Below are 72089 nucleotides of genomic sequence, written 5' to 3'. Positions count from 1 at the left end.
AGAATACCAGAATCAAAGACAGGTGAAATATGATACAGGAGAAAGTCAGGGAACAAATACCACAGGAAGTAGATCAGACTGTTATACCTATAGTCTGGGATACAGACGTACCTGGTAACTCAAAAACAGCACAACCTGTAAGAATAGAGTTAAAAGAACAGGCAAAACCAGTAAGAATTAAGCAATATCCAATTAAGCCAGAGGTTAGACAAGGAATCAAGAAATTGATTGATAAATTTTTAAAGTTTGGAATTCTTGAAGAATGCGAATCAGAATATAACACTCCAATTTTACCAGTAAGAAAACCTTCAGGTGAATACAGATTAGTACAGGATTTAAGGGCTATAAATCAAATAGTTAAAGACATTCACCCTGTAGTCACAAATCCATATACATTTTTAACAGCATTAAGAGAGGTTCATCAGTGGTTTACAGTGCTTGATTTAAAGGATGCTTTCTTTTGTATACCCCTGGAGAAGGAAAGCCGAAAGTTATTTGCCTTTGAATGGGAAAATCCACAAACAGGATGAAAGACACAATTAACATGGACAAGACTGCCGCAAGGATTCAAGAATAGTCCAATGATCTTTGGTAATCAGTTGGCGAAAGATCTGGAACGGTGGAAACAAAGTGATACAGAACCTAAACCTGCACATTTGCTTCTACAATACGTGGATGACATCTTGATTGCTACAGAAGAAAGATTGACCTGCATAAAGGTAACAATAGACCTTTTAAACTTTCTTGGACTGAATGGGTACAAAGTGTCTAGGAACAAGGCTCAGATAGCGAGCCAAACTGTAATATATCTGGGCTTTGAGATTTCGAAAGGGCAATGACGATTGGGAACAGACCGTAAGGAAGCAATCTGTAGTATTCCTGAACCAAAAAAAAAAAATGTTCATGAATTAAGAGCATTTCTGGGAATGGCTGGATGGTGTCGCCTTTGGATAATGAATTACGGTCTGACAGCAAAACCACTTTATGAAGCCCAAAAGAATGTACCATTTGTGTGGGGTCCACAACAGCAAAAAGCCTTTCTGAACTTAAAACAGGCTTTAATGACTGCACCAGCATTGGGACTCCCAGATCTAACCAAAGATTTTCAGTTATTTGTTCATGAAAGGCAACATCTTGCCCTCGGGGTGCTGACTCAGAAAATGGGAAGCTGGAAAAGACCGGTCGGGTATTTCTCCAAACAACTGGGCACTGTAAGTAAAGGATGGCCTACATGTCTCCGAGCAGTCACTGCTACAGTGATACAAGAAGCCCGGAAATTAACTCTGGGAAGGACAATAACAGTATATGTACCACACATGGTAATCACTGTTCTAGAACAAAAAGGGGGTCACTGGTTATCCCCTAGCAGAATGATGAAATATCAAGTGATTTTGACAGAGCAGGATGATGTCATTCTGAAAACGACTAACTTAATTAACCCCGCAGTCTTTTTGAACTCCGTACAGGAAGAAGGACAAATAGAACATGATTGTTTGGTGACCATTGAACATGTCTATTCCAGTCGAGAGGACTTAAAAGATAATCCACTGGAAGATCCTGATTGGGAGTTATACACGGACGGTAGCAGTTTTGTGGAGGACGGGATCCGATATGCAGGATATGCGGTGACTACTGAGAATTCTGTTGTAGAAGCAAATTCTTTACCCTGCACAATTAGAGCTAAGTGAAGGGAAGAAAGTGAACATTTGGACTGATTCAAAGTATGTTTTCGGCGTAGTACATGTTCACGGAGTCCTGTGGAAAGAAAGAGGATTATTATCCTCACAGGGGACGAGTATTAAATACAAAGAAGAAATCTTAAAATTGATATAAGCAGTCCAAAAACCGATTAAGGTGGCAATCATGCACTGTAAAGCACATCAATTAAGAAATACAAAAGAAATTATAGGAAACAAATTGGCAGACAGGACAGCTAGGAGAATTGCAAAAAGAGATGCCTTACAAATGGCATTGATCCCTATTAAGACCATTGCTCTACCAAGGGAGAAACCTAAGTATTCAGAGGAAGATGAGAAATTAGGTAAGTTGCTAAATGCAGAAAAGAATCTGGCAGGATGGTGGATAACATCACAAGGCCAAGTAGTAGTCCCACCACTAGTAATGAGGGAAATAATACAGACAAAACATAAGGAATGTCATTGGGGAGCAGAAGCATTGGTGGCACTTTTAAAGAAACAAATAGTATCAGTAAAGATGCTAGAAATGGCTAAAATGATAACTGCAAAATGTGAAATATGTTTGAAAAACAACCCAGTTGTAAAGAGAAAGGTTCAAATGGGAACATTAAAATCGGGAATGGAACCAGGAGATTATTGGCAAATCGATTTTTTAGAATTACCTCGCCAAAAGGGGTATCGGTACATTTTGGTAGAGGTTGATACTTTTACAGGATGGCCAGAAGCCTTTCCCTGTCAGACCAACCAAGCAAAAGAAGTCATTAAGTGGCTATTGCAGGAAATTATCCCGAGATTTGGAGTACCGATCGGGATATCTTCAGATAGAGGTCCACATTTTATTGCAGAAGTGGTACAGGGTGTTAGTAAAATGTTAGGAATTACTTGGAATTTGCATACACCTTGGAGACCACAATCTAGTGGTAAAGTAAAAAGAATGAATCAAACATTAAAAAGATAAATTAGTAAAATATGTCAGGAAACTAATTTGAAGTGGCCTCAGGCACTCCCATTGGCTCTTTTATGAATTCAGGTACAACCTAAGAGTGGAACTTTAATTAGTCCATATGAGTTGTTATACGGAAAACCATATGAATCTCCAGAACCAAATTTGAATGTACATATAAAAGAAAACAAGATATATATAACTATCTACTTCCCCTAGGAAAAACTTTAACTGTGTTTCAGAGTGTAGTTGTTTGGAACAGGCCTCTGTCTTTGGAGAATCCAGTACATGATTTCCAACCAGGAGATTATGTTTATGTGAAAACATGGACTTCTGAACCCCTTCAGGAACATTGGAAAGGACCTTTCCAAGTACAGTTGACTACCTTCACCGCCATCAAGAAAGCTGAATCAGAAGCGTGGATACACTACACCAGGGTGAAGAAAGCCCCACCATCGTGGAAAATTGTCAATAAGGAAGATAAGACCTCAAAATTGACTCTAAAATATGTCTAATTTTGTGTATTCTTTTCAGAAATGGGAATGGATATTGGTTTGGATGTTAGTGGGAACCAATTTTCTAGCGAAATTTAAACCAGCTGGAGAATTAATAAAACATAGAAATTTATTAAAATTGGGATGTAATTCTACTCAAATTCCAAACCTTAATCCTGAGGAGATGAAAATCTTCAAGGGACTAGGATGGAATTGGAGTTCATGGATAAAATCACAGATTAGCACTGCCATAGTAACAATTATTTTGATTTACTATTGTTTAAAAAGGCAAACAGTAAGACGGCATTTAATCGAATGATCATCCAAGCAGTGGCCAGACAACAGGATGAACCAAATACAATTTCAAAGATTCCCACTAAGATCACTGAAATGTCGTGATTAGCACATCACTAAAATAAATATTAAAATGAAAGTATTGAAATGATTTTCAAAACTTTCAAAGGGGGGAAATGTTGAAGATGATCTTAAGTTTTACTGAATCTTTAGGTTATGAAATAATCAACTATAAGAACATTTTGATTCTAATAAGTTAGCCCCTATGGTAGCGTTATGTATAGGATGCTGTGTTACTTATTATTTGAGGCTGTGTTGCTTGAAGTCCCTATTCTCTGGACTCTCTAGACCATAAACAGAGCCCCCAGGTTCTATTGTATATGGGATGAGTTATTTGACAACCTGGCAAGGTAGATACCTAGCTGGCCAACTTGGCAACAAAACCTACTTTTAAGGTGTCCTGAAGTGAACTGCCTTCATTATAATACTAAAAAACACACCCACAGGTCAAGAAGACCCTTGCCCAGGTGAAGACCCTTCCCCCGCGCAAGCGTAGTAACAGAAGAGAATGACATAACCGATATTATCAGTTTATGTAAATCACTAACCAATCATTGTAACTGGGAGTGTACTACCTTGTAATTTTTGTGTATAAATGTAACGGTGATCTAGCCATAGGTGTGCTTGATTTGTGGAAATTCCACCTTGCACTCAGCGCTGCAATAAAGAATGCCTGCTTTCTAAAACTCCAAATTGAGTCTCAGAGAGTTCTTTATCTGCCGATTTACGGTAACAAGTGGAGGGGAAAAATTGGGCCAGAATTATCTCAGAAATTACGTGGGGTGGGCTGTGAATAAGCCATCCCAGCAGCAGTGGCTGCGGGGAGGGAGCCAGGGGAGGGAAAGATATTCAGGACCACAGGGCATTGCGTGTCAAGTGTGCGTGTTTCCATACGGATGCAAGTGTTTATATCAGCCAGCCCAGGACACAGAGTAAGTGCTCTGCGTGAAAAACACACCTCCAAGCATTGAAAGACAGGTCCTCTCTCCTCTACTCACATCCTATAAGCCTGTCCTCATCCAAGCTCATTTTGCAGAGATGCCTCTGAACTGGTCACCTCTGGTTTCCTCTAACAACAATGAAAAGACACAGAGCTGCTGCTCAGCTCTTAGGTGGGCTGAATTGCCCTCTGCAGAGACTGTACCCTCCGTGAACTACTGAAAAAGCCTGTGGCAAATTAGCTTTTCACTAGGGCACCTAAGCTGCCTTGCTGAAAGTTCGGGGGGGGGGGGCTAACCCACAGCACCTCTCTCTCAACCTATTTCAGTGGGCTTTTCCCAAAATAAGGCAAGGTCAAAGGGGCAGAAGATGGTCCAAGAGCATCAGTGTCAAGGGTCTGTGTTTGTCTACTTCCATTCCCCTGCTCCCTCCCCCCATCAAGAAAACCACAGAAAACCTCATTAAAAACTGTAGCCACCTTGGTACATAGCAGGGAATGTGATAAGGACTGCTGGAATTTCCATAAAGAGAACAGAGATGAAATGACATGTTCAGAGGATTCAGTACCAAACAGTTTTGTTAGTTTGGGGCTTGGTTTTGTTTGTTTTGGGGGTTTGGGGGGAGGGGGGGGGGGTTGTGTGTGTGGGGGGGGTGTTGTTTGTTTTTTAAATGATTGCTTCCTCTTATATTGCTGGCAGAGAGGTAAGTGCTGGAGCCATGAGCAGAGAGGACCAGTACCTACCACCTGTGCTCCCATGGGCCAAGCTGCGGGTGCCCCTGACTGCACATCCGCTGGCTGCCATGGCTGGGGGGCAGGCAGTACCCGGGCACAACCCCTTTGCAGCCCTAATGAGAGCTTTAAAGATGCATCATCAAAAACTAAAGACAGGGTGACAGAGGATGAAATAGCAGGTTTTAGGCACAGAGGAGAATCTATAAAGGGAGGGGTGAAAACCAATGCAAGGATCACTAAGAGCAGGTGGAAGGTGCTGCTTGCAGCACCTGGAGAGAGTGAAGTAGGGAGGGTTGCAGTATGGATAGGCGAGAGCTGCTGTGACCATCCTGGGGCTACATGAACAGTCAGACAAGTATGAAGGAGTATCGAAGGAGCCAAACATCACTGAAATTTTGACTGAGACCTGGACCAGAACTGGACCTGTGTCCTGGGTTGTCGGAAAGCAAGAACTCCTTGATTTCAGGAACAGGTATTTTGATATCTTGGGAATGTATCTGAATTAAGGAATCTGTTGATGTTTTGGGGTAACTGACTTCACGTTAAAAATTACCTTGACTAAAGTCTCCCTGGATTTTTCCCCATGCGTTATACTGTTCTGACAACTGACCCCTGTTCCTATAGCAAAGGACAGTTGGATTTTTCTGAACAGATGTTGTGGTTTAACCCCAGCCAGCAACTAAGCACCAGACAGCCGCTCGCTCACTTCCCACCCAGTGGGATGGGGGAGAGAATCAGAAGGGTAAAAGTGAGAAAACTCGTGGGTTGAGATAAAGACAGTTTAATAGGTAAAGCAAAAGCTGCACACGCAAGCAAAGCAAACCAAGGAATTCATTCACTACTTCCCATCAGCAGGCAGGTGTTCAGCCATCTCCAGGAAAGCAGGGCTCCATCACACGTAATGGTTACTTGGGAAGACAAAACGCCATCACTCCGAATGTCCCCCGCTTCCTTCTTCTTCCCCCAGCTTTATATGCTGAGCATGACATCATATGGTGTGAAATATCCCTTTGGTCAGTTGGGGTCAGCTGTCCCAGCTGTGTCCCCTCCCACCTTCTTGTGCACCCCCAGCCTACTCCCTGGTGGGGTGGTGTGAGGAGCAGAAAAGGCCTTGACTCTGTGTAAGCCCTGCTCAGCAGTAACTAAAACATCCCTGTATTATCAGCACTGTTTCCAGCAGAAATCCAAAACATAGCCCCATACAAGCTACTATGAAGAAAACTAACTATTCCAGTCAAAACCAGCACAACAGACAAAGGAAGAGTCTTGCAATATAGGTTCACCCCCCCTCTAAAAATGCAAGTTTGGCTTCAAACATGCCAAGGAAGAAATAATTGATTCCTTGAACCAACAGCCTTTAAACAGCTCCCACCATGATATCACATACTCTTCCTGAGGAGACCTGCCAGTTCTTCCCTAGCTCCTTTCTAAGTGTCCCAGAAGAGAAATGCAAAGGGAAACATAATGAAGGAAGGCTGTGGGGAAACTCCCCTTTTCCCCATTTCCAGAAAAGTTAATTCCTTAAGATTATATCATTATTAGCTAAGATCATAACACCTGCACAAGAGTGAATTTCTTCTTTCAAAAATAAAGAACATCATCTTGTTTCTATTTCTTGTTTCTATTTCTCATTTCCATCCCCCCAACAAAACCAGAAGTTCTCAAAAAGCTGATACAGTGGTTCAGAGAGTACAGGTGAGATATTTTATGGAAAGAGTGATGTTGGGAAAGGATCTGAAGAGAGAGGGAAGAGGAATGAGGAAGGTGATTTGACCCAAGGCAACAATAATTCTCCACAGGAAATAGCTTTTGCACAAGCCTGCTGAAACTATCCCTCATCTGACAGCACCACGCTGACTCTGGAAGCAACCAGTCTCTCAGGAAATCATCACACTGAAGCCAATGGAAATATCAGAGTAAGAACAACAGAGAGTGTTCCCAGTATTGATTTTGTATTGGCTTTCATGGACCTAAGACAGTAGATACCTGTAAACCTTTGTAGCAAGTTTACCAACAGTTATCCGTGAAGCTTTGTAACATCATACCATCCCAAGATATACAATATGATTTTTTTTTTTTAAAGAAGCTGCATTGCAAATTACAACATTTTTGGTGTTTCTTTCCAGCCTAAAAACAACTGACCATATCTCTCCTGTGAATTTGGGATTCTTTCACACCTTTCCTCATTCACCTCATGTAGAGGTGAATAACACCTCTACATTCCTAAATGGCTGCACTCTATTTCAGTTTGCTGATTAATACTGTCTATTTTTTTCACTTCGCCTGCAGAAAAGCAGTGTAAATGTAACTCCATGCTGAGACATTTAAAGTTCCAGGAACCCATTGAGCAAGAAGCTTGCATGTGTCTAAGTATGCTAATCAACCCTGGTTCAAAGTCAATGTTTCACTGCTTTGCTGAATTGAGATGCTAAACATAATCTTCAGAGGAACTTCCTTTAAGATCATATACATCATTGCATTTCAGTCTTACTAACTATGGAGAGCTCAGAGATGTAGGCAAGAGCATGGTACAGTACCCATGCTTTTCCTTGCTAAAGGAGATAGAGGTCTATGCACGATCCACACAAAGACTTCACAAAAATCAAAGCAAAAGTGACTGGCTCCTACTAAGTGACTTTAAAAGGAGCCTGATATAAATAAAATATGTCAGTTTGCATTTTTGTCCCAGATTACAGCCTCAAGTTTTCAGAACTTTTTTCCTCACTGCTGAAGATGATTTTCAGATGGGTAAATTCACAGCTTTATTAGTCATTGTTATATCTATTTTTCATGTGAGCTATTTCCTCTAAATTTGTAACAAGTCATAAGCCTTCTGCTCTGTGAAAGTATATTAATGAATGTTTCTTTCTGAACACAGAAACCAAATAAATGTTTCTGGTTCCAGTAATAGCAAAGTTTTCCTAATGTAAGACAGCATGTTTAAGCATTACAAGCTGATGATCAGCATACATTATCACACACATCAGCGCACATTATATTTATGTAAAAATATTTTAAACAAACATTGCCATAATTCCACATTCACAAGAAGGAGAAAAAGAGTATAACTTGTCTTTACATGACAAAGCACACATAAGCAAGGAGCAAATTTATAGCCTAGTTGTTCTCATAACCAATCCCAATTACTATGTGTCTCTGCTCACTCTACCAGAAACATCTGCCTAACCACCCAGGCTAGGGATAACCACTGCTATCTGACATTCCAGTGGTTTACAAGGACAATGCAATTACAGCTGCATGTCTGCCATAAGCAAACAGCTGAATACTCTGCTGAATGTATCACAGTCATTCAGACTGCTGAGATGCTTCTTCCTATTCTTAGTAACAGGTTAAGAGGGACATTTGGCCAAAAGAACCAAACTTCTGCTACGTATCTTGGAAAATTTGATTTTTTTTTTTTTTTTTTACCAACTTGGCCTGGTAGAAGTTAAGTTTAACAAGCTAATGAATATTTCTGAATGACCTTCCTTATGTCTTACACTGACAGCAGAATACAAATTCAGAAACATGGAAAAAACTCTTAGGACAGAGAATCCAAAAGGAAAAGCTCACTGGTTTTGCAAAATATCACTGCTTGCTCTAGTTGTCCCTCTGCATGGCTCACCCCTCTTAGCTGCTTTCAGCACATATTAATGACCTTCAGCCCTGACAAATATGTTGCCCTCATGCTTTTATAATCTCCTAATCTCTCAGAAGGTGACACATTCTGAGATTAGAGTAAATACACCAGGATCCCAGTGGCAGCATAATACAGATGCAGCTGTGATGAATGCCAATTAAAACAGTCGTAGCATGACAGCTGTTTACAATTACTTTTAATTAGCAAGTTTTAAACACACTGTTATCAGGCTCCTCTTTGAAGTATGCAGTTAAAATAGGTTTTGAGTTCATGATTCCTTAGTCCTTTGAGTAGCCTTCTGCTAGAGAACTACTGCATGAAAGGCTTTAGCAGAAAAGCTTTGCATGATTTGCTAGTATTTCCCTGAAAAATGCCTCCTAAAGGAACTTCAGCTATGGAGGGAATTTGGGCACAGGACACTGCCTAGATGAACTGTTCAACGCAATTTGCCTACAGTGTTCCCCATCCCCAATAATAAATGTTAAACTTTACCTATAAATATACAACTTAAACTCTACAAGCAGGTATCTACAATAAAGTTCTGCAAATATCTACCCAAAGAGAAGAAAAGTTAAGGTTGCTTTTAAGCCCCATTTGCTACATCTCAGACCAATTTTAGAAACAGGGTGTCTTCTCTCCTTCTTGCACCTCAGCAAGAGAAGAGCCCCTGCTTAGGACTTGTTTCCATTGCACTGGGAGGTCTGCCTGAAGCATGTGGAGACATGCTGGCTGTACCTATCCCAGGAAAATAAATACTGCCAGGGATGCTGCCAGGCCCAACCATTGATACTGTCGCGCTGGGAGAACGGTCACTGGTGTGCTGGGGCCCATGCTGGCCCAGGCAATCCCATCCCCACACGGGTGCAGGAGTCTGCAGGGACCAGGAGCCACCCCCAAGGCTACATGTGTGCAGCCACCCTCTCTGGGAGGGAGCAGGAAGGATGTAGTCAAACGGCTGCAGTTGGCCCCCAGGCTAAAGAACAGACATTGGCACTGGCTCACAATAATTCTAATAAGCACAGCAATTAGGGCCAGCTTTAACTAGATTGCTTGAGCAATGCAGGTAGTCTGGGCTCCAGCACAGGCTGGGCACCTGAGCAAATCCTCATGGGCCCCAACAGACCTGCACTGCCCAGGGGGATATCTATGCTGCCACATTTTCACTCTGGTTCTTATCTAAATTAAGGTCTCACCCCTTGCCCACCAGTTGAGTCACCATAATACACATACCACGGGATGCAGGAATGGCAGGTCCAGCGTTGGATGCCAGTGCAGAGCAGAATGGCTATCCATGTCCCCAAAACACATGAATTCATACAAACCTTAATCATCTTAAATCAAAGAAATGCTCAAAACTGAGTTTCATGCAATGGCCCAATCCTGCAGGAACCTCCTGCAGGTCCAGGGATGACCAAGGACATTCAACATCACACAGGATCGAGCAGCTGTAGCCCAAAACACAACTGCTTCCCCAGGTGTGCAGCCACTTGGCGTGTTTCCCTGGTACTCAGATGACTTGCAAGGGAACTCACTTCAACAACAGCGCAATCTCCTCTGTTACTAATACCAAAGAAACAACCGCTTATTGCCTGAGCAGTCATACTGCGACTAAGAAATCATGTTTCATATTTCAAAGGTAACTTAGAAATTACAGTTTGGAGTGCTTGACATCTTAAGCGTTCTATACATCATGTTGACACATATAAACAAAATTGAGACCATACTGCATAATGTCAAGCCGCTTTTTAGCTTGTTTTAAATGAGGCAACCTTTACAATGTAAAGACACACTTTATTTAGGTCTGAATGGGTCATTTTTCTCTTTCTGTTTTTTTTCCTGACAGCAGAAGTTCTTATTTTTCTTCACCAAAAAAAGTTTTACCTCAAGCAGCTCCTAAACGCTTGTGCTTAAAACTTTATGACCTCTATAGAAAAATATAATCAGTTCTTAAGTTTTTGTAGCTTTTGTTAGCTTTTAATAGAACTATGGAAATTTTACAGTGGCTACTTTCGTTTCCACAAAGTAAGACTGTGCAGGGCTCTCAGTAACCCTCCTTACCAAGAGACTCGCAATGGCGGTGCAAGGAGAGGCAGGTACATTATTTTTGTGATTAAGAACTAGCAGGTTTACTCTCCATTTATTTCAACCATCCTATTAGTGCAGCTAAGACATATGCATAACATTTCCTTTCACTATGGTTCACATGAGCTAAATAACGCATATGTTAAAAACCGGGCTTTCAGTGGCTTTTAATAGCAAGGAAAAATAAACTCCTGCAGCATTACAGATACACGATCTCTGTCTTGGCTTCATCACCTGATGTTATTTTAAGAAAATTAGTGGCTTTGCACTGACAAAACCCATGCAAAGGAATAACGCATTGAGCTCATTTTATCCAATATGTGCAGTAAAGGTTTAGTTAATGGTCTTTTAGTTAAAATACTAGGACTCCATCTCACTGCATGTTAATGAGGTAACCATGACATTCATTTCAACGTGTCTCAGTCCCTGACCCCTAATAGAGGCACCACATTGCATCCATTCCTCTAACCTTTCTGCCTGCTCTGTTCAGTCTGGGAGCTGGGAATGGCTTTTTGTGCATATGACACTTGGTGTATACAGCACTTGTGCATATGTATTGGGTTTGCATGGCAAGGTTTTGGTAGTGGGGGGAGCTACAGAGGTGGCTTCTGTGAGAAGATGCCAGAAGCTTCCCCCATGTCCGATAGAGCCAATGCCAGCCGGCTCCAAGACGGACCCGCTGCTGGCCAAGGCTGAGCCAGTCAGTGATGGTGGAAGCACCTCTGTGATAACATATTTAAGAAGGGGAAAAAACTGCTGCGCAACAGCAGCTGGGAGAGAGGAGTGAGAATATGTGAGAGACAACTCTGCAGACACCAAGGTCAGTGAAGAAGGAGGGGGAGGAGGTGCTCCAGGCACTGGAGCAGAGATTCCCCTGCAGCCTGTGGTGAAGACCATGGTGAGGCAGGCTGTCCCCCTGCAGCCCCTGGAGGTTAGTGGTGGAGTAGATATGCACCTGCAGCCCGTGGAGGACCCCATGCCGGAGCAGGTGGATGCGCCCAAAGGAGGCTGTGACCCCACGGAGAGCCTGTGCTGGAGCAGGCTCCTGGCAGGACCTGTGACCCCGTGGAGAGAGGAGCCCATGCTGGAGCAGCTTTGCTGGCAGGACTTGTGACCCCACAGAGAGAGGAGCCCATGCTGGAGCAGCTTTGCTGGCAGGACTTGTGACCCCGCGGGGAGAGGAGCCCACGCTGGAGCAGGTTTGCTGGCAGGACTTGTGACCCCGTGGGGGACCCACGCTGGAGCAGTCTGTTCCTGAAGGACTGCACCCCCTGGAAAGGACACGTGGAAAGGACCCACGCTGGAGCAGTTCGTGAAGAACGGCAGCCCATGGGAAGGACCCTTGTTGGAGAAGTTCGTGGAGGACTGTCTCCTGTGGGAGGGACCCCACGCTGGAGCGGGGAAGAGTGTGAAGAGGAAGGAGCGGCAGAGACAATGTGTGATGAACTGACCGCAACCCCCATTCCCCGTCACCCTGCACCGCTCAGGGGGAAGAGGTAGAGAAAATCTGGAGTAAAGTTGAGCCCGGGAAGAAGGGAGGGGTAGGGGGAAGGTGTTTTAAGATTTGGTTTTATTTCTCATTACCCTACTCTGATTTGATTGGTAATAAGTTAAATTAATTTCCCCGAGTCGAGTCTGTTTTGCCCGTGACAGTAATTGATGAGTGATCTCCTTGTCCTTATGTCGAGCCACGAGCCTTGAGGAAGGGGAGTGATAGAGCAGCTTGGTGGGCACCTGGCGGCCAGCCAAGGTCAACCCACCACAGTCCTTTTTGGCACCCAACGTGCAGAAAGCCCCGGACAGGCAGCAGGAGCTGGTCCCACCTGCCTCCTGCATCCTCTCCCTGTGGGGCCTGGGCTGGCCGGGACATACACATGGGAATGGGGCAGAGGGGAGGGGAAGGGGTATGCGGCAGACGAGGTGGCCCAGGAGAGACGGAGTCGGGGAAAGGCAGCCCCCGGTGCAGCTGGCGGTGCCCGGGCGGGACGAGCCGGCAGAGACGGCCCCGGCGCGGCCCCCACTCCCCGAGCTGCCGAACCCCCCAGCAGCAGCCGTGGCCGCCCCCGCGGGGGGGTCGGGGCCGGGCAGCGGTCACCGGCGGGGCTGCCCGGGGGCTGCTCGCTTTTCTTGGGGGAGAGGGACGAGCCGGTGTGCACACGTGTGAATGCACAGCCATAACCACACACATACACGCACCCGAGGGGGAGTATTGCAAGAAATCCGCAGCCAGGTTACAACTTTCGGGGGCAGCTCTGCCGCCGGCCCGGCCCAGACATGCCCAGCGCGGGTCCCCCCCGCCCCCCGCGGCGGTGGGCTCCGGTGCTCGGCGCTGTACCGGCGCGGCGCACTCCGGGAGCAAGCTGGTCTCCTGAGGGTTTCGCTGCTCCATCCCAGACCCCAGCGCCCCCCCCCCCAATATCCAAAAGAAAAAAAAAAAAAAAAAAGCAGCAGCCCAGAGCGGACGGAGCGCTTTATTGGCCGCCGCACAAGCGCTGCGCGCTCCCCAGCCACCCGCCCGGGCTGCGACGCGTTAATTTCATAGCACCGGCGACATGAGGACCTCATACCTCCGGACAACTGGGTGAGTCATAAATACACGGCGCAGGGCTGAAAGCCGAGACTGTTTACAGCGACTTTGCAGCGGCCTCCAGCGAGTCAAACCGCCGCCCGGCGCAGGGGCCGGGCTGTGCAGCGCGGGTGCCGGCGGGGGACCCCCGCTGCCGCGCCGGCGGCACCTGCGGCCGGCGAGGGGAGAAGAGGGGGCGGCCTTCCTGCTTCCGTGCGTCCGTCCGTCCGCGGTGGCAGGCGGCACGCCGCGGCCGGGGCCGGCGGTGGCCGCGGCGGGAGCGCGGAGGAGCGGTGCTGGGGAGGGATGCGCTGCCGCTGCCGCGGCGCGGTGTTGGATTACCCCTGCCTGGCCCCGCTGCCGCGGGGCCAGCGGGTGCCGCGGCGCTGCGCCGGCGTCCGCGCAGCGCACGGTATGTCGGGCCGGTGACTTCAGCCGGCAGATATTTGGAGGCTCCGCGGGGTCCGGTGCAGGGGGCCAGCGTGTGTTTGGGTCTGAAAGCGAATCAGCGGAGGGCGCGTCACTGCCAAAGGGCCCTATAAATCCATCTGCGGCGCCGAGTCGCCCTGGCAAAGCCCCCGCGTCCGTGCGTCCGGCTCCGCGCTCCCCTCCGCCCGCGGGTGCGGCGCCCCCCGCACCTCGCCCAGACCCGCGCCCCCGCCCACCGAGCCCCGGCGGCGCCCGGGGAGCCGGGCGCGCCCAGGCCCAGCCGGGGCAGCCAAAGCGGGCGCTCCCCGGCACTGGCCCGGCCTCCCGCCGCTCCCGTCACGCTCCCCTCTTGGATCTAAGCTTTCGCCGCGACGGGACGCCCGATCTGGAGGAGGAAGCCTCGCTGCTGCTGCTACCGGCTCTACAAATCCCAGCGCTGGCCTCTGATTCTCCCAGCAGGCTGAGGGGGTGGTTTGATTATTTTTTTTTTCCCTCCTCGGCTGGGGTGGTGTTTTTTCGTGGGGTTTTCTTTTTTTCCTTCCCGCCGTTGCACGCGTGTCCGAGCGGTGCGCGGCTCCCCGCGGTGCTGGACCAGCTGGCGTTACAGGAGCCCTGATGTCTTCATCTGATTCCCCGCAGTTGTTGATGGAGTGTCTTTCTCAGATTTCCAGGCAGGGTCCCAAGAGCAGCACCCGGAGCCAGCTCCCGCTGCCAGGCGGCGCTACCCGCGTCTCGGGCTGCTCCCGCCGCTGCTGAGCGCGGCTCCGGGGCCGGAGCGGGCAGAGACCCCGCGGCGCCGCTCCTGCCGCGTCCATAGCACCTGCGGCGGCGGCGAAGGCCGCCGGGGCTTGTGCTGGCGGCTCCCCTCTGCCTCCATCCAGACTTGCGACCTTGCCCCCCCCATCCCCACGCCTCCCCCCCCGCGCAAAGAGAGTCCCGGCGGTCGGACCTCGACCAGGCCCACATGCATCGCCCGTCCGGCCGCTCGGCTCCCCGGCGTTAATGTCCATCTCGGGTCCGACGAGACCAGTTCAGAGGTGAGGGCGAGGCGAGGGCCGCGGCGGAGTGGGCGAGCTGGGGCGGGCACCCTCCCCGGGGGCACAGGGCCGCCCCGCAGTCCCCCGGCCCCGGCGAGGTGCGAAGGCAGCGGCCGGCGGGGAAAGCGCGCACCGGGCAGCCGCGTCGAACCGAGCTGGGGGCAGCTGTCATCCCCGGGCGGCGGCCATAGGGGTGCGTGCCGTGGCTGACTGCGGGCGGGGCGACCGGAAAGCGAGAAGAGAGGGAATGCGAGAAGAGAAGGAAAAGGAGAGAAAAGAGAAGGAAAGGGAAAGGAGAAGGGAAAAGAAAGAGGAAAAGGAAAAGGAAGAAAAAGAAAAGGAGGAGAGAAGGAGAAGGAAATGAGAAGGAGAGAGAAACAAGAGGGAAACGAGAAGGAAAGGGAAAAGGAGAGGAAAATGTTTCCATTTCCCTTTCCTTTCAAAGAGGAAATGGGAAAGGGAAAGGAAAGGGGAAAGGGAAAAAGGAAATATGGAAACAGAAGGGGAAAGGGAAAAGGAAAGAAGAAAGGGAAAGAGGAAAGGAAGAGGAAAAGGAAAGGAAAAAGGAAGAGGATAGGGAAAGGAAAGGGAAAAGGGAAGTGAAAGGAAAGAGGAAAGAAAAGGAGAGAAAAATGAGAGGAAAGGAAAAAGAGGAAAAGGAAAGAGAAAAAGGAAAGAAGAGAAGACTGGGAAGGGGAAAGGAAAGGGAAAAGGAAGGAGAAAAGGGAAAAGGAAAATGAAAAGGGAAAAGGAAAGGAGAGGGAAAGGGAAAGGAAGGTTTGCCTATAGCATGGCAAAGCCGTGCAGCCCCACACCCCAGTTCAGCCTGGTCCACCCTGGCCCAGCCCAGGGACAGGTGCCCTGGCGCTGCCCGGGTGCTGGGGGAGGATGAGCACAAGGTGACCTGGCTGCCAGCACAGGGACACGGTCACACCCCCACATCCCTGGGTGCAGGCTCCTGGGACCTGCCTGCCCACATCCCCCAAAGCAGCTCACTTGGGCATAGAGGGGCTGGAGGCCATCTTGCACTGCCCTCTCCCACACCGCTTGCTGGGGAGAGCCCACCTCCCTCGCTCTGGGAGGGGATGGGGATGGGAAGGTGAGCTGGGCACAGGTTGTTTCCTCCTGCTCTGTCCCCAGGCCTGGCCAGGGTAGACCTGGCTGATCTGGGGTGTGAGGTTGCGCAGCTTTATCTCAGGACTGGCAGGGAAGGGGGCAGGACTGGGGGAGCACAGCAGCTGGGAGCTAACACTGCCTCTCCTCTCTGCCAGAGGCCCGTGTTGGAAGGAGATCTAAGATGAAGTTATGGGATGTTGTGGCTGTCTGCGTGGTGCTGCTCAACACGGTCTCCACCTCGCCCCTGCCCACCGGTAAGATGCCTCCCAAGGGGCCCCCTTCAGTGGTAGAGGGGCCTGAAGACGATCTCTCCCCCATCAGCCTGCTGCCTCCCTATGCTGTGCACAGTGACTGTAAGAAACATTCCCCTTTGTAGCCACCACTGTCTGTCTTGCTAAACCCGCTCCCCTTTGCCCAGGCATCAGGATGAGGAAAGGACCCCCCCCACTTTCCCCCCCCTACTTCCCCCCCTCAGCTTCTGCCCCCACTTCTCCCCCAAGCAGGATCAGTGGTTCTGGTCTGACTCCAGCAGCTCCAAACCAAGTCATCCTCCAAAGCTTGGGGTTGGCAATTGCAGTGGAAATGCCCCCCTTCCCCCCCACCTCCAGCCCTACCTTCCTGGTGGTCATAAGATCCCTTTGGTTGAAAAACCCAGAGAGATGGGAAAGTTAGTTGTATGCAAAGGAGCCGGGAGGAGGATCAGGTACATACACCTCCCAGTGCAGGCACTGAAACTCCTTCCACACTGCTTTAAGCTCCTCTCCGTGCTCAGACCTGACAATGCAATTATTCACTGTCTGTAGTGGGTGCAAGTCCTGATGGAGATTGGGCTCCATGGTGGGAGGCACTGTACACATCCTGGAGTGCTGCTGAGTTTCATTAAATCCTCCTTGGATCCTAATCCCAAAATTAGTGTGTCCGCATGGAAATTTACAGAAGAGTAGCTGTGGCAGGGTTAGGAGCTTGATGCAGAGCAATCCACATGAACCAGCTCACAGTAAGACGGCTTACAATCCAAATGACAGATAATAATAATGCCTTGCTAATAATAGGTCTCCTACAATAGCAGATACAGGATTTTCACAGCAGTATGTGAGTGTTATGCTAACACCAGTGGCTTTTTAAAGTGAGAGTTAATATGACTCAGTAAGAAGTGGCAAAATACATGAATTGTGGAGATATTCACTTAGCAAAGGCACAGACGCAGCTCGGAGGTTGCTCCCTTTGCCCTTGCTCAGTCCTCTCTGTTCAGCTCGTTGCAGGATGCAGGCGGTATCCAGTAATTGGGATTCATTTTTATCTCCTTATCTGGAGGCATGTCCTTTCCCTACGCCTGCTGCAACTCCAGCCACGGGCAGCCCCGCTCTGGTTTCTCCGGGAACAGCCGGACTAATGCAGTGTGGAGGTGCCGAGCAGGGAATCGTGTGCCGTGACTCCGCTTTGCATCCCCTCTCCAACATCCATCTCCTCTTCTGTCTGTCCCCACGCACACATATCTATGTCCTTCCCCATTTAGTCTTCTCTATTTCCTTTTCTTGCTTGTGTTTTCCCCCTGCTGGAATCTTTCCCAGGCTGCTGCCTCCTCCCATCCCAGCCCGGTCTCCTGCCGCTCACAGACCAGCAGCCTCTGACATCCTTTCAGCCCCTCCATGCAGGGAGGTCAGCCAAAAGCGCTTCCTCCCAGGGCTCCAGCCTGCCAGGGCTGCAGGGCTGTCACACCTGGTGATCTTCTCCATGGAGAGCTGCGTGGCGGGGAAGGTACCAGGGCACTGAGCCATCCTATGAGAGGCAGTGATCAGCTTTTCAGGCCGCTGTGCCGGTCCCCTCTGCATGGGCTTGCTGCAGTGCTGGTGGCAAGAAGAGCGTTAGGGGGAAAGCAGCATGGGTGGGAGAGCATTAATGCTCTGTCTTTCCAGGGTGGGAGTATTTGTACAATACTGCTTTTATCTTGAAACTTACTTCTGGGAATGTGGTTCCTGGTGAGCTGATTTCTCCGCAGCAGCTCGAGGGCACAGGTAGCAGTAGTAGTCTTGTCTGTTCCAAGTGTCCAAAACTTCTCATTATTTCCTCCTTTTTTTCTGTGGATTGGGTAAACAAGAAGTGGGAAGAAAGACGACCTGTGTTTTACCTGAGCTATGGTAGTATCAATAGACAGCCTCTTCCAGAAATTTCTGTTTCCAGGGTACAGACGTAGGCTTTGCCAAGCAGAGCTGGGTCACAGGTTATCGCCCAGGATAGTAATTTCAGAAAGGGCTGATAGTTTGGTCTCGATCTCTTAACCATGCAGATCACAAATAGATGGGCCTGGCTGCAAGGGGAAAGTAAACAGTGCTGTTCTTCACAACAGAAATCGGGGAAAATCCAGGGAGTTCCTGTGGTCTTTACACAGCAGTGGTTTACACAGCACCCGTGCCCGAAAGTCAGAAACTCTTCTCTCTGCTACATTGCCAAGTTAGATGAGTCAGAGGAGACCTGCAGAATGGCGGCTGTAAGAAAGCAATGAAATACTTTGATCCACTTTTACACCATTTTTAGTTGATTTAAAAGCGTGTGGCGTCTGGAGAGCAATCTGCAAACACAGAGCCCACCAGGCTGATCCTATTTGGGCTCATCGCTGCCTTCCCGCCGCAGCAGCACTTTGTTCGAGTCACCACTGTCTGTGTCTTTGACATATTTGTTTCTCTCTGCTTACCATTTGGTGGCACACACCCTTCAGCACACGAAAGATGTAGAATGATGTACACGAGGAGTCACATCTACACCATGTAGACTTCCCTCTGGTCTTTGAGGTTTCTCTTACAAGCAGAGGGCAGTATGCCACGAGCATGCAGGCATGCTTGCAGCTCCCCAGCTCGTCTGCTGGTGGACCTGCTGTGTATTAATATCTCTGTGGATACTGTTGGTCAGCTGCTTCGCCAAGTGCCTTTGCAGGAGGCAGCTCACAAAGCGGTGGGAGCACCATCATCACCCACGTTGGCTCATCTGCATAGGGCAATGTGTGGGCGCTGAGCAGGACTGGGTGCTGCGTGCATTCAAAGAGGGGTGCACTGCTCTCCCCTAAAGTGATCCCCATGCAGGCTGGGTGGGGAGTAGCAGTTGCGCTCTGAGGTGTGCATTGCTCTTACTCCAGGGAGGTCAGGTCTCCCATACACCACTGACAGCGGGGGTTAGTAGGGTTGTGAGATCATGTCCCACTCCTAGGAACAGGCCAAACACCTTGCTGGAGCACAGATCTGTTTTCCCAGGCCCTCGACACCTTTTTGTGTTCTCATTTGATGGGACTGCTTTCTCTGCAAAGTGCTCTGAGGTCACCTGATGCTACCCCATCTCTTTCAGATTGGCTCGAAACCTTCCTTCGTTCCAGCCTACAGGCAAGGTCCTAAACTCCCAGGCTTATCAGGTGTAATGTGCTGACCTTTGCTGTTCAGGGCAGTAATTAGAGATGGCAGAGAGTGTTGGCAATTGCAGTCTTCTGCATTTTTTACTTGACTGGATGCTGGAGTGAGAGTAGCCTCCATAAATGCAGTGCATTTGAGATTAATCCAGTGTTTGTAGGCGTTTTAGGCATCAGTGTTCATGGGATAGCTTATTTCACATGAAGAAGAGTAGCTGTAGCATTTGTAAAGTTAGAAAACCCTTTCTTTCCATCATGCTACAGTCTGCTGGGGGAAGGACACAATTAGCTTAAATAGCAACTGTGAACAGAACAAATATAAACCAAATTACTATAAGCTAAAAACTAAGTCAGCAGCTTCAGAAGCATGACAGTGCAGAGGGAGCCAAACACTTGGTTTGACTTAAATGCAGTTCCCAGTGAATACATTTTGTAACTGCTTGCCGCTGTATGGCCGTAATCAACATGTATGTGAGGACTGGAGTATCCTAAGATCCAGGATATGATATATAGTCTCTTGATCAAGTGGGCATCTTTAGTAAGAACTAGCGGTACGCACGTAGTATTAAATGAAAAAACTCACCATAGGCTTTTCCCTCTTAATAGAAGGAAAAGATGTTTCTTTGCATTATAATGACTGAGTTACTCCATGGCCACTGGATAGTCATTTGTTGTTGGAGCTCCACACTGTGTTATGTGTGCATTATACCTCTGTTAAACATTCTTCATACCCCTGCTAAGGGGTATTTAATGTTAAGTTACTGCATTTAGCTGCAACATTATCAACTAGTATGGAAGGTATCTAGAATAAACAGTGATATTGTAGGGCTCTTTAAGGCAAAAATGGTATTAAATTATACTTCCAAATGAATGCATTTCCTTCCCTACAGTATTTATTAGGCACATTCAGTGTTACGAACCAGAACTCTCATGTTTCTGTCCAGACTTTCCTGCTCAACACACTTATGGTGTGGCATATGCGCTTTAGTCTAAGATGCCCAGAAGCTACAGTAACCTGGGTTACCATGGGTAACCTGCCCATGCACAGTAAATCCAATGCATCGGAGAGGTATCATCTGCCACACCAAGCAGGTGCCACACTGCGTCATTTGATCTGTGTGTATCCAGTACAACCGGTGCATCCAGCCAATGTCAGACCGAGTGTGTGTATGTCCCTGGGCCAGCATATATATATAGTAAAGTTTGTTTGCATGGGCATGCCCAGGTTATCTAGGCTTTTAGAAATCATAAGCATTCAAAGTCACCTTTTTTTCATGGGCAAAATTCTAAAGAAAGAAAGAACAGGATGCATCTGGGTAAATCCAGATGCATTTAGCCCTAGAAGCCGATTTCTCCGCAGTCTCAGGTATAACTACCTGTGAAGGGGTTCTGAGACTTAAGGAGGAAAGGACTGAAATGCAAGAGAATATGGTTTTATTCTCATTTTAACAGTTATCCTTTGTTTAAAGTTTTATGTCTTTGCTCCTTTTCAATTTAGGGACCTCAAAAATTTCCCAGTGGAAGTGTGGATCCTTTTAGATGTTTTGCAGGTGTGGGTTGCTAGATAACATACCTGAACATGCTTTTCTTGGTCACCTTTCATAGGCCTCTTCAATATATTTTAGAAATCCCCATGTTCAGGGTCTGCAGATGACAAGCTGCGAAACCTTTCTTGGAAGGCTGAAGAATTCAGCTGTGTAGTGACTATTGATGAATTGATGGGGGAGGCATTACTTGTCCACTAGAATAGGATCCTCAGATTGATAGGTTGTAATGTCTTTGTAAATTATACTGTTCCTGATTAGGACTGCATAAAGTAAGTTTAAAATATTTAAAGTTACAGAGGTTGAGAGAAGCCATTGGGGTCATCAAGTCCCATCCCCCATAACTGCAGATGATCAGGGATAGATATCTAGTGCAAATATCCAGTCCTCATCCCCCACGCACACTACCAAGCAACTGCAACTTAAAACTTGTAGTACATAGGCAAAACCCCATATAACTACACTTGTTGAGGAGTCTCATACTTCTGAGGTAATAAGTTAATGACAAGTAATAAATGAGGAATACTAAATATTGCAACATAACCATGTTCAGGATCATCAGACATCTAAATAGGCCACTGCCACATTAGTGCTGGTAGAATGGTTGACACTGCACAATTGTCATTTTTGACAAAAACAGCTGTAGTTTCTGATCAAGTAATATTTGGTAAGGGGAACCAAAGGAAAGATTTCAATGATTCTTGGAAATCCAGTCCTAAGAAGAAAGAAGAGAAGAAAGAAAACAGAATCAAAAAGATTTATTTGAGAAAGGTACAAACAAAGCATTAAGACACAAAATATACATTAGAGTATGTTTGGTTTTAAGATCAAGGACAGAAAATTAATTATGTAAGACATTTCAAATATCAGCATTCTTTTTAAGGAATAAAGACACATTGTATGACACTAGCAGATATTTAGGTTTTTGCCTTAGTCTGTATGTATTGGTACAGCACTTAAACTGAAACCTGCAGGTACATTTCTTTGAAGTCAGTGGGACTTGTACAAATGCTTTAATGATTATTGAACAGGAATAGGCTTCAAAAGAAGCAAACACTGAAATCAAAATACTTGTTTTCCTGCGTCTGGGCCAGGCAGTGTTACAGCAGGTATGCCAAAACTTCTCAGGTGGCCATGTTTTTAGAGGCAAGCTGGTCATATCCACTTCAACTAACAAGCTACATACAAATATCTGGACTACCTCTGCTCCCATCCCAAGCGTGTAAGATTTCTTTGGCAAAACCAGCAATTACTCAGGAAATTTCTGACAGGGAGGTGTGGATCCAGCGTATCGACTGGGAAGGGGGCAGAGCTTTTTGGAGCCTGGCTGCCTCTGAGCAGCTGCCGATGCCATCTGACAGGTCATGCTCCACAGATCCCAGCGTGAGACCTCCTGCAACGGAGCACGTAACACCTGTCCTAGAGCGAGGGACTGATTATTATAAGAACATTTTCCGAACTGCAATATTAAAACTTTTCATATTGTTCCTATTGTAAACAGGTTGAAATGCAGGTAGTGAAAGGCGACAGTAGAAGAACATGTATTATTTATAGGTCAGATCAAAATCTGATAGCAGCAGAGATTGTCACAGCAGGGGCATCAGCCATGATTTTGCCCAGATGGCTCTGCTTTACTGCCCCAGGGAAGAGACTGGGATCGGGTCCCTTTCTGCTGCTTTGCTGCCTGTGTTTGTTTCTTGGGGACACTCCTAAAACCCAATGGGAGATGCAGTGTAAGAGCACAGGCAGCCCGGGAACAGTTGCTTGATTGGAGTAGGGTTGAGCTGTTGTTGCAGTGACACTTCTGCTGTTATTTCTGTTACGCTGTTCCCGTTCAGTGAGCTAGCACTAAAGTGGGGCTGGGTGACCAATGTGGGGGTTTACTGATGTCGTGTGAGGGCTAGGCTTGATCACTTCTGCGCCAGGAACGCTAAAGAGAATTTCTTTTTATTACCAACAGTATTTCCTCCGTTAAAGACTCAGTGCTGTGCCTGTTAACTGGCTGCATGCCTTCTTGCTAATAGAGGTCACAGGTTTCGGGTCCCAGTCATACATACTTATTTGAGGCTCTTGCAGGGATGGGACAGAACCAAATATTAAGCATAAACCCAGGTTTTACTGAGAAGCTGGAGATTTATTCAGCATGGTATGGATTTGGAGCGGTACGAGGCCTTAGTGAGGAGACATGGTGGGCAACAAGGCAGGTATGTGCTTCACACAGGTTTGGCTCCTGCTCGGTCAGTGGCTTCAGGCAGGGCACTGCCACTTTTTCTTTTTCCCTCTTTTACACTGTTTATGCCATAACTTCTTCAGATGCAGAGACTGCCTCGTGGATGCTCGAGTACCCACACAGCCCTGTACAATGAGGCCCTAGTGCAGATGGGCTCCTGGAAGCTACTGCAGGAGCTGTCATAAAACCTCGAGTGACTGCTGAAAAGCTGTCTGGTCCTCAGTGCTTCAGAGCTGGTTTTTCAAAGCTCTGAATCAGAGGCGAGACCACATCCTCTTGCTGCTCCTTTGCTGCTTGACTGCCAGATGAGACACCCCTTTGCCCAGGGGCCAGAGGAGGGATCCAGCCCTGGGTGCCAGCCTGAAGTCGGGCAGGATCTTGTGAACAACTCCTGCCTGGACCAGACAAAGAACAAGAAACTCTTGTGGACAGGTCAGCTTGCAAGGCAGCTTCCTTTACTTCACCCAATTCACCTGACCTTGCTTTTTCCCTCTGTTACCAGGTCATTCCCCCAACTGGCAGCAATTATGATGGTCCTGTTGTTTCTCCCCTTTCTTCTCCTGGTAGGAACCAGTATTTCATACCTGTGAGAAAGCAGGCAAAGGATGCAAGGGGAGGCACTGCCAAGCATGGCAGTGTGAAAATACGAAGTACTCTGCAGATTTGCCATTATGACCAACACATGGGAAGCAGCAGGGTTAGCTAGTGAGCTACAAACACAAAACTTGGTCACTTCGTTAGGAACAAGCACACCAGGTAGGTTAACCCTGTGCCTTTTTCCAGTGCTGCCTTATCGTACCTGACTGGTGTGAGTGGCCCTGGAGTCATCCTCCAGGTTACTTAGCACTTTACCTTGATGAGAGACAAGTGACACCAGTGAGAGGCTCCATTTCTAAGGGCTCTCTGAGTCGGAGGGGAGGACGCAGTGTTTCCTGGGAGCTGGTGAGGCAGGGAGTGAGGTAGTGAACCAGAACTGTATTAAACGTTTAAAGATGAGCTGACCCTGGTGTGTTTGATGCTCTATTTACTAATGGACACAACCGACTGGTTTCCATTTCACTCTTAGCCTCACAGATTTTCATGCAAGGTATGAAAGCAAAGTCATGCCTCAGAGAGGTGATATTTTAATTGTTTAAATCCTGAAAATTTTTCAGTATGACTAGTTTTAACACCTGCCTTTGCTTTGATGCCTGCATGATAGGCTTTGTTTTTCATTAAAAGTATTTCATTTTTAATAAAATAAATGTTTTATCCCCACCACAGTTCACACCTTTTTACTTTACAAAGCAGACTGATCATCACATTGGTAATTTTAACCTCACTAAGGTCCCACTTCCACAAACAGGTTACTCCAAGGGTCTCCTGAAGTACGCCTTTGTAGTGTGAGATGGGGAGATTCTGTGTTTGGATAGGGCTTGTCCACTATAATAAGTACCTGAAAACATTACTGCAAAGCAAGCTAAATACAAAAATAATTAATGAATAAATGGTATACCACAGTCATCTGCATAAGCAGCAAAAAATGAGGATGATTCATTGCAGTCACAGTTAGAGGCACATTAATTATATATTTCCCACTAGCAAATGATCTAAGAAGAAACATCTTTGTGAGTATAACTTCGGAGGAAACTTAAAAAACAACCAGGAAAGAAAGGAAATTAAAATATTTTAGTTAAGAAGGTCCCAGATTAAAGTACCAGAACTGTTTTTGAAAAAGGGCCATTTGAGCCTAACACAGATCTGGATCTGAATTTTCTAAATAGTGCTTATCATTATAATGAGCTAGATTAACCTCCTTGAACTTTGAAAGCATACTTTAAACAAGAGTCTGAATGCTGCTGTTTGAACTTCTCTAATTGAAAGACAGCTGTGCTTAAGTGAAATATCCTGGTAATTTTATTAAATGTTTGGCCTGCACTTTTGATGTAGTAGCTGTGCAATCCCACAAATGCATGCATAAAAGCTACAATGTAAAATAAAAATTTAATTTTATCATTTTTAGTATACCTTATGTGACTTTTATTATATCACTTTAACTCAGGATATGCAAAGTGCCAAATGACACTGCAGTGATGTAATTACATTTTCCCAAGATCAGTATAGAAAACTATTCCTTAAAGTACAGTTTCCAATAACTTAAAACGTCAAGTTTTATGAGATTTAAAAAAAAGGAAAACCCACTTATATAAATTATTATTTTGCAATTAATAGAATTTAAGTTTTTCTTGTAAACCATAATAGACAGCATGGTCAGAAGAGACTGTAGTTAGCCTTTTAAATCCATAACCAGGCACCAAAATGAGTAACTGGATTTTTTTCTCAAAAGCTGGAGATCCCTCTTTTCCCACTGAAATCAGTTTGTGGTCAGGTACAAACTGATAGTTTCTTGCTCTACCATGCTGGGTTACTGCCACTGCGGGGGAATATTTGGCTTTAAAATAAAACTGTTGCTAGTGAAATCAAAGGAATAGTTTTACAAAATGTAATTGTGGTCACATTTGAACAGACAGAAATAAATCGTCCATTTTTCCTTAATGGAAACTGTTTTCTTGAGAATGTGACGAGTTTGGTTTGGATATTTGTTTAGACCTATTTTATGTAGAAGTCTGTCTGAACACTGTATAATTTATTCTTCTAAAAAGCACAGGCATCAGATCCCGGTCCTGCTGGCACGCAGTGTCTCTAATTAATTGGAAATGCAAAGGCAGGCTCTGGGGGGTTTGCAGTGGGGAAGATGCCCAGAGGAAGGCATGTTTCCCTGTGTGCCCAAAGCAGAGCTCCAGGGTGGCTTTCTGCAGAGGTTGGTGGGTAGCACCATGGGTGTTTGGCTGCAGGAGCCTGAGCCCATACACGCTGCCAGCTCTTGCAGTGCCCAGGGGACAGGGACTGTGCTTGGGGACAGGCAGGTCAAAGCCTCAGGTTTCAGAGAGCAGCAGTGAGGCGAGAATTTCAGTTTGTGTTCAAGAGGGGTGTTCCTAACCCGAAAGGTTGGGTCAAAACTATGATCTGAGTGTGCCCTAAAGGTTCAGAAAGCAAGCAAACAGCAAGCAGACGATGCAAATGTTCTTGTTTTTTTAAACGTCTTTTAAATGAGTCTCATTTCTTTATTTTTGTTTGACTCCTGGAGTTTTGGATGTTTGGTGTTGACCAACTCTGTGCCCAGCCTGGTCACTCTTCTGGATTCCTATGTTCACCAGTCCTGTGATGTTTCGTTCTTTCCTTCTTTGCTTTTTTATTCATTTTCTGATCCTGTGAGAAACTCCTGGCAGATCAAGAGCCCTGGTTCAGCTGGACATGGAAGACTGATGGGGTCTGTGAGCCTTTTTGCCACGCTGTGAACAAGATACACAGAGGCCCTGTGCCCCCTGAGGGAGGATTTTACATTTCCAGGACGTATGGTCCTTTCCCTCGGGGAATGCCTGCTTTGAGGTGCATCACACTCATGTATGTGTGAGCCAACCTTCACTAACCTATAATGAGCACGTGCTGTTGTGGGCTATCCCATCCTGTCCTGTCCTGTCCTGTCCTATCCTATCCTATCCTATCCTAGGTGGCTTCAGATTTTTAAATTCTAATTCCTTCACACCCTGGAGCCAGGGACTACTGCTCAGAGAAGATCTTTACTGCCTTTATTGCCATAGTATCTTAGCATTTTCTGCTGGCACTTTGTACGTGTGTACATGTAAATACAACACACATATACACACATCCAAACCATATATTTTATAAGAAGGGATAATAATATGTGCTTTTCCCAGGGATGTGAAATCCCCACGGAAAGCTCTGTCTGCTGCACAGTCAAGTCAGCGCAGTCCATGCAGTATTAGAGAAGCAAAGCTGCCAGGCTGTTGACCTTCATTCTGAGACTATAAACGTTTTTTAAACAGTGTTTGAGACAGAGGAGTAACTACGTAAAACAGATCATGGCTCAATCAAGTGGCTTTATTCAGGTTACAAACCAGCACTCGATGCCAAGGCAGCCCCTATGAGTGCAGTGGTGTTCCCTAGCCATGCAGCTCGGCTCAGCACCCTCTTCACCCCCAGCAGCACTTACCACAGCGCAGAGACCAAACAAGTGCTCGGCAGGCGGTGGCTGTGGTGTGGGGAGGTCTCTCGGCATCCCTGGAGCACATCTACCAAGTGCCTGTCAGGCTGGGGTGGTCCTGCTGTCAGTCTTCTCCACCTTCCCTGCTGTCCATTAGCCTTTTATGGTCTTTAGTCCTTGGTCAGTGGTTATTGCTTATTCATGTATGATGTCTGGTGGTAGCTTCCTTAGCATTTATCTCTAGTGCCTTGTTTCAACCCATCATGCCTTGTGTTAATGCTGGCATTTCTACTTGGTTGCCCAGGGTCCTACTTCAAGAGTTTTTTACGGCATTTTGTTTCGGGCTCTCAGGCTTTGCACCCATACTTATTGAACAACCAAATATCCCTACTGAGTCATGACTGGCACATTGGCATAGGCCACTAAGTCAACTCTCATTTCACTCCTGGCCGTCAAGGTTTCCTTCAAACCCCTGCGAGCCACTCAGTGAATGTTTGTAGTCACACCGATGACTACGCTTTGTTAAGCAGCAGAAAATTAGCACCAAGCCACATCCGATCAGTATGAGCCCCATTGCTTGGGTCCATGATTCAGTGGTTGCTGGGTCCAGCTGCGCTTGACGCAGTACCAAGAGCACAGGCCCACACCACTGAGTGTGTGTTGAAACTCAGCTTTTTGGGATTGTGTTGAGGCTGGTTGATCGCGGGGGATTGGAGGTGTTCCTCGGACAGTGCTAAATTTTAGAAGCAAACTTGGAGCACATTGGCAGTCCAGTTGGAATGTGCCAAAAAGTGCATCGTTGCATTGATCATGACTAGTTTGGGGCTCCACAGGTAGAGGGTGTTGTTGCTTACAACAACTTGCAAGGACTCACTGGGTAGCCCAGTAATGCAGCTGCCATTGTGGTTAACGTCATGTACACACGTAGTCCCGTAACAGCATGCGTGGTTGTAGGTGGGCAGACACTGACCAGGGTCGATAGGTCCAGCACATTTCCTTGAGGGGGGCTCTGTGCCCACCCACCGGTTCCCTAATATCACCCATGTGCCTTGTGTCTCGACTGATGTAATCTCCAAATACTGGGGGTCACTGCAGGAGTCCTCTGGACAGATTTGGATATCTGTTTGGGATATTTTCCAGTTCCCTGGGCTGAAGGGGAAATCCACCCTGGAGACAGAAAATTGGCATTCATCTTATAGTGCTGGCATCCCTCCCAGCGAATCTCCCAAGTGGCCTGATGTTGCAATAGGGGATGAGCTGAGTAGGGATCCTTGGCTCTGTTAGACGTATCAGCCACGCACGTTTCATCCCAGGTTACAGCTTGGAGCTCTTCTTGCATGGTTTGTGTTAGAGCCCCAGTGAGATTAGCAGGATCAGCCATGCTGCCAATTACCCCATCTTCTGGTTGCAGCAAGTCCATGTGTGTAGGTAGGGCTCTAGTTGGATACCCTGTTGGCTTGATTACTTGATCTACTTTTTCCCCTATTGCTTCCACCTTCTGCCATGTTGACACCCCATGCCTGCATTAGCAGTGTTGCATAGGGCTTGTCTACGGTGTGTTTCCTCCACCTTAAGTATCGTAGGCCACTTGCAGCACAGAAGGCTCTCAGCAACATTAGCTCCCTTGGTGCAGTTGGGGCAGTCATCACGCATGAACCAGGATAGATGTCAGTGTGGGCTCCGAGCAGGGACACGGTCCACAACATGGGCCTTTCCCCCTCTTTATCTGCCCTCCAGGGCATACTTGGATTGACTTGGGCAGGACAGTGCTTGGACCCTATAACTGTCTGATTAATATTTAACCAGACTCCTGCATATAGCACTGTTGCAGGGGTAGGTGACATTTTTGCACCTGAATTGCAAGCAGTTTAAAAATGATGTGCCTAGTTGGTTTGTTATCTCTTCAGGTAATCCACAGTTTTGTTTCTCCCTTCTTAGGTGGGGGGAGACTTCCCTCACTGCAAAGGCAGCATACCAGATTTGGGATAAATATGAGGCTGAAAGTTGCAGACAAGAGTCTCCACGTATAGCTTGGGTTTCTCTGTAACAATCTATCTCCCAGCTCCTTCCTGATGGTTGACCCTTGCATGGATTTCATTAAACCCTAGTATACTTCCCTGATGGTTGTATTTCACTCTCCACAGCCAACGTCTCATTGTGTCATACTGTTACTACAAGGGTTGGGCCAGAAATATGTGACAGAGGTGTGGGCTGGGGTAGTCACAGTAGTATGAGGGGGTAATTTGAAGGTGAGAGTGGGGAATGGCACAGCTAGAGCCGTCTCCTCAGGGCCACATCCTTCCCCTATTGGGTTATAAGCTAAGAAACCTAGCTTCTGCATAAGAAACCTAGAAACCATTAGGTCCCACAGCAACAAAAACAAGTGCCTCCTGCCAAACTCCTCTCCATCTGTATCTGTGCCAGGGCCAAGGTTGTACTTCAGCGATGGGGGCTGTGCCAGCTCCACATGGATCGTCTTGCTTGATTGAGTCTAGCAAGGTATCTACCCCTTCTTGCTTTTAAGGAACATAGCCCACCCATCGCCTTGTCCTGGACCTTGCTTAGTAGGGCAGTATTCATATGGTGTAGGCAGACCAGCCTGTCCTGCAACAGAGCCAGGTGGTGCATCCAATGGACACATCTATCCAAGCTACCCCCTTCCAGTAGGTATGGCTCATAGTGGGTATTTTGGTACCTGCTACAGAGGTAATGACAGAGGAGTGCAAGAAGGGTGCACTTACCATTGGTTTCACAGGCTTATGGGGCTTGGCACAAGGTCCTGCTTTGTTCAGGTCCCGTATAGCTGTATAGGTAGCAGCCATCCCTCCTTCATGTCTTTTCACAGTCACTGGGAGATTGTTGCCATTAGCATTGGATACCTGTAAAACACAGTGGAATTCACTTTTCCCAGTCCCAAACTCTACAGTTTATAGGATCCCGCTTCCTATGTGTCACCCTGTCATTATGTGAAGGTACAAGATTGCCTGCAGACTCTTTTACCAGTCTGCACTATTTTGTTGGAGCTGTCCATGAAAAACCATATACTTCTGATCCATCCCTATTTTATCATGGAAGGGGGCTTCTAGGATGTGGCTGCTTTGGAATGGGGTCCATATTCCTCCTTAAGTGCAGATGCACTGTGTTTCAGCAGGTTTTTGCACTAAGAGTTAACATCCTGCTGCCCCCATCTCCTGCATATTTGGTGCTTCTGTTGAGGATATAAAGGTGCACCTTCACTAGGCAATGGGAGGCAGCTTTGTGTCTTCTTCTCTCCTGTTAACAGAGTCCGTGCTACTGCGTGTGGGCTGAATACATTTGCTGCCTGGTCTCCCATCAGGGCTCCTGTCTGTTATAGTGCTTATTAGGGAAATGTGGCTCTGAGCCTTTGCCTAAGGAGCTGTTCCTATCAGCACCTGACCGAGTGAGAGCCTTCATGGCTCAATGGAGGTACCAACCCCCGGCCAGGCGCACTGTGTCAGGTATCACCTTTCCCAATGTTTGCAGTTCCTGGGACATTCGTAGGGGTCCTTCTGGAGATGGAGCCCCCTTACATGCAGGGCCGGGTGCGTGACACTGGTCTGTTACGTGGGTGGGCATTTAGGAGTTAAGTACAGAAAGAAGCATCCTCTTAGATCTTCATGCAAAGGAAGTGAATCCTCAAAGACTCGATTTTTGGCACAATGACTGAGGAAAAAAAATCTCAATACTGCAATGTTGTTTACGTGTTTAAGAGACAATCATTAATAATATAACATAAGGGCACCCACACACGGGCTCCTGACAGCCTGACCCTCCATTAAATCACTGTATTCACTAAAGCAGATCACATTGAGGGATTTAGTCCATGGGAAGTTTAAAGATTTCAAAATGTGATTTTATTCCAAATCATGATGAAAAGCTGAAATCTCAGAATGTTTCAGAAGAACACGTTCAATTTCACTCTCCTTGAAGTGGTTCATTCTGCTAGTATCAAAACATTTCATTGACTTGAACATTTCAAAAAAACCCAGTGTACCCGCCATTTCAGCGAAGCTACCGAGGCGAAGGGCTCCGGAGCAGAGGATCGTGCCGGGGGACCCTTCCTGAAGCGGCAAAACCGCGGCAAAACCCGCAAAAAGCAAAAGCGCAGGGAGTGAGAGGGAGCCCCAGCCCTCCCCCCCCCCCGCGAGCCGGAGGAGGGAGTTCCTGACGAGCGGCAGCTCTGACTCAGCATGGGCGGGGACAAGAGGGACGGCGGCACTTTAAAACCCAGTGTACCCGCCATTTCAGCGAAGCCACCGAGGTGAAGGGCTCCGGAGCGGAGGATTGTGCCGGGGGACCCTTCCTGAAGCGGCAAAACCTGCAAAAAGCAAAAGCGCAGGGAGTGAGAGGGTGCCCCAGCCCTCCCCGCCCCGCAAGCCGGAGGAGGGAGAGGAGGGAGTTCCTGACGAGCGGCAGCTCTGACTCAGTGTGGGCGGGGACAAGAGGGACGGTGGCCAAACCTCCTCACTTACAAGAGCAGCTCCCAGGGAGTGTGAGTGATCGGGAGTGTGGCCAACAGGGTGGGCAAACAGGATGTGGTGTGTCAGAAGGGTGTGGTGTGGCAGTTTGTGCAGGCAGGGTGTGCAGGGAAGACAAGCGGGCAAGATGCAGCTCCCCTCCTGGCTCTAGAGGCCAACTCAATTGGTAATTGTTGGCTTCCAAGAAGAAGACCAGCTATGGTTTCCACTCAGCTGAAAGCTGTCACCAGAAGTAATGTGGTGACCCAGATGGAGCTCACATGCAAGCATACAGCTGTCCAGGTCTCTGGCTGCAGGGAGTGCCTGAGCCTGTCACTTGTACTTGGAGGGCAGCAGAGACACCACCTGTGTGTGGTGTGACCAGGTGGATGATCTGCTCAGCCTGGTGGCAGAGCTGAAGGAGGAAGTGGAAAGGTTAAGGAGTATCCGGGAGTGTGAGAGGGAGGTAGATTGGTGGAGCTGCACCCTACCGTCCCTGAGGCAAAGGCAGCAGATGGAGGCTCCACGAGAAGCAGAGGATCCCTTGCCACGAGGTAGAAAGAGGGGACCTAAGTGATGGGGGGGAATGGAAACAGGTCCCTGCTTGGGGTGCCAGGCGAAACCCCGCCCGGCCTCCCTCACCTTCTCGGTTGCCCTTACACAACAGATATGGGGCCCTGGAACTTGAGGGCCAGGCAAATGAGGATGTAGACGAAGGTCCATCCAGGGGGTTGCCTAGGGTGAGGCAGTCAGCCCTATGCATTATGGCTGCCTCTGCTAAGAAAAAAAGGAGGGTAATTGTCATAGGCGATTCTCTTCTGAGGGGAACAGAGGGCCCTATATGCTGACCGGACCCATCCCACAGGGAAGTCTGCTGCCTCCCTGGGGCCCGGGTCAGAGACATCACTAGGAAGCTCCCTGGTCTGGTACGGTCTTCCGATTACTACCCGCTGTTGGTTATACAGGCTGGCAGTGATGAGGTTGCAGAGAGAAGTCCAGAAGTGATCAAAAGGGACTTCAGGGCACTGGGGCAACTGGTTGAAGGATCGGGAGCACAGGTAGTGTTTTCCTCAATCCCTACAGTGGCAGGGAAGAATACTGAAAGGAGCAGGAAAACACACCTGATCAACACGTGGCTCAGGGGCTGGTGCCATCGGAGGAATTTTGGCTTTTTTGATCATGGGGAGGTTTACACGGCACCGGGCCTGCTGGCGACAGATGGAGTCCAGTTATCTCACAGGGGGAAAAGGATCATTGCTCATGAATTGGCAGGGCTCATTGAGAGGCCTTTAAACTAGGTTTGAAGGGGGAAAGGGATAAAACCAGGCTCACTAGAGATGAGCCTAGGGGTGGCGTGCCGATGCCGGGGGTGAAATTGATAGCCCAGCTCAAGTGCATCTACACCAATGCACGCAGCATGGGCGGCAAACAGGAGGAGCTGGAAGCCATTGTGCAGCAGGAGAGATATGACTTAGTCGCCATCACAGAAACATGGTGGGGTGACTCTCATGACTGGAGTACTGCAATGGATGGCTATAGACTCTTCAGAAGGGACAGGCGAGGAAGGAGAGGCGGTGGGGTGGCCCTGTATGTTAGAGAGTGTTTCGATTGTCTAGAGCTCAACGATGGTGATGATGATGATAAGGTCGAGTGTTTATGGGTAAGGATGAGGGGGAAGGCCAACGAGGCAGATATCCTGCTGGGAGTCTGTTATAGACCACCCAACCAGGATGAAGGGGCGGATGAAGCATTCTACAAGCGGCTGGCAGAAGTCTCTCAATCGCTAGCCCTTGTTCTCGTGGGGGACTTGAACTTCCCGGACGTCTGCTGGAAATACAACACGGCAGAGAGGAAGCAGTCTAGGAGGTTCCTGGAGTGTGTGGAAGACAACTTCCTGGCACAGCTGGTAAGTGAGCCTACCAGGGGAGGTGCCTTGCTCGACCTGCTGTTTACTAACAGAGAAGGACTGGTGGGAGATGTGGTGGTCGGAGGCCGTCTTGGGCTTAGCAACCATGAAATGATAGAATTCTCAATTCTTGCAGAAGTAAGGAGGGGGGCCAGCAAAACTGCAACCATGGACTTCCGGAGGGCAGACTTTGGCCTGTTCAGGACGTTGGTTGAGAGAGTCCCTTGGGAGACAGTCCTGAAGGGCAAAGGGGTCCAGGAAGGCTGGATGATCTTCAAGAAGGAAGTCTTAAAGGCGCAGGAGCAGGCTGTTCCCATATGCCGTAAGAAGAACGGGCGGGGAAGACGACCGGCCTGGCTGAACGGGGAGCTCTTGCTGGGACTCAGGAAAAAAAGGAGAGTTTACCACTTGTGGAAGAAGGGGCAGGCGACTCAAGAAGAGTACAGGGATCTCGTTAGGTCATGCAGAGAGGAAATGAGAAAGGCAAAAGCCCAGCTAGAACACAATCTGGCCGCTGTCGTAAAAGACAACAAAAAATGTTTTTACAAATATATTAATGACAAGAAGAGAGCCAGGGAGAATCTCCATCCTTTATTGGATGCAGGGGGGAACATTGTCACCGAGGATGAGGAAAAGGCTGAGGTACTCAATGCCTTCTTTGCCTCAGTCGTTAACAGGCAGACCAGTTATCCTCAGGGTACTCGGCCCCCTGAGCTGGAAGACAGGGACGGCAAGCAGGATGAACCCCCCGTAACCCAAGAGGAAGCAGTTAATGACCTGCTACGCCACCTGGATGCTCACAAGTCTATGGGGCCAGATGGGATCCACCCGAGAGTGCTGAGGGAGCTGGCGGAGGAGCTTGCCAAGCCACTCTCCATCATTTATCAGCAGTCCTGGCTAACCGGGGAGGTCCCGGATGACTGGAGGCATGCCCATGTGACGCCCATCCACAAGAAGGGCCGGAAGGAGGATCCGGGGAACTACAGGCCTGTCAGCCTGACCTCGGTGCCGGGGAAGATTATGGAGCGGTTCATCTTGAGGGCGCTCACAAGGCATGAGCGGGACAACCAGGGGATCAGGCCCAGCCAGCACGGGTTCATGAGAGGCAGGTCCTGCTTGACCAACCTGATCTCCTTCTATGACCAGGTGACCCGCCTAGTGGATGAGGGAAAGGCTGTGGATGTGGTCTACCTGGACTTCAGTAAGGCCTTTGACACCGTCTCCCACAGCATTCTCCTAGAGAAGCTGGCGGCTCACGGCTTAGACAGGTGTACTCTTCGCTGGGTCAAAAACTGGCTGGACGGCCGGGCCCAGAGAGTTGTGGTGAATGGAGTTCAATCCAGTTGGCGGCCGGTCACGAGCGGTGTTCCCCAGGGCTCAGTTTTGGGGCCGGTCTTGTTCAATATCTTTATCGATGATCTGGATGAGGGGATCGAGTGCACCCTCAGTAGATTTGCAGACGACACCAAGTTGGGCGGGAGTGTTGATCTGCTCGAGGGTAGGAAGGCTCTGCAGAGGGACCTGGACAGGCTGGATCGATGGGCTGAGGCCACCTGTATGAGGTTCAACAAGGCCAAGTGCCGTGTCCTGCACTTGGGTCACAACAACCCCATGCAGCGCTACAGGCTTGGGGAAGAGTGGCTGGAAAGCTGCCTGTCGGAAAAGGACCTGGGGGTGCTGGTTGACAGCCGGCTGAACATGAGCCGGCAGTGTGCCCAGGTGGCCAAGAAGGCCAATGGCATCCTGGCCTGTGTCAGAAATAGTGTGGCCAGCAGGAGTAGGGAAGTGATCGTGCCCCTGTACTCAGCCCTGGTGAGGCTGCACCTCGAATACTGTGTTCAGTTTTGGGCCCCTCACTACAAGAAGGACACTGAGGTGCTGGAGTGTGTCCAGAGAAGGGCAACGAGGCTGGTGAGGGGTCTGGAGAACAAGTCTTATGAGGAGCGGCTGAGGGAACTGGGGTTGTTTAGCCTGGAGAAGAGGAGGCTGAGGGGAGACCTCATGGCTCTCTACAACTACCTGAAAGGAGGTTGTAGCGAGGTGGGTGTCGGTCTCTTCTCCCAAGTAACTAGCGATAGGATGAGAGGAAATGGCCTCAAGTTGCGCCAGGGGAGGTTTAGATTGGATGTGAGGAAAAATTTCTTTACTGAAAGAGTGGTTAAACATTGGAACAGGCTGCCCAGGGAAGTGGTTGAGTCCCCATCCCTGGAGGTATTTAAAAGACGTGTAGATGAGGCACTTAGGGACATGGTTTAGTGGGCATGGTGGTGTTGGGTCGATGGTTGGACTCGATGATCTTAGAGGTCTTTTCCAACCTCAATGATTCTATGATTTAATTTACTTGAATAATTTATCTCTGGTAGAGTATATATCAAATGAAAAATTAAATAGATATTTTAATTTCTTAAAAAGAAAATGCATTAATAAGATTTCCCTTGAAAATTAACATAATACTTCTATTCTGACCTATTTCTACTCAATCTAATCAGCATCTTGTGATATGAAATAGTTCCATGAAAAATTTTTCAAAAGCTCTGACAATAATTATCCCCTAAAAGCATTTAAAAAAGCAGGCATTCAGCCAGGAATAATAGCTCAGCCTGGCACCCCAGGAAATTTCTCCTTCTGTCCTGCCCAAAAACCTTATTGATAGGTGGCTTTGGCAATACTAACCACTGCTGGTGTGAAAACACAACAATTAACAATTATAATCACAAAATTGCTTTCAAGAAACCTTGTCCTTCTGCCGCTTTGCTGGGAAGAGCCTGTATAACCTAGCTACAGTAGCTTCATAACTTTTGCTTGGGTTCATTGAAGTTATTCTTCATTTGTCTGGGTGATTCTTATTGTAATAACATTAGTATGGCATATAATATTATTAGTATTATTACTATATCTGTGTATTATTAGTATAACTATTATAACTATAATTAGTACTTAACATCACATAATTCAGATCATTGGCTATTCTCACCCAAAATCAAATCCCCTTGAGGTACACATCGGACTTCCCCATCCTTCCGCATCACCCACCAAGTGCACCCAGGTCCTTGAGCAAAAGCAATCCCACGGATGGGTTTGCCTTTGCCCGAGGCAGGAATAACCCAAACTGTTTTCCCCAACATATTTTCTATGTGCACTACAGGGACTTTATTCCCATCTACAGTATGTAAAAGTTCTGACCGGGCAGGGCCAGCTCGATTGGCAGATCCCCGAGTGTTGACTAACCAGGTGGCCTTTGCTAAATGCGTATCCCAATGTTTGAATGTCCCGCCACCCGTTGCTCTCAGCGTAGTCTTTAACAGTCCATTGTATCGTTCAATTTTCCCAGAGGCTGGTGCATGACAGGGGATGTGATACACCCACTCAATGCCATGCTCTTTGGCCCAGGTGTCTATGAGGTTGTTTCGGAAATGAGTCCCATTGTCTGACTCAATTCTTTCTGGGGTGCCATGTCGCCATAGGACTGGCTTTTCAAGGCCCAGGATAGTGTTCCGGGCAGTGGCATGGGGCACGGGATATGTTTCCAGCCATCCGGTGGTTGCCTCCACCATTGTAAGCATATGGCGCTTGCCTTGGCGGGTTTGTGGGAGTGTGATATAATCGATCTGCCAGGCCTCCCCATATTTATATTTCAGCCATCGTCCTCCATAGCAGAGAGGCTCTAACCGCTTGGCTTGCTTGATTGCAGCGCATGTTTCGCATTCATGGATAACCTGCGCAATAGTGTCCATGGTCAAGTCCACCCCTCGATCACGAGCCCATCTGTATGTTGCATCTCTTCCTTGGTGACCTGAGGTGTCATGGGCCCAGCAAGCTATAAATAATTCACCCTTATGTTGCCAGTCCAGATCCACCTGAGCCACTTCAATCTTAGCAGCCTGATCCACCTGCTGGTTGTTTTGATGTTCTTCAGTGGCCCAACTCTTGGGTACGTGAGCATCTACGTGACGGACTTTTACAACCAGGTTCTCCACCCGGGCAGCAATATCTTGCCACAATGCGGCAGCCCAGATGGGTTTGCCTCTGCGCTGCCAGTTGCTCTGCTTCCATTGCTGCAACCACCCCCACAGGGCATTTGCCATATCCATGAGTCAGTCCAGAGAGAGAGCACTGGCCACTTTTCTCGGTCAGCAATGTCTAAAGCCAGCTGGATGGCCTTTACTTCTGCAAATGGGCTCAATTCACCTTCTCCTTCAGCAGTTTCTGCAACTTGTCGTATAGGACTCCACACAGCACCTTTCCACCTCCGATGCTTTCCCACAATACGACAGGACCCATCAGTGAACAGGGCATATTGCTTCTCATTTTCTGGTAGTTCATTATACACTGGAGCCTCCTCAGCACGCGTCACCTCCTCCTCTGGCGATATTCCAAAATCTTTGCCCTCTGGCCAATCCATGATCACTTCCAGGATTCCTGGGCGACTGGGGTTTCCTATTTGAGCCCGTTGTGTGATCAGTGCGACCCACTTACTCCATGTAGCATCAGTTGCATGATGTGTACATGGGACCCTCCGTCTGAACGTCCAGCCCAGCACCGGCAGTCGGGGTGCCAGGAGGAGCTCTGCTTCAGTGCCGAAAAAAAGTCCTTGGCCAGTGTAAGCATTACCTAGCAACAACTAAAACATTGGTGCGTTATCAAATTTGTTCTCATCCTAAATCCAAAACACAGCATTGTACCAGCTACTTGAAAGGAAATTAACTCTATGCCTGCCGAAACCAGGACAATATCCACCCCTTATTTTATACCATCTACGTCATGCTCCAGTCTCATATATTCCATTAGACTTCCGCACTGGCCATATGGGACTGTTAAAGGGAGTCTTGCTGATCACTCTTTGGCTCTCCAGTCGACAAATCAGCTCATGAATGGGAATCAAGGAGTCTCGGTTGGTGCGATATTGCCACCGGTGCACCATGGTGGTAGCGATTGGCACTTGTTGGTCTTCGACCTTCAGCAACCCCACAACAAAGGGGTCTTCCGAGAGACCAGGCAAGATGGACAGCTGTTTAATTTCTTCCGTCTCCAAGGCAGCTATACCAAAAGCCCACCAGTACCCTTTTGGGTCCTTGAAATACCCTCTCCTGAGGTAGTCTATGCCAAGGATGCATGGAGCTTCTGGGTCAGTCACAATGGGGTGCTTCTGCCACCCATTCCCAGTTAGACTTACTTCAGTCTCCAATACAGTTAGTTGTTGGGATCCCCCCCGTCACCCCAGAAATACAGATGGGTTCTGCCCCTCTATAGCTTGATGGCATTAGGGTACACTGTGCACCGGTGTCTACTAGAGCCTTATATTCCTGTGGGTCCGATGTGCCAGGCCACCGAATCCACACAGTCCAGTAAACCCGGTTGTCCCTTTCCTCCCCCTGGCTGGAGGCAGGGCCCCTCTAATCCTCATCACAGTACTCATTTCTCATTTCTTGTACATACGAGTCAGAAGTCAATTCATTAAGATCAGGAGTAAGATCAGCCCTTCTACTCTGTCTGGGGAACTGCCCACTGGAAACTGGAGCAGCAATTTTCCTGGAAGAACCTCTTTCTGTGATTGTTTTCCCTTGCAATTCCCGTACCCGTGCCCCTAGGGCTGCAGTAGGTTTTCCATCCCACTTCCTCATGTCCTCTCTGTGGTCACGCAGGTAAAACCATAGGGTGCCCCGTGGTGTGTACCCTTTATACTCTCTCTCTTGAGCAAAAGAACGCTGACTCCTAATAGCCGAGATACTGGTCCGTACAGGTGAGGAGTAGGACCTATCCTCTCTGAGTTGCTGGATCTCCCGGGACAGTTTCTCCACAGCCGAGACGAGGGAGGAAGAGAGACTTTCCTCACATTGCCGTAGTTGACTAGCCAATTCATCCACCGTTTGTTCCTCTCCATCTTTCCAGGTCATCACTGCCAATGAATTGGCGTATGACGATGGTGCGCTCCTTATACACTTCCGCCACATGGGTCGTGTGCACTTGACTTCATCCGGATCTTTGGATAGTTGTTCATTGTTCAGGTCATCATAAATCACCTCCATCACAGCTAATTCTCTCAGAAACTGGATACCCTTCTCCATGGTGGCCCACTTGCTTGGGCGACATATGACATCTTCCTTAAAGGGATACCTTTCCTTCACGCTTGACAAGAGTCACCTCCAAAGGCTGAGGACTTGTGTCCCTTTTCCAATTGCTTTGTCAATGCCCCCTTCTCTGGAAAGGGATCCCAGCTGCTTGGCTTCCCTACCCTCTAATTCCAGGCTACTGGCCCCATTATCCCAGCATCGGAGCAGCCAGGTGACAATATGCTCACCTGGACGACGGCTGAAATCTTTTCGTATATCTCGCAGCTCACTCAGGGATAGAGATCGGGTGGTCACTGCCTCGTTTATGAGTTCTTCCTCTTCTTCCTCCCCAGTCAGCGGCCGGCTCTCCTCCTCCCGTTCTCGTGATGGCCCTTCTCCAGGGTCATCTGTCTCGTGCACTTCTTCCTCCAGCCCCCTTTCATAAGAAGCTTCTTCCTCCCTTACTAAACGAGCTGACTTCCGCTTCCAAAATTCCAGGCCGCAGGGCCTGTTGCCAGAGTCTGAGTAGCCGCAGAGCATGTCACCGGGGTCTGAGTAGCTGCAGAGCATGTTGCTGGGGTCGGAGTGGCCACAGGGCGTGTTGCCCGGGTCTGATTGGCCGCAGTGCGTGTCGTTTTACTGTCAGAGCCAGAGACTTTCTCTTCCCTTTGAGGGTGCTGAATGGTGTTGAACAGGGCTCGGTAGGCATGGCCCAGGCCCCAGCATGTTGCCATGATCTGCATCTCTCTGGAGTTGCCAGGGTGACAGCATACTTTGTCCAAATATTCTACTAACTTTTTAGGACTCTGCACTTGCTCAGGGGTGAAGTTCCAAAGCACTGGGGGTGCCCATTGGCCTAGGTACTTGCCCATCTTGTCCCACACACCCTGCCACTCATAACTATTCAGCCTTGGGGCAGATCTCTGGATGATATTCTTAAATTGCTTACCAGCTTTAGACAAAACTGAAACAATATTCCCAAGAAGTATTAATAGAAGTATCTTAACTACCCAAGGCTGTTCAAAATACTGAAAAGTTACTGTAATGAAGGAGGAAACATCATAGAAGAAGGTAGTGACACTGCCATTCTGTATTTCCTCCGTAAAAAAACTCTCAGAAAAGTCACTGTAATTGCTAGTTGCCTCCACGAAATGGTATCCGTGGTACAGTAACGGCTTCATTGCGAAACCTACATACCACGCTAACATCAAGGTCAATGTTCTAAAAACAAACCTCACAAGCGAGACATCACCAATCACTGCAGACCACAGCAAACTGCAAAAACCAACACCAATCTTTAACATGTACAGCAAAAAAAGGAGCACGATGCAGATTATACAAATCAATATCGAGAACAGAGAAATCAACATTGTGACCCACAACTATTAACAGATATAAATTCCTTAATACACTCCGGTTAATCTGTTATTATCTCAACCCTTCGTGCCCCACGTTGGGCGCCAAAAAGGACTGTCGTGGTTTAACCTCAGTCGGCAACTGAGCACCACGCAGCCGCTCGCTCACTCCTCCCCCCACCCCTGGTGGGATGGGGGAGAGGATTGGAAGAGCACAAGTGAGAAAAACTCGTGGGTTGAGATAAAAAACAGTTTAATAATTGAAGTAAAATGATAATAATATGATAATAATAATATTACTACACAAAGCAAGTGATGCACAGTACAATTGCTCACCACCCGCCGACTGATGCCCAGCCAGTCCCCAAGCAGCGGCCCCCCCCAGCCAGCTTTCCCCAGTTTATGTACTGAGCATGACGTCACATGGTATGGAATGTCCCTTTGGCCAGTTTGGCTGTGCCCCCTCCCAGCTTCTTGTGCACCTCCAGCCTTCTCAGTCGGTAGAGCATGGGAAACTAAAAAGTCCTTGGCTAGTGTAAGCATTACCTAGCAACAACTAAAACATCGGTGCGTTATCAACTTTGTTCTCATCCTAAATCCAAAACACAGCATTGTACCAGCTACTAGAAAGGAAATTAACTCTATGCCTGCCGAAACCAGGACAATATCCATTAAATAATATTTATTTCATGACATGCTTTTCTTTCCCTTGATTTTGACAGGGCTTATTCAATATTGAAAGATGTGCCAGAGTGCTACCAAGCGTCAGTAGACACCTACAGAGATACATACATATCTCTTTTATTTTTCCCCAAATGAGTTTCCATGATGGTCTAAACCATTCCAAATTCTCCCTGATTTCTGAGCGTCCTGGGCACATGCTCTGAAGTAATGGGCAGGGCAGCTTGCATGTGTCTAACATTTTTGAGCCACGAATGGATAAACTTCCATTAATGACAACTGACATGTAACAAAGCCTTTTCTCTCTTTCCCAAACAGCTAATATGTCAGAGGATTATCCAGATCAGTTTGATGAGGTAGTGGACTTTATTCAAGCCACCATTAAAAGACTGAGGAGGTCGCCGGATAAACAGACTCCGATTTTTTCTAGGCGGGAGAGAAACCGGCAAAATGCATCCACAAACATAGAGAATTCCAGCAAAAAGGGAAGGAAGAATCAAAAGGGCAAAAATCGAGGATGTGTCTTAACAGAAATACATTTAAATGTGACTGACTTGGATTTGGGATATGAAACCAAAGAAGAGCTAATTTTCCGGTATTGCAGTGGATCTTGTGATGCAGCTGAGACCACGTATGACAAAATTTTAAAAAATTTAACCAGAAAGAAAAAACTAGTCACTGACAAAGTAAGGCAAGCTTGTTGCAGACCCACAGCCTTTGATGATGACCTGTCCTTTTTGGATGATAACCTGGTTTACCACATACTGAAAAAACATTCCGCAAAAAGGTGTGGATGCATCTGACTGCTGTGCACTGGATGCGGCTCCAGTTTTGCATTCCTGCTACGATGCAAAGAGAGGGACCAAGGTTCCCGGGGAAGCGTCTGCTCAGAGCAGAGCAAAGAGGACCAAGAACACAGAACAAGGGGTTGTGGGAGCCCGGGGGCGTGGGGCAGCATAGGAGGATGGAGGCTTTTGAAGTCCTACGGGAAAGTAAATAAAAGCTCAGGTGGAGATGCCGAGGTCTGGATGGTGTGTGCACTCCCTTTCCCATTTGACACAGTCCACTGTCAGTGAGACTCGGATCCATGAGGAATGTGCTTAAAAACACAACCCTGCTGTACCACACTGTGTTGTAGTTATCCCATCCATGCCAGGAAGCTTAGCTGAGAAGTAGCTTAGGAGTACCTTATTCATCCCCTGCACCCTCAGCTGTACTGAAAGACACAATGTACTATTGCTCATTGAAGGGTGGTTCCTAAGCACTTAGGACAACTTCTAAACTATAATAAGATTTATCTCTTAAGTAAGATGATATTGGACAAATATCAAAATTCCCAGACTTAAGTTCTCTAGGGCCAGTATCAATACAAAGCAAAACAGTTCCACTTACTGGTTAAGTTTGGTTATTTCCATCTCATGTTTCTTCAAAATGAGTGTAGGATTTCATTCTTCTGCTACCTATGAAAACAAGTTGAGTTTTTAAGCACTTCTTCCTAGTACAGTAAGAGAAATAACAAGCCTGGCCTACACAAAATGTGTTTCTTTTGGTTTACAAAGGACTAACGTCACTTGCGTAACTACATTTCTATTTGGTCATTGTGAGTGAGCAGAGACTATTTGATGCAATGCATCCGTTCAGAGACATAAATATACAGAAGATATTTATTGAGCTTAAGTTATTGCTATTTATTACAGTTCAGTAATGAGTCTCCTTATTTATTAATGTTTCTTTTCAAAGGTGCCAAACTATAAGGTGCTTGGAAGATACAGAGAGACAATTAAGTTGGGAATGACGGTCCATGCTTTTGATTGAAAGTGTTAACTTGAATACAAAAAATCACTTACTTTACCTTTTTTTCTTTTAAACAAAATCCTAATTATGTTCACAAAATGTAGTGCCAAAGCCTGCAGCCCTCCCTCCCGTTCACTAATACTTTTGAAAATTACTGCAGTCATACATGTGCAGGAGCAGCAACGGCTCTGCATGAGTGAGGGTCGCAGGGCTTGGCTCAACATTAGCAGTTTGTTATAAAAACTAATTCTAGTCATATTTTAAATGTAGCCACATTTTTTCCTCACACTTTTTGCCAACTTACTTCATATAACTATTGACAAATGGAAAATAATCACATTTAGCCTTATAATTTCTTTTTATACTTATTTAAGCTTTTCCTTCCATATAGAAGAGGTTAAATTCCTCTTACTAGTTAGCCCTGGCTTTAATATAGCCTGCAGGTAAACAATTGTGTTAAATAACCAAAGTGTTTTGTATGATTTGCTGAAACATTACAGGTTCATACCCACACAGCAGAACAGTCTGAGTTTCCTTAGGATGAGGGAGATTGTACAGCAAAGGCATTCATACCTGACCGCTAATGCAAGCTCTTGTTCTGGAGACTTTTTTCCCGAAGGAGCAGCAGTGCAGGTCACTAGACATATCTGACAACCAGTGAAGCATCAACTCCCACAAAAACAACAGGAAGAAAAAAAATCCCTACTGAAAAACAAAAAACGATGGTCGGTCCGACCTTTTATATCATGCATGTGTTTTATCTCATGCACTCATTTTGCCCTGGGCCCCTCAGGGTGTCACAGAAGAAGAGTCTAGTAGTCAAAAAAAGTCCAGAACAGGCATAGGAAGATGTACCAAGTGTATGAAATGTAATTCAGCCCCGACCTCTGCTGCTTTCCTGGGCTGACGGAGGGCAGCCTCGGAGCCCACCCACAGGGTCCATGCTCACACTGCCATGGGGACACCTTATCCTCCACATTGGGCAGGGGTGGTACAGTTGATACCACTGCCAGCATTGGCATGATTTGGGCAGTAAAGGCCTGCTAAGCCGAGGGTCAGCTGTGCTGCTGGGCAGTTAGCTGGGTGCAGCACTCAGAGGTGTGCTTTTGCTGGCCCTGATATGGCCCCGGTTGCTGAAAACTTGCCCCAAAGCATTTTCTGTGCAGCTTGAAGAGACTGCAACCAAAGCAAATCACTATGTTCAAAATACAAAAGGGTAAAGTTCGTGATTTTTTTTTATTTTTTTAGACCTTACTGAAAACAGGAGTGTGATTCTCTGGAGTTTTTTACTTCACCTGCAATTTATGTCTCAGTCATTTGTGTTAATCAATCAAAGTTCTCTACAGACTTTATTTTTGTACAATATTCATTTTATAACTTTTTACAAAATAAAACTAATTTCTATTGTTACCTGGTTGTTGCTTGTGCTTCTTCCCCTTTGTACCACTTCCAAGTTACAGTATCGCCTGGTTCCCAACCCGCATGGGGCAATGCTCAAGAAACAGCAAGTCCTTTGCACAGTGGAGCTTTCTTCTTCCATCTCACCCTGGTCTTTAATGTGGATCAGAGATGTCTGTAGCTTCTTAGCAGAACATAACATTAATGGGTGATGTGACTACAATAAGTGACGCCAAAATACATGGTAAGCAACGGCACAATAAGCAACCCAGTGGCAGGCTTGAAGCCTGGTGTTACCCAAGCTGTCCCTTGCCCGTGCAGGGCTGCGATGGCTTTGTGGTGGCCTTGGCTATGCACAGCCGCAATTACTGCACTCAGAGGAGATTTGCATTTTGCTTTTCTAACTCCGGTTGGACTAAATTCCATCCACTTTGGCAGTCCTTTTCCCTTCATCTTTAAATAGGAAAATACAACTTGAGGAATTTTCTTTTCCAACACCATCATGGAAAAGATGAGGGCAGGTTTTGTGGCTGTGGCCAGCAACATTTTCTCAACTGTTTTGTGTTAAAAGTGCTGCAGTTCCCATCACAGAGTTGATAAACACACACAGAGTTACAGGTTTTGACACCGGGCTTTGTACTCCTCAAAACTGCTACAGAGAGGAAGAGGGAGCATCTGAGCATTGAGTCAGTGAGCAGGAGATCAAACAATCTTTCTCTTAATGTACAGTATATTGATGCCTTGGTTTCATTTGTGCCGAGCAAGGCCATCCACGCAGCTCTAGCCCAGCTGATGGAACGCAAAGCAAAGCTCACAAGCACTGCTTTTGAAGCACCTGGTATTGAAAGCATTCCTCCTCACATGCCACCACCTCTGCTCCTTGCAGCAAAAGCCCATCCACCATGCACAAAGGCTGCTGATTGCAGTCTGGTTGAATATGGCACATATTAAGTGTTTGGCATGAAAATGACCTGCAGCTTCATGTTCAGCAGAGATCATGCACTTTCCCAAGAGCTGGAGGGAGTGTCTACATAAAACACAACTGTGAGGTGCTCTGAAGATGAATTTTGATCTTATAGCCCAAACCTCCCGTTTTCTCTTATGCAGATGGAGAAGCATGAGGCCAATGCTGAAGTTCTGCTTGGCCTTATCAAAGGCTTCAAGAGGGCCATGTAATAGCTGGCAGGAGCAGGTTTGCTTGCATGGAGCTGTTTCACCATCCTTCCCCAACCTTCCTGGTGAGGATAATATTGCAGAGCGCAGACGGGGTTTTGCCATTGCAACCCCAGGCTTGCCACTGCTGGGCTGGTACCTTCAGCCTCATTTTCTGGTTAAAGTAAGGACTGCAGTATTTCCCTGCCATCCTGCACGCATTAAAGCAGCTTGAACTCTTCAGCTGGCAGGTTGTGTAACAGATTTCAAAAAGGGCTTAAACTTTCATTTGTCACTAGGTAGTGCCAGCGCTGGGAGAGACGTTATGTCACTGCTTGTGTAGCAGGGACAGCACTACCCTGGGTCCCTTCTGGAAGGAGAAGACTGGTCTCAAGTTAAATTATTTACAGGGGAGAGGATGGACCAAAACTCCATAACCATTTACACTTATTTGATCCTAAAATCACGAGGATGTTAAGTTTTATTACTCGACATCTTGATAAGGATTTTTTTTTTTAATTTTGCTTTGGGTTTTGTTTTGTTCTTGTCGTGGTTTAACCTCAGTTGGCAACTAAGCACCACACAGCCGCTCGCTCACTCCCCCCACCCCCGGTGGGATGGGGGAGAGAATTGGAAGAGCACAAGTGAGAAAAACTCGTGGGTTGAGATAAAAACAGTTTAATAATTGAAATAAAATGATAATAATAATAATATGATAATAAAAATATACACAAAGCAAGTGATGCACAGTACAATTGCTCACCACCCGCCGACCGATGCCCAGCCAGTCCCCGAGCAGCGGCCCACCCCGGCCAGCTTTCCCCAGTTTATGTACTGAGCATGACGTCACATGGTATGGAATGTCCCTTTGGCCAGTTTGGCTGTGCCCCCTCCCAGCTTCTTGTGCACCTCCAGCCTTCTCAGTCGGTAGAGCATGGGAAACTAAAAAGTCCTTGGCTAGTGTAAGCATTACCTAGCAACAACTAAAACATCGGTGTGTTATCAACTTTGTTCTCATCCTAAATCCAAAACACAGCACTGTACCAGCTACTAGGAAGGAAATTAACTCTATCCCTGCCGAAACCAGGACAATATCCACCCCTTATTCTATACCATCTGCGTCATGCTCAAGTCTCATATTTTCCAGTACATTTTCATTAATCACCACCCCCTCTTTTCTATATCTATATATACACACAGAGATATCATTCCCTTCGTCTGTGGGCCATCCCTCTAAAATGTTCGGTGAGTTCATTTAGTCCATGACTTCGGGCTCCATCTGTCATAATAATCTTCCAGGGCAGGAAAAATGGAGATGGTATGTGGTGTTGGATTGTTTCATGTTGTAGTCAGTTCTGGTACCATCATCACTGTGCTTTCCTTGGTTTCACTGAAGTTATGCTTCATTAGTCTGGGTGATTCTTATTGTAATATCATTAGTATGGCATATAATATTATTAGTATGATTAGTATATCTGTGTATTATTAGTATAACTATTATAACTATAATTAGTACTTAACATCACATAATTCAGATCATTGGCTATTCTCACCCAAAATCAAATCCCCTTGAGGTACACATCGGACTTCCCCATCCTTCCGCATTATCCACCAAGTGCACCCAGGTCCTTGAGCAAAAGCAATCCCACGGATGGGTTTGCCTTTGCCCGAGGCAGGAATAACCCAAACTGTTTTCCCCAACAATTCACGTACCCGTGCCCCTAGGGCTGCAGTAGGTTTCCCATCCCACTTCCTAATGTCCTCTCCGTGGTCACGCAGGTAAAACCATAGGGTGCCCCGTGGTGTGTACCCTTTATATTCTCTCTCTTGAGCAAAAGAACGCTGACTCCTAATAGCCGAGATATTAGTCCGTACAGGTGAGGAGTAGGACCTATCCTCTCTGAGTTGCTGGATCTCCCGGGACAGTTTCTCCACAGCCGAGACAAGGGAGGAAGAGAGACTTTCCTCACATTGCCGTAGTTGACTAGCCAATTCATCCACCGTTTGTCCCTCTCCATCTTTCCAGGTCATCACTGCCAATGAGTTGGCGTATGACGATGGTGAGTTCCTTATAAACTTCTGCCACATGGGTCGTGTGCACTTGACTTCATCCGGATCTTTGGATAGTTGTTCATTGTTCAGGTCATCATAAATCACCTCCAGCACAGCTAATTCTCTCAGGAACTGGATACCCTTCTCCATGGTGGCCCACTTGCTTGGGCGACATATGACATCTTCCTTGAAGGGATACCTTTCCTTCACGCTTGACAAGAGTCGCCTCCAAAGGCTGAGGACTCGTGTCCCTTTTCCAATTGCTTTGTCAATGCCCCCTTCCCTGGAAAGGGATCCCAGCTGCTTGGCTTCCCTACCCTCTAATTCTAGGCTACTGGCTCCATTATCCCAGCATCGGAGCAGCCAGGTGACAATATGCTCACCTGGACGACGGCTGAAATCTTTTCGTATATCTCGCAGCTCACTCAGGGATAGAGATCGGGTGGTCACTGCCTCGTTTATGAGTTCTTCCTCTTCTTCCTCCCCAATCAGCGGCCGGCTCTCCTCCTCCTGTTCTCGTGATGGCCCTTCTCCAGGGTCATCTGTCTCGTGCACTTCTTCCTCCAGCCCCCTTTTAGAAGAAGCTTCTTCCTCCCTTACTAAACGAGCCAACTTCTGCTTCCAGAATTTCTTCTTGTGTACAGGGGCGACTGATAGCAGCACAGGCTGGTTCTTTGGTTCAGCCACAGGGTGTGTAGCCCGGGTCTGAGTGACCGCAGTGCGTGTCGTTTTACTGTCAGAGCCAGAGACCTTCTCTTCCCTTTGAGGGTACTGAATGGTGTTGAACAGGGCTCGGTAGGCATGGGCCAGGCCCCAGCACATTGCAATGATCTGCATCTCTCTGGAGTTGCCAGGGTGACAGCATACTTTGTCCAAATATTCTACTAACTTTTTAGGACTCTGCACTTGCTCAGGGGTGAAGTTCCAAAACACTGGGGGTGCCCATTGGCCTAGGTACTTGCCCATCTTGTCCCACACACCCTGCCACTCATAACTATTCAGCCTTGGGGCAGATCTCTGGATGATATTCTTAAATTGCTTACCAGCTTTAGACAAAACTGAAACAATATTCCCAAGAAGTACCAATAGAAGTATCTTAACTACCCAAGGCTGTTCAAAATACTGAAAAGTTACTGTAATGAAGGAGGAAACATCATAGAAGAAGGTAGTGACACTGCCATTCTGTATTTCCTCCGTAAAAAACCTCTCAGAAAAGTTACTGTAATTGCTAGTTGTCTCCACGAAATGGTATCCGTGGTACAGTAACGGCTTCATTGCGAAACCTACATACCACGCTAACATCAAGGTCAATGTTCTAAAAACAAACCTCACAAGCGAGACATCACTAATCACTGCAGACCACAGCAAACTGCAAAAACCAACACCAATCTTTAACATGTACAGCAGGAAAAAGAGCACGATGCAGATTATACAAATCAATATCGAGAACAGAGAAATCAACATTGTGACCCACAACTATTAACAGATATAAATTCCTTAATACACTCCGGTTAATCTGTTATTATCTCAACCCTTCGTGCCCCACGTTGGGCGCCAAAAAGGACTGTCGTGGTTTAACCTCAGTCGGCAACTGAGCACCACGCAGCCACTCGCTCACTCCTCCCCCCACCCCTGGTGGGATGGGGGAGAGGATTGGAAGAGCACAAGTGAGAAAAACTCGTGGGTTGAGATAAAAACAGTTTAATAATTGAAATAAAATGATAATAATAATAATATGATAATAAAAATAATACACAAAACAAGTGACGCACAGTGCAATTGCTCACCACCCACCGACCGATGCCCAGCCAGTCTCCGAGCAGCGGTCCCCCCGGCCAGCTTTCCCCAGTTTATGTACTGAGCATGACGTCACATGGTATGGAATGTCCCTTTGGCCAGTTTGGCTGTGCCCCCTCCCAGCTTCTTGTGCACCTCCAGCCTTCTCAGTCGGTAGAGCATGGGAAACTAAGAAGCCCTTGGCTAGCGTAAGCATTACCTAGCAACAACTAAAACATCAGTGTATTATCAACATTGTTCTCATCCTAAATCCAAAATACAGCATTGTACCAGCTACTAGGAAGGAAATTTACTCTGTCCCTGCCGAAACCAGGACAGTTCTTTTGCATCAGTTAGCATTGTGCTGTCAGACATGAAGGGCTGATGAGAGACTTGGGACGTATTATGAACATGTCTAAGGAAAATGCAGGTATTTTGCAGGAGGGCATATTTAGTGATGTAACCTCGAAATTTGGCCGACCCTCAGAGAGTCCCCTCCAGAAGAAGGGATTGTGGCCACGTACATCCCACAGGCAGGGCAGTGAGAGAGAAATTGTAATAATACCAGGTCCTTCTGCAAGCTCTCCGTAGGCTCCATCCCACAGCTGTCTGGTGGTGCTGGTCTCAGTGCAGAGAGGATGAAGTAGGCAAAACTATGTTTGATTTTGGGTTGTTTCACCTCTGCCCACAAAAGGGGAGAAAGGCCAAAGGCAGCCAGTGCCTTGGTCTGGAACAGCGCAGGAGGAAACCAGCAGCAGCCTCGCTCCTTGCAATCTGGATGGCTAACCAAAAATACAGAGGAAAATATCAGGATGAAGAAAACAAATGGAGCTGACACATTGTATAAATAGGTCTTCAAATGTCATGCATGGCTGGAACAAAGATGTTTTGTTCCAAAGCAAGAGACAGCTTGAAATGGCTCAGTAATACACATTGAGAAGTTTGCTTATTTGGAACAGAGCTCTTCTAATGAAAAGGTTAATTGTGTTGCAATGGAAAAGAAAAAAGGCTAAGCAGAGGCCAGGCCTGTGCTCCTCACCCTAGCAAAATTTCCCACTGGCTTGAAGTGAAGATTTTCTATAGCAAACATCACAGGACTGAACTACTAAAGTTACAACAAATTATACAGTAGGTATATTCACGGGTCAATAAAAATAGCTAAACAAACCATATATTCTAGCAGTATTAATCCCAGTGGCTTTCAGAAGAGCCGCAGCAGCAGCCAGCAAAAGAAACAGTGCTCAGCTCAGCCTGATGCCAGGAAGTTTCCTTGTGCAGGCACCGAGCACCGATACTCGAGGTCAGCACTGAGACATCTTCACTCACCATTGGCTTTTGCACTTAGAAACTGCAGCATTTTGTTCACTTCTCCCCAAAAGGGTCACTCACAAATGTGGAAACCTTTCCGCTTTGCAGCTGAAGAAACGGCAAAGAAAACGATGGGCTTTTGAAGGCTGTGAAGAGCTGCTGTAATTACCCACAGGGCTGAACTTTTGTGGGCAACTTCTCTAGCTTTTTTGACAGCAATCCCAGCCCTGGGCTGCAGGTGCAGGTTTCCTCCTGCTGCTCCCAAGCCTTTGGTTTCCTGTCTGCCAGCACATTGGATGAGGAACACTCCCTTCTTTGTCACTGCAGGGAAAATACAAACATCAGTCCCTGGGCCCAGAGCTGCATGCCTTATCCCTGAGTGGTCCTAGGAGGTCTAAAGCCACCAACGTCCACACCAGAGCTGCTCGGTTGACTGCCGTGGAATTACTCCAGTTTCACAGGAATGTAAATAAGTGCATTGGAGCTGTTGATTTTGTTGGCAGTATTCACATAAAACTGCAAAGATTGGATCCTTGTACAATCCTCCTAGTCTTTTTGTTTCTGTTCCTCCCAAGTTTCTCTTGCTAATGTGTACTCAACTTGTTTCACGTGTCCTGGGATTTCCAGAGCTTCAAGACCTTTCACTGTGCTCCTACCATGTTGCTAATTCCCCCTTCTTTTCTCCCTCTCTGTTGCTGCTTTCCCACGGCTTTCTCTTCCTTGACTGTCTCATCACTCCCACATTAATCTCTGGCATCACAGATGCTATAAACATGTCCAAATATTCCCTTATTTCAGGTTAAAATCATTCCCCTCTGAGATACAAACAGGGGTCAACAGGTACTCCTTCTTAGCATTTGGTATTATTTTTAATAGCAGTTTTAATCTGGAGATGAAACATTTCCTTAAAAAAAACCCACAGCTTAGAGATCAACTTTGGATAACTTTGACTTTCAAAAGATAGAGACTCCTTTCCCGCAAGAGTAGACAGTTCCTTTGTGGGTGAGAATGGCTGCACAGCCAGGGCAAGGGTGAAAATCTCCCAGTACCCCATCTCTGGCAGTGGCCCTCATTGGGAAAGGAAAGAATAGAATAAAAAAGCAAATTTGGAGTGATATTTTCCCTGGAAACCCTACCCCACTTCCAACAATTGGCAGTTCAGGAATTTTCTGAGCCAGATGGTTTATCGGTATCTAACAGCCCTCGGCAGGTCTGTCTTTCCCTGGAAAGGCACCCACCCTCCTCTTCTGTGAATTTATTCTTTCAGCTTCCCTGTGCTCTGGGGCAATGCAAGCAAGCACTTCTCTGCTGGCATTAAACCTCTGTTTCATTGATTGCCTGCTCGTTCCTGTGTCCTGATGAATCGCCAATACTCCTCCACTGTCGTAGTCCCCTTGGGTCTCTCCAATCTGAGGAGCCCTCATATCTCTCACCATTTGTGTCTCCTCTCTCTCTCCCCCCCCAGTCAGACCACATTCCTCCTGAGGGGAAGATGCTCCCATCAGGATGCTGGATGGGAGCAAACTCCAGATTTCCACAGAGGCACATTGATATTTTCTGTTCTGTTTTCCATTCTTTTTCCAATAATTCCTTTGTCGTGGTTTAACCCCAGCCAGCAACTAAGCACCAGACAGCCGCTCGCTCACTGCCCCCCGGTGGAATGGGGGAGAGAATCAGAAGGGTAAAAGTGAGAAAACTTGTGGGTTGAGATAAAGACAGCTTAATAGGCAAAGCAAAAGCTGCGCATGCAAGCAAAGCAAACCAAGGAATTCATTCACTACTTCCCATCGGCAGGCAGGTGTTCAGCCATCTCCAGGAAAGCAGGGCTCCATCACACGTAATGGTTACTTGGGAAGACAAAACGCCATCACTCCGAATGTCCCCCCCTTCCTTCTTCTTCCCCCCAGCTTTATATGCTGAGCACGACATCATATGGTATGGAATATCCCTTTGGTCAGTTGGGGTCAGCTGTCCCAGCTGTGTCCCCTCCCACCTTCTTGTGCACCCCCAGCCTACTCGCTGGTGGGGTGGTGTGAGGAGCAGAAAAGGCCTTGACTCTGTGTAAGCCCTGCTCAGCAATAACGAAAACATCCCTGTATTATCAGCACTGTTTCCAGCAGAAATTCAAAACATAGCCCCATATTAGCTACTATGAAGAAAATTAACTCTATCCCAGCCAAAACCAGCACATCCTTTCAGGTGCTGGATGGGGAAGTCATCAGAGATGTGACTTCAGAGGCAACATAGAATCATAGAATCATAGAATCATTAAGGTTGGAAAAGACCTCTAAGATCATCGAGTCCAACCATCATCCCAACACCAACATGCCTACTAAACCATGTCCCTAAGTGCCTCATCTACACGTCTTTTAAATACTTCCAGGGATGGTGACTCAACCACTTCCCTGGGCAGCCTGTTCCAATGTTTAACCACTCTTTCAGTAAAGAAATTTTTCCTCATGTCCAATCTAAACCTCCCCTGGCGCAACTTGAGAGAGATTATTACGTGGATGACATCTTGATTGCTACAGAAGAAAGATTGACCTGCATAAAGGTAACAATAGACTTTTTAAACTTTCTTGGACTGAATGGGTACAAAGTGTCTAGGAACAAGGCTCAGATAGCGAGCCAAACTGTAATATATCTGGGCTTTGAGATTTCGAAAGGGCAATGACGATTGGGAACAGACCGTAAGGAAGCAATCTGTAGTATTCCTGAACCAAAAAAAAAAAATGTTCATGAATTAAGAGCATTTCTGGGAATGGCTGGATGGTGTCGCCTTTGGATAATGAATTACGGTCTGACAGCAAAACCACTTTATGAAGCCCAAAAGAATGTACCATTTGTGTGGGGTCCACAACAGCAAAAAGCCTTTCTGAACTTAAAACAGGCTTTAATGACTGCACCAGCATTGGGACTCCCAGATCTAACCAAAGATTTTCAGTTATTTGTTCATGAAAGGCAACATCTTGCCCTCGGGGTGCTGACTCAGAAAATGGGAAGCTGGAAAAGACCGGTCGGGTATTTCTCCAAACAACTGGGCACTGTAAGTAAAGGATGGCCTACATGTCTCCGAGCAGTCACTGCTACAGTGATACAAGAAGCCCGGAAATTAACTCTGGGAAGGACAATAACAGTATATGTACCACACATGGTAATCACTGTTCTAGAACAAAAGGGGGGCCATTGGTTATCCCCTAGCAGAATGATGAAATATCAAGTGATTTTGACAGAGCAGGATGATGTCATTCTGAAAACGACTAACTTAATTAACCCCGCAGTCTTTTTGAACTCCGTACAGGAAGAAGGACAAATAGAACATGATTGTTTGGTGACCATTGAACATGTCTATTCCAGTCGAGAGGACTTAAAAGATAATCCACTGGAAGATCCTGATTGGGAGTTATACACGGACGGTAGCAGTTTTGTGGAGGACGGGATCCGATATGCAGGATATGCGGTGACTACTGAGAATTCTGTTGTAGAAGCAAATTCTTTACCCTGCACAATTAGAGCTAAGTGAAGGGAAGAAAGTGAACATTTGGACTGATTCAAAGTATGTTTTCGGCGTAGTACATGTTCACGGAGTCCTGTGGAAAGAAAGAGGATTATTATCCTCACAGGGGACGAGTATTAAATACAAAGAAGAAATCTTAAAATTGATATAAGCAGTCCAAAAACCGATTAAGGTGGCAATCATGCACTGTAAAGCACATCAATTAAGAAATACAAAAGAAATTATAGGAAACAAATTGGCAGACAGGACAGCTAGGAGAATTGCAAAAAGAGATGCCTTACAAATGGCATTGATCCCTATTAAGACCATTGCTCTACCAAGGGAGAAACCTAAGTATTCAGAGGAAGATGAGAAATTAGGTAAGTTGCTAAATGCAGAAAAGAATCTGGCAGGATGGTGGATAACATCACAAGGCCAAGTAGTAGTCCCACCACTAGTAATGAGGGAAATAATACAGACAAAACATAAGGAATGTCATTGGGGAGCAGAAGCATTGGTGGCACTTTTAAAGAAACAAATAGTATCAGTAAAGATGCTAGAAATGGCTAAAATGATAACTGCAAAATGTGAAATATGTTTGAAAAACAACCCAGTTGTAAAGAGAAAGGTTCAAATGGGAACATTAAAATCGGGAATGGAACCAGGAGATTATTGGCAAATCGATTTTTTAGAATTACCTCGCCAAAAGGGGTATCGGTACATTTTGGTAGAGGTTGATACTTTTACAGGATGGCCAGAAGCCTTTCCCTGTCGGACCAACCAAGCAAAAGAAGTCATTAAGTGGCTATTGCAGGAAATTATCCCGAGATTTGGAGTACCGATCGGGATATCTTCAGATAGAGGTCCACATTTTATTGCAGAAGTGGTACAGGGTGTTAGTAAAATGTTAGGAATTACTTGGAATTTGCATACACCTTGGAGACCACAATCTAGTGGTAAAGTAAAAAGAATGAATCAAACATTAAAAAGATAAATTAGTAAAATATGTCAGGAAACTAATTTGAAGTGGCCTCAGGCACTCCCATTGGCTCTTTTATGAATTCAGGTACAACCTAAGAGTGGAACTTTAATTAGTCCATATGAGTTGTTATACGGAAAACCATATGAATCTCCAGAACCAAATTTGAATGTACATATAAAAGAAAACAAGATATATATAACTATCTACTTCCCCTAGGAAAAACTTTAACTGTGTTTCAGAGTGTAGTTGTTTGGAACAGGCCTCTGTCTTTGGAGAATCCAGTACATGATTTCCAACCAGGAGATTATGTTTATGTGAAAACATGGACTTCTGAACCCCTTCAGGAACATTGGAAAGGACCTTTCCAAGTACAGTTGACTACCTTCACCGCCATCAAGAAAGCTGAATCAGAAGCGTGGATACACTACACCAGGGTGAAGAAAGCCCCACCATCGTGGAAAATTGTCAATAAGGAAGATAAGACCTCAAAATTGACTCTAAAATATGTCTAATTTTGTGTATTCTTTTCAGAAATGGGAATGGATATTGGTTTGGATGTTAGTGGGAACCAATTTTCTAGCGAAATTTAAACCAGCTGGAGAATTAATAAAACATAGAAATTTATTAAAATTGGGATGTAATTCTACTCAAATTCCAAACCTTAATCCTGAGGAGATGAAAATCTTCAAGGGACTAGGATGGAATTGGAGTTCATGGATAAAATCACAGATTAGCACTGCCATAGTAACAATTATTTTGATTTACTATTGTTTAAAAAGGCAAACAGTAAGACGGCATTTAATCGAATGATCATCCAAGCAGTGGCCAGACAACAGGATGAACCAAATACAATTTCAAAGATTCCCACTAAGATCACTGAAATGTCGTGATTAGCACATCACTAAAATAAATATTAAAATGAAAGTATTGAAATGATTTTCAAAACTTTCAAAGGGGGGAAATGTTGAAGATGATCTTAAGTTTTACTGAATCTTTAGGTTATGAAATAATCAACTATAAGAACATTTTGATTCTAATAAGTTAGCCCCTATGGTAGCGTTATGTATAGGATGCTGTGTTACTTATTATTTGAGGCTGTGTTGCTTGAAGTCCCTATTCTCTGGACTCTCTAGACCATAAACAGAGCCCCCAGGTTCTATTGTATATGGGATGAGTTATTTGACAACCTGGCAAGGTAGATACCTAGCTGGCCAACTTGGCAACAAAACCTACTTTTAAGGTGTCCTGAAGTGAACTGCCTTCATTATAATACTAAAAAACACACCCACAGGTCAAGAAGACCCTTGCCCAGGTGAAGACCCTTCCCCCGCGCAAGCGTAGTAACAGAAGAGAATGACATAACCGATATTATCAGTTTATGTAAATCACTAACCAATCATTGTAACTGGGAGTGTACTACCTTGTAATTTTTGTGTATAAATGTAACGGTGATCTAGCCATAGGTGTGCTTGATTTGTGGAAATTCCACCTTGCACTCAGCGCTGCAATAAAGAATGCCTGCTTTCTAAAACTCCAAATTGAGTCTCAGAGAGTTCTTTATCTGCCGATTTACGGTAACAAGTGGAGGGGAAAAATTGGGCCAGAATTATCTCAGAAATTACGTGGGGTGGGCTGTGAATAAGCCATCCCAGCAGCAGTGGCTGCGGGGAGGGAGCCAGGGGAGGGAAAGATATTCAGGACCACAGGGCATTGCGTGTCAAGTGTGCGTGTTTCCATACGGATGCAAGTGTTTATATCAGCCAGCCCAGGACACAGAGTAAGTGCTCTGTGTGAAAAACACACCTCCAAGCATTGAAAGACAGGTCCTCTCTCCTCTACTCACATCCTATAAGCCTGTCCTCATCCAAGCTCATTTTGCAGAGATGCCTCTGAACTGGTCACCTCTGGTTTCCTCTAACAACAATGAAAAGACACAGAGCTGCTGCTCAGCTCTTAGGTGGGCTGAATTGCCCTCTGCAGAGACTGTACCCTCCGTGAACTACTGAAAAAGCCTGTGGCAAATTAGCTTTTCACTAGGGCACCTAAGCTGCCTTGCTGAAAGTTCGGGGGGGGGGGCTAACCCACAGCACCTCTCTCTCAACCTATTTCAGTGGGCTTTTCCCAAAATAAGGCAAGGTCAAAGGGGCAGAAGATGGTCCAAGAGCATCAGTGTCAAGGGTCTGTGTTTGTCTACTTCCATTCCCCTGCTCCCTCCCCCCATCAAGAAAACCACAGAAAACCTCATTAAAAACTGTAGCCACCTTGGTACATAGCAGGGAATGTGATAAGGACTGCTGGAATTTCCATAAAGAGAACAGAGATGAAATGACATGTTCAGAGGATTCAGTACCAAACAGTTTTGTTAGTTTGGGGCTTGGTTTTGTTTGTTTTGGGGGTTTGGGGGGGGGGTGTGTGTGTGTGTGGGGGGGGGGGGTTGTTTGTTTTTTAAATGATTGCTTCCTCTTATATTGCTGGCAGAGAGGTAAGTGCTGGAGCCATGAGCAGAGAGGACCAGTACCTACCACCTGTGCTCCCATGGGCCAAGCTGCGGGTGCCCCTGACTGCACATCCGCTGGCTGCCATGGCTGGGGGGCAGGCAGTACCCGGGCACAACCCCTTTGCAGCCCTAATGAGAGCTTTAAAGATGCATCATCAAAAACTAAAGACAGGGTGACAGAGGATGAAATAGCAGGTTTTAGGCACAGAGGAGAATCTATAAAGGGAGGGGTGAAAACCAATGCAAGGATCACTAAGAGCAGGTGGAAGGTGCTGCTTGCAGCACCTGGAGAGAGTGAAGTAGGGAGGGTTGCAGTATGGATAGGCGAGAGCTGCTGTGACCATCCTGGGGCTACATGAACAGTCAGACAAGTATGAAGGAGTATCGAAGGAGCCAAACATCACTGAAATTTTGACTGAGACCTGGACCAGAACTGGACCTGTGTCCTGGGTTGTCGGAAAGCAAGAACTCCTTGATTTCAGGAACAGGTATTTTGATATCTTGGGAATGTATCTGAATTAAGGAATCTGTTGATGTTTTGGGGTAACTGACTTCACGTTAAAAATTACCTTGACTAAAGTCTCCCTGGATTTTTCCCCATGCGTTATACTGTTCTGACAACTGACCCCTGTTCCTATAGCAAAGGACAGTTGGATTTTTCTGAACAGATGTTGTGGTTTAACCCCAGCCAGCAACTAAGCACCAGACAGCCGCTCGCTCACTTCCCACCCAGTGGGATGGGGGAGAGAATCAGAAGGGTAAAAGTGAGAAAACTCGTGGGTTGAGATAAAGACAGTTTAATAGGTAAAGCAAAAGCTGCACACGCAAGCAAAGCAAACCAAGGAATTCATTCACTACTTCCCATCAGCAGGCAGGTGTTCAGCCATCTCCAGGAAAGCAGGGCTCCATCACACGTAATGGTTACTTGGGAAGACAAAACGCCATCACTCCGAATGTCCCCCGCTTCCTTCTTCTTCCCCCAGCTTTATATGCTGAGCATGACATCATATGGTGTGGAATATCCCTTTGGTCAGTTGGGGTCAGCTGTCCCAGCTGTGTCCCCTCCCACCTTCTTGTGCACCCCCAGCCTACTCGCTGGTGGGGTGGTGTGAGGAGCAGAAAAGGCCTTGACTCTGTGTAAGCACTGCTCAGCAATAACGAAAACATCCCTGTATTATCAGCACTGTTTCCAGCAGAAATTCAAAACATAGCCCCATATTAGCTACTATGAAGAAAATTAACTCTATCCCAGCCAAAACCAGCACATCCTTTCAGGTGCTGGATGGGGAAGTCATCAGAGACGTGACTTCAGAGGCAACATAGAATCATAGAATCATAGAATCATTAAGGTTGGAAAAGACCTCTAAGATCATCGAGTCCAACCATCATCCCAACGCCAACATGCCTACTAAACCATGTCCCTAAGTGCCTCATCTACTCGTCTTTTAAATACTTCCAGGGATGGTGACTCAACCACTTCCCTGGGCAGCCTGTTCCAATGTTTAACCACTCTTTCAGTAAAGAAATTTTTCCTCACGTCCAATCTAAACCTCCCCTGGCGCAACTTGAGGCCATTTCCTCTCGTCCTATCGCTAGTTACTCAGGAGAAGAGACCGACACCCACCTCGCTACAACCTCCTTTCAGGTAGCTGTAGAGAGCCATGAGGTCTCCCCTCAGCCTTCTTTTCTCCAGGCTAAACAACCCCAGTTCCCTCAGCCGCTCCTCATAAGACTTGTTCTCCAGACCCTTCACCAGCTTCGTTGCCCTTCTCTGGACACGCTCCAGCACCTCAACATCCTTCTTGTAGTGAGGGGCCCAAAACTGAACACAGTATTCGAGGTGCGGCCATCCATTTAACTCCATTTACCACAACTCTCTGGGCCCAGCTGTCCAGCCAGTTTTTGACCCAGCGAAGAGTACACCTGTCTAAGCCATGAGCCACCAGCTTCTCTAGGAGAATGCTGTGGGAGACAGTGTCAAAGGCCTTACTGAAGTCCAGGAAGACCACATCCAGAGCCTTTCCCTCATCCACTAGGCGGGTCACCTGGTCATAGAAGGAGATCAGGTTGGTCAAGCAGGACCTGCCTCTCATGAATCCGTGCTGGCTGGGCCTGATCCCCTGGTTGTCCCGCACATGCCTTGTGAGCGCACTCAAGATGAACTGCTCCATAATCTTCCCCGGCACCGAGGTCAGGCTGACAGGCCTGTAGTTCCCCGGATCCTCCTTCCGGCCCTTCTTGTAGATGGGCGTCACATTGGCAAGCCTCCAGTCGTCCGGGACCTCCCCGGTTAGCCAGGACTGCTGATAAATGATGGAGAGTGGCTTGGCAAGCTCCTCCGCCAGCTCCCTCAGCACTCTCGGGTGGATCCCATCTGGCCCCATAGACTTGTGAGCATCCAGGTGGCGTAGCAGGTCGTTGACTGCTTCCTCTTGGATTATGGGGGGTTCATCCTGCTCGCCGTCCCTGTCTTCCAGCTCAGGGGGCCGAGTACCCTGAGGATAACTGGTCTGCCTGTTAACGACTGAGGCAAAGAAGGCATTGAGTACCTCAGCCTTTTCCTCATCCTCGGTGACAATGTTCCCCCCCGCATCCAATAAAGGATGGAGATTCTCCTTGGCTCTCTTCTTGTCATTAATATATTTGTAAAAACATTTTTTGTTGTCTCTAACGACAGCGGCCAGATTGCGTTCTAGCTGGGCTTTTGCCTTTCTCATTTCCTCTCTGCATGACCTGCATGTTGCATCCTTTTGGGAATCCCCTTCATTTAACATCGAACTTTTTGCCAAATATCAGGTCTGAACCTGACTAACTCCAATTGTTTTGGTCTATACAAGATATCATCTGGCAGCCAAAATAAGATTTCATTTTACTGATGTGAAACCATTGTGCACAGTAGCTGTGGAGCCAGAAGGCATTGCCCCAGGGCTGTGCCACTGTGCAGTACCAACAGATACCCACCTCCCAGAGCTGTCAATGTATGAAGACCCCAAGTCTCCAGGTTTGAGGCAGCCATCTGACTTAGGAACAAGTCTTGTGTCTCTTTGCTCACAAATTTAAAGGGATCTTGTCTTCCGGGAGCTACCCAGAGGGCTGCCTTAAATCAAAAATGATTGTAAACAATGAGTTGGTCCTTCTTGAAAACAGTAACTACTGGAGGAAGGGATATGGCAGTAGCCCAAGGACAGGCAACCATGACCAAGTGCTGCTGTGAACAAGGGGTTCAGGGAGCCCAGAAATGTGGCACAGGCCATCCCCCCAAGCTGCGATGATCTGATGATCAGTGTAAAAGGGTTTCTATTAGGCCAGGAAGCAAGTGGGTAAATGCAAAAATGTATCCAAAAGAGAAAGTTTCTGTGGCTCCCGCATGGACCAGGTGCCTACCATGATGAAGAAATAAAGATGAACTAAGGGGCAGATGTTTGGGAAGAGATGAAGAATGTCCAACAGCAGTTTTTTCCTGGTGTTTATATAAGAGCTCAAATTCTGTTACCAGCAAATCTTTTCCTATCAAGCGTATCTGGTTTCTTTTCAACTACAAGTGGGAATCTCATTTAAAAACCCACAGCAAGTCAGTGATAGTGATAACAAGGCATTTTTTTCAAGGAGTACGAAAACCTCCCTTTCCGATTCTGCCAATTGGTGGAACAAAATTTGGAATAGTTAAAAAAAGTTCTCAAAAAACTTGGAATTTGTTCCATTAATCTATTAAGAAAGGCTTGGTAACACAATAGGCTGATTTCTTAGTGTCAGTAATATGTGACTATTATAGGACAATTCAAGTAAGTCTCAGTAGTAGACTTGCAATTTATATTTGACTGTGAGTGAGTTTGTATATTATGTGCTAGTATGAACCAATGAAGCACCTCAGTGTCATGGTATCTCTTTGGCTAGCTGCACTGGGGAGATGGTTTTATGCCAGCTGATCCCATTAAATCTTTGCCTATTCTTTTAGAACAGATGTGATATTGGCCATATTTAATGTAAACAAACCCCTCAGATTTTCCCTAAATGACATCGGTGACATGACATTTCCCTACATGACATGCTTTTTTGCACAAGGTGAAATAATGTACAGCCTAAAATTGTTTCCACATCCCCATCATCTGAAGGATAAACAGAAAACAGCAGGAGTGCCCAGAATCAGAGGCCACAGAAATGCTATTGCATTTAGGACAAGAAATTTCATTAAAAGTTTCGTGTATTGGTTTAATTTACCCATCTCATGATAAACCATAAATCTCTATCTTCTTTGACACTAACTACAGACTCAGAAGCGTACTTTAAAATTACACCATGCGAAGATTTTTGAGCACATATGGTAAAGCCTCTCAAAAACAAAGGTAATCCCTCTGAACCTGCATGGTCTCAGTCATGTTTATTCATCTCTTCCAGTGCTATAACTCAATAAATACGGCTATAGCTTAGCTAGGACAGCCACTAAATGTATAGTTTTATGGCTGAGTCTGCTCTCTGGTGCTCATTTAATCGTGTTTTATTGTCAGCTCTTCTCAAACTGTCAAACGTTGTTCCTTATGAGAGACCTGCTTTCTGTAACATACATCCCCCCTAGTCCCACTCATCATTTGCTACTATTGCCTTTCTTTTCTCTAGGCTGTTGATGACATTTATGGCTGGGGGGGGGGGTCCCCAAGAAATAGCATATTTTTAAAACAGGGCCTCTTTTTCACTTTTTAGTGCTTTGCCTTAATAATTTCTCACACATTAGAAATGGCCCAGCTGATGTGTTGATCTTTATATCCATCCTCATCCAAGAGCCGTAAGCAGCAGTGAAAACTCACTGTGTGTACTGATTTTGCCTTTCTTCAAGAGGCCCCATGGAAAAACCCTTTTCTGCTCTGCTCAGTAACACAAATGCAGAAAGCCGCACATGCCGTGCTCCATGGCACTGGGCTGCTCCTCTCTGTGCCTGGCTTCTGCCGCCCCTCCCTGAGCATGGACACTGTGACTGTGGGCAATAAGGCCAATGCAATGGAAAAATACAAACATTTGCCCACATTCACATTCAACAGAAGTCTACTTCTCATGGGAACATGACAGAAACTACCAGTGGCATGACACTGCAAATTGGTGGTATGTAAATGTGTAGTGGCCTCCACTGTGCATGTGCCTTACTGACACTGTAGGGCTGTCTGCACGTGTACATAGTCCTCTGAGCCTTGTCCAAAGAATAGATCAGGGAGGAAAGATGCTGCTTCAGTGGTTACCAGACTCATTTAGGCCTAAAGGGATTCACAGAGACAACTGTTTAGCAAGAGGAACCAGGTAAATAAACTGCTGCTTGGACTTTTACGCATTTCCACGTACAAATATTTTAAAAAGAACAGTAAAGATTGACTGTTTTTACTACACTTTTTCAAACTCAGCAGTTTGTTTCTCCATCAGAAGTCAGCTCAGCAAAACAGAAACCTTTTGTGATAACTCATTCATTCAGTCAACACTTCCTATGGCAACCGATAAAGGGAGCTGCAGCTCACCTCTCCCGTGGATCTCACACAGCACGTCAGTCTATATGGCAAAGCTGATACAAAGTGCTCTGGCATTGCAGAGATTAAATATCCCACCAGGTTTTAAAAGAAATCCTTAGCTACCCCCTCCTGTCACTTCACTTTTGGCCCACACATCCTCCTTGCCCTGTGTGCTGTCACAGAGCAGTCCAGAGCCCCAGGCACAAGCCCCATGGGCCACAGTCACCACTGGATTGTCACCAGCCAGCCTGGGACCCTCTAGCAGTGTCAGAGGAATAGCTCACTCTGGCCTCACCTCTACTGTGTGGACACCTTCAGAGCAAAGCCCTGCTCTACCAAATTACTATTTCATCTGATTAGTAGCTCACACAGCCCACTGCAATGTCACAGGAGTAGAGGACAGCAAGATATCTGGCCTTGTAGGGGCCATGCTGCTTCATCTTCTGAATAAATGTTTTAATACAAAAAGAATCACTTTTATTAGTAAAAAATGCCATTTTTCAATCCAATATTGGTCTGCAAGTAGGTTGTGTTCATCCTGACAAGTCCTGTGATCAGCCAACTAATGGGATGCTAATCAGGGCATACATATCCATACTTTCTGGGACAAGGTGAAACAAAAAACAAAGCAGAAAAAAGCCACTCCTTTTTGATAGCAAACCATTACAGAACAGTCCTGCTGAAGATAATGGAAGATAACAACTTTCACATCATCAGTTTAAGCAGAGCAAAATAACTAGAAAACAGAGTCCTAATACCGTGTTAAGTAGTACAGTTTTAATCTCATCACCCATGTGCTTTTCTAAGTGTTACCAGGAAATGTGTAGCTGTTTCCCAAAAGCCTAACTCTCGCTCTAGGCTGCCTGTGCTGCCAAGAATTGCCAAAACTGCACAGCAACTGGGACCGATGAGAGTGCAGCGAGAAAGCAGAAAGGTGCTTGGAGTTGGGAGACCGGGCTGTAATATCACTATTTCAATCCAGCTGAAGAAAACCTTCTTTTTGAAATCTTACAGAGAGCAATAAATGTGTGTTTCCTGACCTCAGCAGGGGTCTGGCTGCAAGGAGCCCATTTCAGTTGCTGAAGCCATGCACACCAGCTTTGCAGATTTGCCAGCTCCCTCTGCAAGATGGCCTGTAACATGTATATACATCATATCTGGCAAAAATAATTCTGAGAAAATGAAAAATGCTTCTCATTCATTGCAAACAAATGGGTACAGTGCAATCCCAGGCAAACTTTCCTGAAGCAGCCTTCCGGATTAAAAAAGAAGGGAGTGAAAAGCGAGTGTGGGGGAAACACATGGGAACGGTTACTTCAAAGGGAGCAGATATCTAGGAAAAGAGCAAGTTTCCAAATGCAGCCTTTGCTTTTTGCTCTGGAAGAGCAGACCTCTGCCTGTGACCAGCATGGGCGCTCACACGTGCACTGCCAGGGCTACACTCTGCAAACTGCAGCCACTAGCAATGTCCTGCTCCCAGCGTGGACCCTTGTCGCTCATCTCCAAGTTATTCCCAAAACAATTACTTCTGGAATTTTAAAGCTCTGTGTTATGGAAATTACGCATGCCAGCCACCATAACAGGGTTCGACTCTAGGTTTCCACATAAGCTGAAAGATAGATTCCTTTATGAAAGTACTTTTTATTAATAGTGCTACAGCTCGAGCTGGGTGCCTCCGAAGAGGGACCCCGAACAAAGAAATCCCTGGGCAATTATACCCTTACAATCTAAGTTCCCCACCTCTCGCGCGATAGTTTGGACCAATAGTAATATTAAGGTCTGGGGTCTTCTTGCTTTTTATTGGTTGATTTGTTTGCTGTTTCGTTACTAAGCAGTTGGTTGCTAAGTGGTCATCTTCTTATACAATATCACATCCTCCCAGGTTGGATTCTGTAGTTAGCTATTCAGCATGTTGTAATATGGTTGTTACAGTTCATATACCACCATCTATAGGCTTTGTCTACTCTAGCTATTATTAATATTTAAGCTGCTAGCTCCAAGTTTCAACTAACTTTTTCTACAACATCTGTGACTCTGCAGGTCTGGGCACCTTCTGAGAAATAAACAGGATTACATTTTCTTCTACTCCAGGTTTCTTCCTTTTAGAGGCTTTGTCTGTCAGGGCCTGTGATACCAGCACTTGAGGCCATTGGAAGAGCAAACCCATGGCAAAAGTTTAGACTGAAGCAGTATCCCCTGTGGATGTGCTTACAGGGCAACCCTGAAGTTCATCTAAACAGCGATGTTCCAGATCAAGGCACGAGAGCCATGACAGCAAGTAACTGCTGACACGGCTCAGAGTCGCTTAGCCACACAAAATTTGAGGAAACCAATCTGGTTGTCTCTGCATCCATGCCTTTACTTCATGTCCTCCTCAGTCCTCTCTGATATAAAATTGGCAGCTGTTCAAGAAAAAGGCTCAGCAACTAGGTGGAGAAATGTATGGCATATATACCACTGCCAAGTGTGAAAAAGATACAGCATGCAACATAGGTGAGCAAATAAACCACTTTTATGAAAAATATGATAGGACCTTCGATTTGGATTCGGATTGTATCTGGTGTGAAAACTAAGGCATATTATTATGTGTGGATAAAATTTCTGATTTTACCTTTGGCATACATGTATTTATTTATACACGTCAACAGTGTATACAGTACAGAGTTCATAAATTGTCTTAGGGATAGGACCTCAATGCAAACATAATCAATTTCATAGTCAACAATCAAAATGCTAAAATCAATAGCTAATCTGATGTCTCCAAACCAATTGCAAACTGATAGATTCAATGTAGCATTTCTATTATCAATGGTTTAAAAGTTATAAACATGCTTTCCTGAATCTTTACATGGAATAACAGCTGGTGGCAACGTCACCTAGGTCTAGTCACGATGGGAGACCTTTCTTTGGGAGTTATTTTGCTTTCCCTTGTAAAAGCTCTGTTGTGTTTACTTCACTAAATTTTAACTTGGCTATAATTTCATGACTACTGAATTCACGCTGCCCCCCCAGCCAAGCCATAGAATAGCTAAAGACTCAATAAAGATGAGTGACATCATTAACCCAATACAGTAGCTATTCAGATGTATGCTGTGGTCTCCTTACATAATCACCTAATTTTAGCTACTGAGTGAGCCACATACAGTACCACAGTGTATTATGAGCTCTGAATAACTGTCAAATATGCAGATGCTTTTTTCAAGGTTATTTTATTTTCCTAGTTTAAAATTATTTCCTTACGCAAATCCCAAGGTGCTATTTTCCCTTAAGCAAACCCTCTCTTCAAAACACACTCAAGGCTTCTGCTGCTCCTGATCATCTTGACACATCATTAGCTGGTCATCACAATTGTAATAGTGCTCATGGCACTAATATACGGCACAGGACCTTAGGGTTTTATAATGACTGTCAATGAGAACAGCCCTAAGAAAACAGTAAGGTGATACAAGTCTTAATTCAAGCACCAGATACACACATGCTCAAGTAAAGGCACCTGGTTTGCTAAAAGTAGCTGTTTCTTGTAGTTTTATAAAATATCTACGAATATACTTTTTAACCAGAAATGTTTTTGGGCAAGGACTTTTTTTTTTGCTATGTGCTACAACAGAAGCATCTGCAAGTCCTATTCCCTGCAATCAATTAACAGCAGACATGCACATTTGATGTCATTTATAGGTACAAACTCCAGATACAAATTAAATGTTGTAGCTTAAACATGCTAGCGGTAGTGTTGGAAATCCCTCAGGTGGGTGTTCCACTTTTGAAAAAGAAGTAAGAAAGCAGGGCTTTCATTGTAGGAATCCCATGCACGATTTGCACCCGGGTGCTGTACATGTGTTCCAGGTAAGTTGCATATTATGCATACTGCATATACAGGCTCCACAGATCACACCACATACAAAACCAATCTAATGATCCTATTTGATCTAATTTACATTTATTCAGCTTTTTGTCTGATATTTTTACATAACTATGCTCTAACAATGAGAATTGTAGCTTTAAAAACCTCCTATTTCTATAGTGTTTTTCATCCAAGTGACTTAAAGCACTAAATCTCCAGGTATTGCTCAGAAGTTCCTGTGCCTGTAGAAACATATTGAAAAGAGGTTGACAGATTTCTTCACAATTACAGAAAAGAAAAGATTCAAGACTATCTACAGTCCTTGTACCAAGGCACTTTATTAAAGAGCATGCAGAAGGAATAATTACATTTAAAAGCCAACTCATATGTTATGATCCCCAAAACCACAGTTCTGCTAATCCCCCCCATACCCATAGTGGACATTTGACTTTCTCTCTCGGCATCACTCTCTCTTGCTGCTGCCCAGAGCTGTTCTCCAGCCGGGAGAGCTGGCAACCAGTCCCTGTCCCTTGTGTAATCAACTAGCTCACCTCGGAGATATGCTCACATTGTGCCGGCACAGACTCACTTCTTCCACTCTGCAGCGCTATGCTCTGCAGACAGAACTCTGGCCCAGCTTTCCGTCTAATTAAAACAAAACTAGTGTCTTTGTGACAATTTCTGGTAAAACAAACATGCTAAAACCCAAGGCAACATCCTCTGCTGGCTTAAGTAATGGCGACTCCTTAGCACTCATTTCCATTAGCAGAGGTGCTGGCTCCTGAACTCCATTTCGCTCTGTGCTACTGGCACAATATCTTTGATTGTGGTGTTAGTAGGAGTCAAATAAATCATGTTAATGTTGGGAGCTGAATGTTTGTGCTGCAGAGGGCAACTAGCTATGTACAGCTTTCCCCCCTCCAAGCATCTACTCTATGTCTAATGATACCATGGTAATTAACAATAAAAATTCTCCACATGGTAAAAACTGACTGTAAAATTCCCTGTAAAAAAATCACATTTAATTGGCAGATTAAAAATGAAACCAAAGCCAAACCACTCAGGAATGCTGAGTAAAGCAAACGGGAATGCTGATCATGCCTTAGGAACAAGGAAGACAGTCTAGCTGTCCCACTGAAGTCCTGTCTATTTTTCTAGACATTTATAAAGAGTGTAAGCTAAATAGCAAGATTTGATTCTGCCCAGGACTCGCTGTCAGATTGCAACCCCTGCATTCGTTCTTGCAGGCAGAGGGATCTACATTTGAGATTCCAATTGTTTTTAATTAAAAAAAAAACTGGCTCCCAAGCAGTGCAGCATGATTCACTAATAAACAGTATCAACGCTGAGCCTGGGACGTGGAGAGCCAGCCCAGTGCCCTCACTTCCCGAAGGAAATGAAATTTTTCTTGGCTCTGCACAGAGAACTGAGTGCCAGAATGAGTTAGTTAAAGAACATAATGAAGCCAGACAAGCACAAAGCAGAATTAAGTGACATGTCATTCAGGGTATATTTCCAAAGGAGCCATTTCAACCTGAATTGCCAGTGTGATATGCCCACACTCTGAAGTATTCAGTTTCTCATGAAAACCAAATGGCTGCTGATGCAGTTACACAGCTCTGTTTGTAATTCAATTATAGGCACAAAACCACAAAAGTTAGATTACAACCATAAGATAAGAGTGTTTCCCTGATTTTAAAAGATGTCTTACAGACTTCCCAGCAACAGAGAGATCCTGGTAAAGAGTACCAAAGGGATACTGAAATAGCTGAACTATATTCCTAGATCCGCCGCTAATCTGACTTTGATTAACTCTCCTCATCTTGTATTTCTGTTTCTTCAATCCTGCAGTAATAGTTGTTTTTCCCATTTAGATTCTTAGAGCAGATGATACCATCTCTAATCATAAGTTTGAGAAGCACCTAGCAGAATAAAAGCCTGAACTTGAACAAGGATTCTTGTAGCACAGCAAAAAGGAAAGGTGGGAAGCAGGGATACTCTGTAGCATTTAAGTTACTTTTTTTTCCCCCCAAAGAAAAAGAAAAACATTTAACAACTTTTCTTACAGAACTGTTTAAAACTCTGTTGCATGCCAGGGTAGGACAGTATGCTGGACAGTAACATAAGTGGTTAAAAGAAACAGAAAGAATATATACCGTTGTGATACTTATCTCATTTCCAGAACTAAAGCTTGCCTTTTATTTTTTTAGTGTAAACATGAGTGAAAAGCTAGTAAAAATTAACAAAAGAATCCTACAAAAGGACATTTTGTAGAGCCTCAACCAAAAAGATTATCACCTTGTGAAGAGCAAAATCTCTCCCTGCATTTGGAAATGCAACAGCTGTCATCTTCATTAAAACCTTCTTCTATAATCTTTCGTGCTTTACAGAATGATTTTACTATGTGTTTAGAAAACATTATGGAAACTTTGACAGTTGACTCATTAATTTCTTTATGACCATGGGCTGTGATGCATGGGTGTGCATCATCTTCATCCCCCACCTTCATCCTACAGCCAGCCTGGGGTACCCATCTGCCAGTCCCATCACTCCAGGAAAGGTTTCCCAAAAAAGTGTCATTGCAATCCCATAAGCCTGAATTTCAGAGCTGAGGATAACGAAAAATGGGTGCCTCAGCACTGGAGAAAACCTCACCAAGAAGATAATTTTTAGCACTGTGTCAGTCTAATTATCTCTTTTTTTTTTTTCTTTCTTTTTCTTTTTCCATTTTGTGGCTCTCTGGGCTACTCCAGTACATTGTGCCATTCTGCAAAGGGTTAATATCAGTGTTTTGCCTAAGCAAAATCCATCCCAAGTGGAGTGAGGGAGACTCGTCTCTCAGATTAAAATACTTACTGCAGACTCTTCCACTTGTTCCTTCGTCGGCTGTGCCTGTCATTGATTACACAGCCAGCTTTGGTTTCTCTGGTCCTCGTTTCATCCAAGATACTGCCTTAATTAGGGTAAATATCTCCCAAGATAACTGCTCATCCACAGTTAATACACCACTTGAGATATGTAGCATGTTACTTCTCAGGCATAATTCACTGCATAGCATGTCCCCATTAATAAAAGAAACAATATATGTATACATATATGTGTATGCAAATGGTCACATTAAAGACAAAGCTGATCTCAGTTACTTTAGCATGTGACCTGTTAATCTGCAAGAAAATGATAGTTTGAACCATTGGGTTTTGTCTCTTTTTTGTGTGTGTGTCAGTGTAACACAGGAGAACGTTCATTTCAGAAGAATTTTCCTTTCAGGCAATCCTTAGCATTCAAGGATAATCTGCCTTGTGGTAGTCACCAATAGTTGTGTTATTGCAGGATGAGGAAGAGCCTCCTGTGAACAAGGAGTCTGCTGTGCTGGCATTGTCTAAATACCAAATTCTACAAGGATCATGAATCCTGAAGTTGAGCATGGACTGTTCAGTAAATCAACAAACCAGGAAGTATTTTCCACCTTACTACATATGGACAATTTACAATGGGCTGGCAAGTCCAATATCAGAATTATTTTTTCATTATCATATATTTCCTTAACATATATTTCCTTGAAATCTCTATATAACTGTTTACATGCAGGGAAAAAAAAAAAACAACTGAAAAACCAAAACCAAACCCCAAAATGGTTCAAGGTTGTTTTTACAAGGGAAAAATATCTGTCCCAACAATTCAACATTCATGAGACTCTAAAACAGAGTACCTGAAGCACAGCCATATGGATAACAGCATGACTGGGAAGAGATTGGCAGAAGAGCTTTCTGAAATGTGAAAATTTCCAAACTAGAGAGGAAAAGAGAGAGATAAAAAGTCTTCTATCTTCCTGCAACTTCCCTTGAAAACTCTGGGATGTTAAGGATGCAAAGAGCTGCAATTACAAGCAGGAGAGAGAAAGCAGATTTTTAAAGCTGATAGGAGACAAGAGTTTGTATCTCAGAGAGCCAGCTAAACTTGCAAGACTGCAAATAGAAAGGAGCACTTTTAACTTGTAGTACACGTGACATCAGCATCTGGTGCTAGCAAAAGGAGACCCCTCTACGCTGTATTTACCAAGCTGATTTTCAGATGAAAGCCATCCCAATCACTTTTGTACTCCTCAGTGGCTGCGAGACAGAATGTGCTACATTCCCGGTCCAGGTCTCACTCAAGCTGCTTAGTTGGGAGCAATCTTTTTGGCAAAAGCTCCACATGCATTTTTTTTGTCTGCCTTGTCAGAGGAAACACAGAAACACAAATTGCCATCCACCAACTCTGGTGTAGCTGAGAGTCATCCCGCCACAGAGGAAAAAATAATCTGTATTTTGAATTATTGTTTTCCAGATGTATTATCTTGCATTTGTCAGGGTGACTCCTTGTTATTTCCTGCTTCTCTTTTTTCAATGGTGTTTGCAGTATTCATCTGCATCATCTGTTAATTTCATTGCCATCCTGTTTAATGATCTCAAAGGGGGTAGTTTAAAATGATGTTACATAAAACCAGACATAAACTAACTATTCCTGCATGTTGTGGTTTAACCTCAGCCGGCAACTGAGCACCACACAGCCGCTCGCTCACTCTCCCCCGGTGGGATGGGGGAGAGAATCG

The 72089-nt window shown here is 46.1% G+C and overlaps 1 protein-coding gene across 2 annotated transcripts; it reads left to right on the top strand.

The window, feature by feature from the left end:
- The first annotated feature begins 16211 nt into the window (after positions 1 to 16211).
- LOC143172060 (glial cell line-derived neurotrophic factor-like) lies at positions 16212 to 42516 on the top strand. 2 transcript variants are annotated; one of them, XM_076361294.1, is made up of 2 exons: positions 16212 to 16284; positions 42032 to 42516. In XM_076361294.1, the coding sequence occupies exons 1-2, from the start codon at positions 16212 to 16214 to the stop codon at positions 42514 to 42516; spliced, it is 558 nt and encodes a 185-aa protein (XP_076217409.1). The 2 variants fall into 2 exon arrangements, with proteins under 2 accessions (XP_076217409.1, XP_076217408.1); XM_076361293.1 differs by having other exon boundaries at positions 16212 to 16383.
- The last annotated feature ends 29573 nt before the right edge of the window (positions 42517 to 72089 follow it).

Source organism: Aptenodytes patagonicus, chromosome W, assembly GCF_965638725.1.
Source record: "Aptenodytes patagonicus chromosome W, bAptPat1.pri.cur, whole genome shotgun sequence".
In the NCBI taxonomy this organism is placed as follows: Eukaryota; Metazoa; Chordata; class Aves; order Sphenisciformes; family Spheniscidae; genus Aptenodytes; species Aptenodytes patagonicus.
This window is presented reverse-complemented; position numbering and strand designations above follow the sequence as displayed.

What these genes read in the sequence shown, in the direction of transcription:
- LOC143172060 (XM_076361293.1), top strand. Translation starts at nt 16,212, where the DNA reads ATGAAGTTATGGGATGTTGTGGCTGTCTGCGTGGTGCTGCTCAACACG. An exon ending in CTATGCTGTGCACAGTGACT is followed by an intron (nt 16,384 to 42,031) that starts GTAAGAAACATT and finishes TTTCCCAAACAG; the next exon opens with CTAATATGTCAGAGGATTAT.